Below are 72,089 nucleotides of genomic sequence, written 5' to 3'. Positions count from 1 at the left end.
ACAGAGAGGTAGAGGGGGAATTGTCAAAAAACCCCTAAATCAGGATATAAAGCCATTACCCCATTTTCTTCTTCTTTGATGTTCAAATGGCCTTACCTTAGAAGACTGAGAGTATCTTGGGGTTTCCTACAGGTAGTTGTAGTGCTGAGTTTAAGTTGCTCTCTTTCACCTGAAATGTTTGCCATTTTCAGGAGTCTTAAATGTTTTTTTTTTTTTCCTTTTGAGAAAACAAGTACAGAAATTCATCTTCTTGTCAGTGTAACCTAATTGTTCATAGAAAAATCTTTTAAGATCTTGTTTCTCTGAAAACAATAGAAAGAGATATACCACAATTTCCCCATTCAGAAATGCAGTGGATAGACAGAGGAGAGAGGCAGGTGAGGAGCCTGCATGGTACACAATGACAGGGGGAGATGCTGTCATTCTGTCTGCAGTGAGGATAGGGGGAGAGAAGATTAGCAAACATAAAAGGGATGGAAAGAAAAACCACAGAAATTATTCAAAAGTAGAGAAGATGGCGTGTGCATATTTTGGTTTTGTGGGTAGCCCCTGAGTGAGAGCCCCAGTCCTGAATTGTGCAGACCAGCTCATGTACAGCTGCATAGCATTCTGTCAATGTCATCTCTGCATCCCGTGTGACTGCCTTTGCCTCGAGGCAAAGTTATGATTAATCTCTGCTTTTTTTCCACTTTGAAATTCAAGAAATAATGGATAGATGCCTTACATGATTTCACAGCCTGACACTGAGGCCTCATGTTAAACCCAATAATGCAAAACATATTCCCATTGCTTGGAGCTCACCCAGAATCACAGAAACACTGAATTGTTAAGGTTGGGAAAGATCTCCAAGATAACTGAACACTTCTGGAATGGTGATTCCACTGCTTTCCTGGGCAACCTCTTCCAATGACTGAAAGCACTTTTGGTGAATAGACTCTTCCCAATATTCAATCTAAACCTCCCTGAGTGCAACCTGAGACCTTTTTCCCTTGTCCTATCACTTGTTACTTGGGAGAACAGACTGAGCCCCAGCTGTCTCCTTTCAGGAGTTGTAGAGAGTGATAAGGTCTCCTCTGAGCCTCCTTTTCTCCAGGCTGAATAGCCCCAGCTCCCTCAGCTGCTCCTCACACTTGTGCTCCAGACCCTTCCCCAGCTCCATTTCCCTTCTCTGGACACATTCCAGACCCTCAATGTCTTTCTTGCTGTGAGGGGCCCAGAACTGGACACAGGATTCCAGGTGTCACCTGTGCCCAGCACAGGGAAGAATCACTGCCCTGGTCCAGCCTGATGCCATTGGCCACCTCGGCTCATCTTCAGCTTCTCATCCACCAACAGCCCCAAGTTCTTCTCCTCAGGGCTGCTCTCAACCCATTCCCTGCCCACCCTGTGCCTGTGCTTGGAACTGCCCAAACCGAGGTGCAGGACTTTGCACTTGGCCCTGTGAAATTCACGAGTTGTGGCTGTAAATGTGATACATGAGTACTGAGGGTGTTTTGTTCGAGCCATCTGTAGGCAATGTAAGCTTTAAAAGTTGTGTCTTGGATTCACAAGGACGACATCATTATGTGTGTGTAAGATGAACCTCACTTTAGGCAGCTTTGTGCAAATTTTATAGATTTCTTAGATTTCATTAACAGTTCAGAGGCCAAGTTGAACTTGGGAAAATCAAATTAATGAAGACAATTTTGTCACTGTTAAATACATCTAATTTACAACAGAGCCTAAAAGGGTGATGAATAAAATAACCTGGTCAAAGGGGATAGACTTAAAACATCTTTCTTCCATGCTTTTCCTCTCCACATGACAAAAACTCTTCAGGTATATGGAGGTCAGCCTAATTCTCCTTCAAAACTTTGGCAGCACTCTGTTACCATGGTGACTATGTAAACCACGATGTGCTTAAACTCCTGAAGTGCTGGTATGGCAACAATTGCTTATAATTTTGATGACCCATTATAAAAAATGTAATATTTTGCAATCTCTAAGTTGGAAATTATTGACACCCAAAAGCTGGTGCAACAACAGATGCTCAGATGCAGAAAAAATGGCCTTTGTGAGTTCACATGCCTTCAGTTACATTTAATAATAGTTAAGAGAATCATTAAAAAGTGGTACCATTGTTCACAGAAAACATTAATTATTTAAGCATTTAAAGAAGGTAGTGCTTTTTGAAATTTAATCTTTTTAAACTAATACTTATTTATGTAGATGCATGTGTATTTCCTTCTACATATGAACAAACACACATATTTTTATATCTATCTATCTATCTATCTATCTATCTATCTATCTATCCATCCATCCATAGAATCTCTCTCTTTCTCAGCCTCTCTGACTTTCCAGCCTGAAATCCCCAGAAATACAGGGTTGGATACAGTGATTATGAGCTATAGCATCAATAGGGAATTAGATTTGAGCTTGGGAATATCATAAATTATTAATAATAAACCATTTAATTCATGATTAGAGGAAAATGTTCCAAAGAGAAGGAAAGATATATATTCTGGTTGTCTGGCTACAATGTTAAATAACTGTAACTAGCCTGTTCTCAAAGGTTCCAGAGGTGCAATACATGCCTCTGAGATTAATTATCACTAAGTAATTGAGGAAATATCTCTGCAGCTTCATAGCCGTTGTTGTTTAAATGGTGGAGTTGTTTGCATTGAGTGATGCTAAAGCAAGGGAAGAACTTCTTTAACCCACTAAAGACAACCCTGAGGTACACCATGAAGGGGCATAAGGATAGATCACCTAGCCTGTTAAGATTCTGTGGTATAAAAAAACCAGCATTTGAAGTTACATTTTTATTGAAATAAATTAATGGTTGAAAGAAATTTCTGAAGTCTGACAAATTCCTGCATAATGCAACCAAGACAAAATGGATGTTACCAACCACACCCAGACTGAAGATGTGTGTTCCCTCTGTCAACAAGCATTTTACCCTTTTTCACAGAAGCCTTACTGAAAAGAAACACCTATCTTTATTGCAAGGTATACTCTTTGGTGAAGAAAGAGGTGAAGCTGTAATTCACTAGAACGAAGTAAAAAAAGTGCTCAGCCATGCCTGGCTTTAGTGATATTTTGAAATAGATTTTTTTCTTTCATAAAAAAGACATTAATTCCTATGATAGCTGAGAAGATAATAAATTTTCCTCTAGTAAAAATTCACTAAAGAATTGCTCCACTGATATTTGTGCTTGTTTACTAACCTCTAGATAATGTTCATGGGGGCACTGGCACTGTGCCGGAGTCAATCCATGACACATTCCCACAGAAAAGATTGTTTCCTTTTCATTTTACACACTACAGAGTCTCTCCAGCTTTTCAGAGACCCATTCTGCTGATCTCATATAGAAAATACTCCAAAGTTAAGCCCACATTTCCTGGACGAGTTTGCCAAAGGTCATCTACAAAAACAGCTGATTCAAGTAATATTTTACATTTTAACTAGCTCTGGTTTTGAGTCAGGACATGTTACTGGGGGATATAACTGCCTTTTGGGTAAGTGCAAGTAAATATTGATCTTAGAATTCTTTGTTCATTCTTGACCACAGATTGCTACCCTTTTTTCCAGAGAAGTGTGTCAGTTATTTGCAAACAACGAATCAAAAGAGTTAAAATTTTCAGGAATGGATATGCCTCTGCAGTTTCTGTTTTCCTGGGATCCTAACAGAATCATCACATTCCTCAAGCCCCTTCCAGCATTTGCTTTCAACTAGTAATGGATAAATGACTCACAGACTAAGCAAAGACTTGCATACTAGCACTACACAGATGACAGATAATCCTCCCCTCTTTACCATCACAGAATAACCCAGTGTTGGGGAAAGATTAACTCCTGGGTGAAAAATGACTCTTTAAAATCACACCTAAAAAAGACTATTAGTTATGAAAAAAGGTTTTAAATATTTTTAGGTCATCAAGCAAGGGTGCTGGGTAAGGAAGACACACCAGGACAGCACAAAAATCTCAGAAGCACAAATGAATTATCAGTTGGCAGGCATTCACTTCCCAATACATGTGTTTGAAAATGTAATTAAAATAATTTAGCAAAACCACACTGCAAGGAGTATTTGTGCTCTGTTCTACTGATGTATATTTATTAGACATAGACCTTCACAATGCTTCCGAGGGGTGATTAGGATACTCCTCAAGTAGGAATGACTTTTTAATAGACCTGTGAGACTGAGTTTATCTAATTTTGGTACATGAAAGGTCTCCTTAGTGGTGTAGGCTCCTCTGCTAGGAGTGATCTGACAGAAATGAATATGCAGGTAAGGATTCCATCTCCTGTCACCTTGAAGCCAGCACAAAGGTAATTATTTCTATTTTGATACCTTTTCTGTAATGTTTCCATAACAGGAATCTATGCCAACAGAGGAATCAATTTCTTTCTATTTTAGCTTTTGAAAGCTAGAGAGCACACAGAGATGGAACTCAGATCTGGTTTGAGATATTTAAACCTAAAAGGCAGATTAATTGGTTTGAATGTACTCATCCAGGGCCATGGCAGGACCATGTAGAACCCACTCAGAACTTATCTGGTTATTTTAGATACCAAACTAAAAGGTCTCTAGATACAGAATCCTGAGGAGAACTATTCCTTCCTGTAGAAACTGAGGGGTGGAAAAGGCATTCCAGTCACCTAAGATATGACAAGTAATAATTTGCCAGCTGAGTCCTATCACTTGATCCAGACACACTTCTCTTCCACTCAGTGCTGTACTTGTCTTAAAGGTAAAGGCCTGGGGCTATTTTCTGATCTCTAGGTATTCCGTCTAACCTGCACCTAGTCATTCCTCATGCATTCCTCAGATCTCTGAGGCAGACTTGTGTGACTGACAGTACATGGGATTGCTTCAGCTGGTAAGAGGAAACCAGGTAGGATATCTGTCATGGAATGGGACGCTTCTGTCTCAGTGGAATCTAGGTGAGACCTCCATTAGCTGTAAAATGAACTTAAAAACCTGCCCCTCAAGTAGCTGTTTGTGTGTGAACAGATATATTTATAGAGAAATTCTATCATCTCAGACAGACATTGACCCCAGTCTAATTAGGAGTATCTAATCAGGAGTGGAAAAAAAAAAAGACAATCTCCTCAGACTCAGAGAAAAAGATCCAATTGTCTAAAGAGAAGATTCATCCCAGCTCCTAGTTTAAGAGAAAGAAGACCTCTGAAATTACCTTTATTTTCTACAGTTATCTATTTTTAATTGTTTTTTTTTGGAATCCAAACTGTTTAGTTTGTGGTACCTTACAATCAAGGGTATATTTATGCTCTGAATGTGCCACAACTATGTGAAAAAGAACAGCAAGAAGAGATGTTGATGAATGTGTTTATCATAGTTGATATAATACATGCATATCACATCAATAAAATATATACCATTGTACTTGCCTGTATATTTTATAGAAGTCTCAGAAAAAATGTAAGGCCATCTTGATCTCTTTGTTAGGGGGTCTCTAGGTAGATGAACTGAAGAATATTCAAAGAAGATTTGAATATTTTAGTTCAATCTTTGCTGAACTTTCTACTGACTTAGTGGGTTCTGGATCCTACCTTAATGGAGTATTAAGCTGCCTTCTAGAGGGTGTGGGGGAAAAATAACAAAAGTATAAATAAAAAGAAAGAGAAAAATAAAAATAATAATAAAAAAGTCAAGAAAATTAATTTGGGAGAAGGCAAGCAATTTTCAAAGTTACAGCAAAGGATGGTGTAAGCAATTGTTTGATTACAAACCCCAGGATATTAAGCTGTAAGCTTAGTTTCTACACATATATTTAGATATTTAGGTGTAGCAACATCTGAAGTAGATCCCTCAGGTAGAGCAGGAGGTAATTGATGAGATATTCTAGTTTTGTAAGAAGACTTGCTGGAGATATATGGAAAGCAAATTAAGTGAGATTCAGTATGACTGTGGGATTCAGTATTTTGCAGCATGGCCTTTTCTGGAAAAGCCTTCTGGAGAACCCTTTCCTTTTCAGGGGTTGAACACTCAAATTTGAAATCAATAAAGTGAACCAATGCTCTGCATATTTAATTGATGGCCCACAAAGCCTGACAGTGTTGGGTGACATGAGGCAGACCTAGAAAATACATCTCATAAATGCAAGACTGAAAAATGCAAAACTGAGCTCCCAGGTGCTGGAGCACTGACTGTCGCTGAAGGGCTTCTTCAGAGTCCAAAGCATTTCTTTCAAGAGTTGCAAATGCAAGGTTCTTCTCTTCAGGACACTGCTTGTCTGCATTGGTTTCACCTGGCTGTCCTGCCTGCTTACCCACAGAATGTGCAGCACAGAGACAGCCTGGTGCACTCCTCCCGGAACAGAAAACATTTTGTGTCTTCCCCACAAAACTGACCTCGTTAGGACTGGGAGCTCAGACAGGACAAAACTCCCCTTTGTCAGGGCACAAACACAATCAGTTTCAGTATCTGCAGTGGGAGGAGTGCACACTGGCTCCCATTTCAGTAGCTGGTCATCACCTCCCATCTAATCCCTCCCCTTAGTTTCCTTTCCTGTTCGACACAGAATCAGCAGCCAGAGGCAGGTACCATCCTCAAGAGCATTTCAAGAGCAATAATCAGTTTTCCTGCAAAGGGTCAGCACTGATGTGACACATAAGGGTCCTTGTGCTCATCATTTACACCCTTTATCCTTTTGGCTGAGCAGGGTGTTCAATAAACTGTCTGCTCTTCCTGGAGGGAGCGCATGGAGCTGGCACAAGGTGAGAGCACACACAAAGCCCTGCTAATGCATACTGCTGCCAGCCACTCCTGACAAGGCTCTTCCATAATGAACTGGATGGGTGGATTTGCAAGTGCTGCTTCCAATTAAAAATAACACTCCTGCAAAGGCAAAGGAGTGAGGTAATGACTGCAATTCTATCGAGCTGGAGCAGCTGCCTCATTAGTACATACTCTGTGATTAATATGCCTTTATGACCTGTGCTTATACACCTTAACCTCTTCCTTCTGGAACAAAGGAAACCCCATTCCCACAAGAAGCACTGCTGGTTCTTCAGGGATGCAAAATTAACTCATAGTGAGATGAATCATATTTTGCCTGTGAGACACAGTTTTACAGCAAAATGGAGTGCAGTCACTTTAAAGGAAGATTTGATGGAGATAAAAGTGACCAAGTCCAGCGTTTTCAGAAAAATCATCTTTAGCTTCAAATTTCCAAATTTGGAATTAGAAACATTAAGCCATTCCTCTACTCATATTTCAGAAGGCAAGGAAGTTATTTCTTAAGAGAAAAAACTGGAAATTAAGAAGATTTCTAATCACTCCCAAACTTCACACTTGGAATGGTGTTTTTATAATAAATAAACCTTAAGGGCTGGACTTCAACAATGCTAATGTCTCTTTCTTAATGTCAGATAAAATGCAGTGCTGAACATTCAGATGTGCCTTTCATGACAGAAACAGAGAAATTCATTCATGTTTTTATTCTCATTTCTTCCCAGGCTTGCAGTGGAGAGGGACTTTCACCTCCAGATGACAACTGAGGATCAGCTTCACTAAAGCAATTGAAGGGTTTGCCTTTGACTTGGTAGAAGATCAGGTTTTTCAAGTCCATATAAGAGTATTTCAAAATCCAGCCCTCATCACAGCAAATCAGGAGTGACATTAAGAAGAGGGAAAAAAGAAACTCAGCAAGTGAAGAATGAACCAGATTTCCTTTAACCTGTGTATAAAATGACTGAGGTTTTCTTAAGCCACAAAGCTCTTGAAATTTTATTTAACAGATAAAACAAAAACTGATGATATCTGAGTGTTTAGTAAAATCCTAAACTCCTGTTTTGTGCTCAAGCTGGCATGTTTTTCATTACCTCAAGGTAAACCTTCAGGTACCAAACATCCGCAGTGATCTGGATGTGCCATGCAATCAAAATGCTATCTGTCAGAACATTTCTTCCACTACGTTTTTCAATTTGTCTCATTTTCTTCAGGAATGTGTATAGCTCAATGGAAGACAACTTATCTTGCATCATCTTTGAAATAAACAATGAATAGGTGAGGTGACTTAGCCAGATTTTAACTTCTTGTCTTGTGTCTCCATCCTCCATGGATTCAGAACTTTTGTGTCACATGCAAGATGCTGTCCTGTCACCCCCCAGACACAGCTAAGCAATGTCACGTTTCACAATAAAGATAATGGTCAGTAATTGAAAAGGGGGACCTTGCACATTCTCAGACTTCAGACTGCCTCGAGGCAGCTTCTCTGATTGCCCACATACTTTGCCAGTGATAAAGTTTTCTGAGACTCCTTAAGATTTAAACAGCTGAACACATGAAGTGAGTGAAGAACAGAATGACTGCTCACCCAGGATAGACAGAGAGCTACAAAGAGCAGGATTGCCTTAAAGATCTCCCACTTCTTAGCAGAAATGAACCATGTGTAGCCTCTTCCAGCATACTGGTCAAGAGAATAAACATTTTAACCTTCTTTGACGATTTGAAGATTTTTTTTCATTCTGGTTGCTAGTTTTACATTAGAAAATTAATCACTGCAGAGGTAGAATTAGTTTCATCAAATCAGTATGTGAAAAGTGATATTAAACAAATCTGGCTTATATTGAAAGACTGAGTATCAGTTACCTCAGCCTTGAAGATAAACAGGGTCTTGTTAGGTTGTGATAGCATTACCTGCTTGTATCATTTAAACAAGTCTCATTTCTGCCACAAGCTTTTCAAGCCTTTGAACACTGACATTGATTTATTAAGGTTTTTTCCATTCCACTCACGAATTATATTTCCCAGTAGAAAATGAAGCAACATTAATTAGAAAAGTGAGATTTCTACAATGAGATACATAATTGCCAGTACTGAAGTGCATATTATAAGATCATGCACAACATACTCTGCTGACATATTATGCAAAACAAATTCTTGATCTCTTTTGTGATTATTGTTTCATCCCCCAAAAGTTTAAACTACATCTATTCCAAGAACTTAAATATATCTGGATTGTTCTCTAGAATTGGAGCATGGAAAAACCTACATTAGCAGAATCATAGAATGGTTTGTGTTGGAAGAGGTCTAAAGATCATCTCATTCCAACCCCCTGCCATGGACAGGGACACCTTCCACTAGATCAGGTTGCTCAGAACCCCAGCCTGACCTGGAATACCTTTAGGGATGGGACATCTACAGTTTCTCTGAGCAGCTTACTCTAGTGCCTCACTACTCTCACAGGAAAGGATTTCCTTCTAATGTCTAATCTAAACATACTTTCTTTCAGTTTAAATTCAACCCCTCCTGTCCTGTCTTTACCTGCCCTTCTCAAAAGTTGCTCTCCAGCCTTCTTGTAGGCCCCTTTAGGTACTGGAGGAGGCAATCCTTCAATATTAAGCAATTTCCTGGGCCTCCCTCTTCTCTCCAGGCCTCTATCCCATGGTGCTCTACCAAGCAGATCCCTGTAGAGGCCAAAGTCTATTCCCTTGAGGGCAGTGAGCTTGTTGTGCACCTGCCTTGCTGCCCCAAGGATCCTGAACTCCACCATTTCATGGTCACTGCTGCCAAGGCTGCCCTGGAACTTCACATTCCCCATCAATCCCTACTTTTTAGTGAGAACAAGGTCCAGCATAACATCTCTCCTTGCTCCACCATTTCATGGTCACTGCTGCCAAGGCTGCCCTGGAACTTCACATTCCCCATCAATCCCTACTTTTTAGTGAGAACAAGGTCCAGCATAGCACCTCTCCTCATAGCTCCTCTATTCCTTGGCAAAGGAAATTGTCACCAAGATTTCCTAGGAACCTCCTGGATTGCTTATGCCCTGCTGTGCTGTCCCTCCAAAAGATATTGGCGTGGTTGAAGTCCCCCAGGAGCATGGGGGCTTGGAAATGTGTGGTCACTCCCATCTGTCTCTACAGGGTCTCATCCCCTCAGTCTTCCAGGCTGGGTGACCTGCAGCAGGTCTAGGTTATAGTGTCACTGTCCCTGCCCTCCCTTTAATCCTGATCCAGGTGGTCCATCCCCAGGTGGTCATTGGTGTAGAGGCTGTCACCCCTCCTTGTGTCCCTGCCTGTCCTTCCCGAAGAGCTTGGAGCCTTCCACTCCAACTCTCCAGTCACAGGAGCCATCCCCCCACGTCTCTGTGATGCCCATAAATCAAAGCCATCCAGGCAGGTGCACACCTCCAGCTGCTTTTTTTTATTCCCCATGGTGGGAGTGTGTGTGTGTCTGATAGAGGCATTTGAGCTGGGCTTTCAGTGAAGCCAAATTTGGCTGGAGTAGCCAAAACTCCTTTGTGCTGCCCTTCGGGTGCTCTTCGGTTGACCTGTGGTTCCTCTCCAGGCTCTGGGAATCTCTTGCTGGCTGCAAACTGGTGTGTATGGATATCTTTCTGGGATAGATATTATACTCTATTAACATTCACATCAGGATAGTGACATCCAAGGTTCCTGTTGGGAATGGGCCTGATCTACCTGGTGGTCTGTATCTCCAGCCCTGAGTGCAGACAATTTTGGGGGCCACTGGGCAGCAGAGACAATGACTTTCATTACCTATAAAATATCCCTACCACTGTTGAATTTAATAGCAGAGATACAGCCTCAAGTTTCAAAGAAAGACAAGAAGAAGAAAGGCTTTCTGGTGGTTACAGATGTTCTCCGCAGGCAGAAGCTCTATTGGTAACTACTGATACTGTTAACCCAGTGTAGTCACTTTGTAGTCACAAAATTAACATTTTGTTTGCCTACTTTCATCTAAGAGAGAGCATACAGAGATGTCAGATGGATTCTACTCACCAGGAAATATTTTTATGACTACCAGTGAGCAGTTTCTGAGACTCTGGATAGGTTTCAACACATTTTTGGCATTGCTTGGCATATATCCACAGGCAGAAACAGGAATGATCCCACACCACTGTGGTACCCACTCTGGTGTGTGTATGAACACCCTTCCTCCAGTGCATGTGAATGTCCAGAGCTTCCAGGCTGGAAACCCCTGTAGGGTTTCCTCATATGCAGGCACCCTGCAACCCTTGTAAAGCTGTCAGGGACAGAGCACATCCCTGCATTTCAGAGCCCTGTGGAGCCACAAGCACAACTGGGATTTTTTTTTCTATTCAGGACCTCTGATCTTCTATAATTTTCAGGAGTTTGTCCCCTTCTCTCAATAAAGTTGCACCAAAGCACATCTTCAGGTTAAGTCTGGCTGCAGGGAGAGAGAGTACAAGATGGCACTTCACTTCCATCTCAGCTCCTTAGGGCTGGTTGTAGCAAAAGAAAGAGAGTAGAGAGGAAATGGCACCATCTACTTTGCTCCCAATCCTGTTTCCTGCTTCTGTCAACATGCTACACTCTGCCTTTATTTTTGTCTTGAACTTTTGGCTGTGTCTGGATATTGTTCAGAAGGGCCAGGAGAGCTCAGCCTGTTCAATGACTTTCACAGCTACAGACAATTGCTTCCTTCCTTCTAAAAGGGGAGGGAGAATGCTGACAATGACTAAAGAACACAGAGAGGTATCACAGATTTTTTGCAAAAGACTCAGTGGTCTTCCCCTGCCCCAATCCCTGAAAAAAAACCCCAAAACTACAATATTTGGCAAAGATGTGTATGCACACAAATGTATGTATCCAGTGGTTCCAAGTAACTTGGGAACCCAATGACTTTAGGACTAGCCATCATTTTCTCAGCAGAAGTATACATAAAAATGAGGGTTCATTTATGAGCTGGAGCCAGGAATCATAATTACGCTGATGAACCTGAAAATTTGTAGCTGATACAGAAACCACTAATGAAGTCCTACATAAAAGCTTACACCCATGCAAGGGGAGCTTTTTTCTACATTCTAGTATATACATAAATTTCTCTGTTTCTCTCTCTTACACATTCATTTTTATGAAGACAAGAAAATAATTAATAGGTAATTGCATTACCTAGGAAAGACATTCTACTGTTGGAAATGTTTATGGAAATGAAGAACAATTAATTTATCATCAGTTTTATGGTAGTAATAAAAAATATTTATCTGCCTGGAAGGATTTACATGAACTTTGATATCTGATTAATAGTGAGAGTTGGTTAATATTAAAATGAGAGCAAAATGTTCTGATTAGCTCTTACCACAGCAAATCTACAACAGATCTGCTGTTATGGATGTGTGTATTCTGGATTTAGAGGAGATACCAGAGTCTGGCCCAAAAAAATACTTTAGGAAAGGTCACTGTGAACTCTATTTTTATGCCCAATGTGATGAATTATTGGCATGGACAGCAACTGCTTAACCTTCTAACTTTTATTTCTGGTCACAAACATTAATGGGTTTCTCTTAACCCCTGTGTGAGGAAGGTCAGCATTATTCCAGTTTCAAAGATGAGGAATTGTGCAGAAATAAAAGCAAATGCAAGGATTTTTTATGCTTCTGAACCTTAGTCAAGCTGCTAAGTTATAATTGACTTGGCTCCCATGCCTCAGACCTGTGTTATATGGGTATGATCTACAACTTATTCCTTTGCAGGAGGTCACAGTGCCCTGGGACATGGCTGGATCCAAGGTGAAGTAGGTGCTAAATTCATACAGGGGTCAGAAACTCCTTTGCCTCAGGATGGGATGCTTTAAAATATGCTTTTTTTTGGGCACCAGCTCACATACAAGAGAGCATCCACCTTCTGTTTCATAGGTATAGAAACTGAATAATAAGAAGGCAGGAAATTAGCCTAAAATAAAAGAGTTTGTGTGCTCCAGTACAATTTCTTGCATTCAAAAATTTTATAGTCAAGAAATAAACATATTTAGGTCTATAGAAGATTGACCATGTGACATCACTGAAGTTTTCTTATATCCTGGTCATTCCTATTTGAGAATTAACATTGTGTGGTGGAAGTCCTCTGCTCTGTAGGCTGTGACAAGATGATTACTACTTTAAGAGCATCAACAAAGAGAGCATACAGGTCACATGGAGGTAAATGCAGCTTTAAGGCTTCCTACACAGCACAAACTTTTCCAGATGACTAGAACCTCACAAAATCTCTGCTATAGATCTAGACAGCTGGCACTGGCATGGGCAATTTTAAAGTCAGTAGGGATCATCTTTGAACTTTTGTGGATTGAAAGAGTTCCCTTGTCCTTGGTGGAGGATTTGGGCATTTTTTCTTACTCTCTTGTCCATAAATTACAAATCCTATTTTGATGACTGGCTCACACTTCTGCAGCTGAGCCAGCCCACCCTCAAAGCAGGTCCTAAGGACCTTTAATTCTACCCCAGTACTGACGTCTGGACATTGACTTCAATGTTTTGTCATAGATTCCCTTTATTTACACAAGTTAACTCAAAAAAAAAAAAAGTGATCCTGGGGTAGTTTCTTCAGGTAATTTTCCTTTCCAGGAAGATGTCAGCAGCAGTGCAGATTTCTACTCCAGACAGCACCATGACTAATCAGGATTGTTTGCAGAGATAGGAGCTCACTCATAATCCAGTGTCTTTCAGGATTGTTTTCTCTTCTTGCAGGTACCTCCTTGCCATTTGCAACTCTCCTTCCCAACTCCCAGAAGAGCAGACAGCACAGATATGACTGTGCCTCAGTGACAGTGAATTTGAACATAGTGACCTAGTTCAGGCAAAAAGCTCCTTGAAATGGCTGAAAATGATTGAGCCAGAGAATTAAAGACCAGTCAGGCTAGCTTGAATTTCTAGAAAAACTATTGGAACTGATAATAATGCTACTGGAAAGACCTTGAATTTAAAACAATGCTGTGACTGTATAGAAATGTTGCAGTCAGAGCACTATTTTAAATAAACTGCAGTCACACACAGGTCAGTGTAAGCACTAAATATCTCTGGAGACTGCTTTGCAATCTGAAAGTGAAGCCAAGCCAAAACCCCAAATTCTCAGAGCAATTACCTTCATTTTAGCTTTTTTTAAGTGTAAAACTCCTAACAAATTGAATTAATTCTAGAAATACTTATATGAAGCATGTAAAGCTCAGAGGAAAACAAATCTTTCAAGTAGTGAAGTAGAAATCAAGTCTAAGTTGCTAACACTTTTCAGGAGAGCAAAGATCTACACAATAAATTCCATCAGCTGAGAACTGTACCTCTTGCTCCCACCCATCACATATGTTTTCAATGACTCCAAATTTTTTATGTGATCATAAATTGTAGAGAATTACTGGCAATGCACATTTTAAGCTTCAGTATTTGAATGCACATTTCAGTGGAGTTGAGAATCTGCTTGTCATCCACTTCTGCCATTTTACCAGAGCTGAAACAGATTTGTTAGAAGAGTTCATAATATGCATGAAAATGGGTAAGGAAAAATTTCAGTTTTACTTCACCCAAATAAGGCAACACCTGGCACTTCCTCTGGGACGAAAAATACTGTTTTATTTTGGTTTTAGGTTGAAAGTCACTTGTTGGTCTTGGCAGAAAGGCTCATCTGACAGGTAATGCTGTCATGAAGGTCTGACATGTTCTAAATCCTCCTGTCTGCTGCCTCAGCAAAATGGGGGGATGTGTATTAAACCACAGCTTTTCAATTTATGTGATGACAAAGATAGCCACAGAAAGCAAATTATTCATTGCACTATGATTGTCTATCAGAATGAACAGTACTGAAAGCCTTGGAAATGAAAAGAATGTGCCCTGACAGGTCAGAAGACAAGGACAGCTCTCTGAATACCCAAAGACATGTGCAATAGCAAATAAAGAGAACCAGGTCTCAGGTTCAGGAACTGGACCATGATTATTCATCCTGTTCAGTTGTTAGCATGCTCCCTGGGCTGTATTTCCTCAGGGCCAACCAGAAAAGCCTGGAACAATATGAAAAACAGGATGTACATGGGACCATTTCCAGAAGGCAGACTGGTTACAACCACCTCTTTCTTAGGGAAAGGTTTGCCTCAAAAGAAGGTCGTAACATTTTTTATTTACTATTTATTTATTTAAGTATCTCAACAACCAAGAGATTGGGTGAAGACTGGGGCTGTCTTGGAAATGTATTTCAACATCAAAATACATCTACATATAGTGGAGAAAGCATGTTTTTGCCTTATTATCTGTCTTCCATTTCATAATGAAGATGCTTTCAGGGCAGCATGAATTGGTGATTTAGATTGCTTCTTTCATTTACAGCCGCTAAGGATTCATAATGACAAAGAATTACATGAGTTCTTTTTCTTTGTTATGTGATTCATCTGAGCCTAGCTCTGCAGATCACAGGAAAATACACTGTGACCCCTTTTACCAGTCCTTTCCTAATTTCACAGTTTACTAATTTTCATAAATATCAAAAGGAACAAAATTATTAAGGAGTGCTCGGTAATTTCTGAAGTATCCATGCTGAAAATGCATAGATGATGATTATCATCAGCAACTCCTCCTGTAGAAGCTGTCACAGAGAGTCTTTATAAAATGCCTTGATGGAAGAAGCCTGTTCAACAGAAACCTGAAACTAACTGATAAGTATTCAGATGTATTTTTCAGTCAAAAATTTCAGGTTATTTTCAATCACCATATTGTTTTATTGCTTTGAAAATATGAGCAGTATTAACTAGGAATATGCCTGTTACATAAATGAAATTAAAGCCTATCTTACAGTGTGACTGCATACAATTGATATGGAAAGACCAAGTGCACAATGATTAGATGTAGGGGAGATGGAGCCAGAATCTTTCTCAGAGGTACTCTGTGAAAGATGAGACAATGGTCACAGATTGCACCAAGAGAAATTCTGAGTGTAATAAGGAAAAAAAAAAAGTCAAAATTAACATGGTCAAACATGGATATAGTAATTATACGGAGAATCGCTAATTGTGGCATATCTCTCCTTGGTGATATTAAAATCTTGATTGGAGAAGGTCCAGGGAAAACTAATGTAATTTTGGAGTTGGCACCAGTCTGCATAGGGTATTAAATATGATGAGCTCCCAAAATCTGTTCCAAAAAAATTTCTCTATGGTTTTTGATCCAAAAATCAGAAAATACACTATTTTCAAGCCGTGATTAGAACATATTTACAAAAAAGTTAATGTGACAATTCTCCATAAAGCAAAGCAGTAAATATTATAGCGGTCTGAGAGCTCTACTTATACCTCCAGTGTGCTACTAACTGTGCAGACACACCAAGGATGGTCTGTGCTCCAAACTCACAAGTTGTCACTCTCTGAAGCTAATATACCCACTTAAAGAGTGATCTGCCATTGAATGTGGGGACAAACCACATAAATGTCTTCATCTGTAAATGTCTTCAAGTAACCTTAGATTTTACAGTGTGACCAGACCTGACTGCTGAAGCCAAAAGAGTTTAGTGGGGGACTCTTCTCATTCTGTGGTGGAAACCTTATTTTTTTCCAGGTGAATCATTCTAAACTTCATTGACTGTATGTTCTAATATAACATAATGTTGAGATGTATCTTGTCCAAAGAACTTTATGCAAGAGTGTAATATCATTGTGACTAACTTCTATTCTACAAGTAGGAAAAAGGGTGCTTAGGGTGGTGATGTGACACTCAGATCATATGCAAATAAAGTGAGAATGTGACTCAAAATTTTCAGCACTGAGTTAACCATGTCCTTCCATAGATTGCGCAGTTGAATAATACCAGAACTACAACACGGAGAGACAAGCCTTTGTTAAATGTCATCTATTGCTCATTATGCTAATTAAAGATCTGGAAGGCTGTGCAGGCCTTGGCTATGATTTAGAAGCAGACTGTGTTCATATATGGTAGGTTGATCACACTGGCAGGCAGGAGAATAATGTATATATTACTTGCTAGAGAAATCTGTGGGTTTGAGGATTTTAAGGAGGTATATAAAAACATAAACTTCTGTTTAGTAGTAAAATTATACTTTAGTATGAAAACTGTAGAAGGAAAAATTTGTAAGAAAAAAAACACATTAAAATTTAAAGTTCAAGAAAACCTAGTCCCAAAATCGTTTATATTCAGCATCTCTATTCACTGTGTTTAAATAAAGTTTATGCATGGTGTAGGTGTCAAACCACCGTGGACTGGAATGAGTACGGAATCCATGGAATAGTCCACTTCCACACTGCCAACTTTGACAAAAAAATCTTTTGAGTCACAGATTCTTCCAGGTTCAACAATATTTACCTGGGTGTCCCTGACCTGGGCAAGTCACAGTGCCTGAAGCTCTGAGATTAACGTCCACTTTGTTTCCCAGCTCCTTTATAAATGATATTAAAAATGTATGGCTTGTTCTGCTTTCCCTTATTGCTCTATAGATGTCAGAGTCTTTGATCAACTGCACTGGCATGAGTAGGATTTACTTGTATTACAAAATTAATGAGTTTTTACTTATACTGAGGCAACACAGCAGCAGTACTAAAAATCTCACAGTTTCAACATACATTAACTAATACTGCGTTTCAAGGCTTCTTAGAGAGCAGATCCAATCCTCAGGATTCAAACTTGACAACCTGTTTAAATCAAACTCTCAGTCTGGCATGCAAGAAGATAAGCTTTCTTTTTGGCCTGCCCTGGAGATGAGAGTCTAGTTCTTTATCCACAGGAATAACACAAGCTGGGTTTAGGTCTTAAATCAATGCAAATTCCTTGGCAGGTTGTATCTAGGTCTACATTTCTCATCATAACTTCTATCTAGAAATATAAGGAAGGAAAATGAAAATTACAAGAATCCAGGTGAAACCGGATGAAAACTACTGCCTATAAAACTTGTGCTCCACTTTTCTTTGCTTGTCTCTGTGATGGATTCACCTTGGCTGAGGGACAGGTGCCCATCAAACCTCTCTGTCACTCCCTCTCCAATATAACAAAAGGCTCATGAGCTGAGACAAGGAAGGTCACTCACCCATTACCATCATGGGTAAAACAGACCTTACCTGGGGAAATTGGAGATCTGAGAAACCAACTTTCTCTGGGGACAAAGGAAACTTTAAATACTTTTTCTACAGATTGGCACATAAGGACACACAAGTTATTTTACTTCTATTGAGGTGCCAACAGCACAAATTTCCTCTCTTCATTGTGGGATCCTTTGCAGGTATGGGATTAACTTGAGATCTGCCTACAGAGAGGAGCAAGAGTTACAATAGTGACAAGTTGAAGAGGGAGGTAAGAGAAAAATGAAAGCCTGGGAGTTTATCCAATTCCCATGTCCTGCAATGGAGTATAGAGCACTGCTGTTGTTATAAAGAAAAACTCTTACATCCCAGGTGTTATGAGACTGCAAGGTGATAGAATCTGAATATCCAGGTCTTGAAATTGTCCCCTAAACCCCAGAAGTTTAAGTGTTCCTTCATTTGGTTTGCTAAATCCTTTTGTAAGACAGTGCTGTCATTAATAATCAAGAAAATCACATAAGTAGGGATATAATCACAGAACTCTAAATCCTTCTTGGGTATATCAGAGGTAATGGAAAGATAATTCACAAAGATTAGAAACAGATGAAAGTGAGGCTTAGAACTGATTGGAGGATACTCTTTTCCCCTCATGTCTGTTAATCCCTGTCTCAAAAATAATGAAAAACTTCACTTATATAGCCAAAAAACTTCAGAATTTTTGTGCTTGCCCAAAGGAGAATATTCTGCAAAACTCAGATGTTTTGCTTGCACACAAATCGTTAAGTTTTGTAAAATTTTTAAATGTAAATAAAAAAATTTCAGAAGCTTGAAATGCTCTCTTTAAGTGAAGAGTATCACTTGAGGAAGTTAAAGACATGAAAAGGTTGGTCAGTAGCTAAGGGTATGTTGTCTGAATTGACACACCTGGTCTGCTCTTGGCTGAGAAAATCTGTACAAGGTTACATTGCACTAACCAAACTGCACCAAACTACGAAAACTGTGCAAACAGAAGTATTGCCATAATGGGCTTTGTCCATAATCTGAAGCAAAGACATTGAAGTTTTTTAGGGGGGGAAAAAAAAATATTGAAAACCAAAAATGGATGGGAAATAAATTCAGAAGGACTTAGGAACTGAATTCTTTGTATGATCCTGGTGGGAATGAATAATGAGGAACTGGCAATAAGTATGTGAAGTGAAGAAAGAAGAGTTATACACAGAGGCAAGAAAGGCATATAGAGCATCAATGTGAATCAATTAGAAAAGTTTCAGGAGGATCTTCCTGACAGCCAGACCTATTAATATCTTACTGAGCTCTCAAATAAAAGCTCTGCTTCTGGAGTCTATCTCAGCTGACAGATAGATGTTAGATAGGTGATGCTCCCTGGGAATGTTCATCTCTTCCATGGAAGTGAAGGTCACCTTAAGTAATATTTTTTCCTAGTTCATTGATGCACAAAACCATTGTAATATTTAAGCCTAAGTCACGAAAGCAGCACTTTACACCCCTTTTACCATATTAGGACTGTGCAACAAAAAGTTATTTCAGCTCAAGACAGACCCCATAACCAACTTGGTCCACCAAACTGATTAGAGGGATGGAGCACCTCTCACAATGAAAGGCTGAGAGAATTGGGCTTGTTCAGCCTGGAAAACAGAAGGCTTAGGGGTGACCTAACAGTGGCCTTCCATTATCTGAAGGGAGCCTACAAGAAAGATGGAGAGGAACTTCTTACATGAGAATGAAGTGGCAGGACAAGGGACAGTGGCTTCAAACTTAGGGGAGGTTTAGTTTAGATATTAGGAAGAAGTCCTTTCCTGTAAGAGTGGTGAGGCACAGGAACATGTAGCCCAGAGAAGCTGCAGCTGCCCCATCCCTGGAAGTGTTCATGGCCAAGCTGCATGGGGCTTTAAGAAACCTGACTGTGTGGAAGATGTTCCTGCACATGGCAGGAAGTTGGAACTAAATTGTCTTTAAAGTCTCTTCCAACCCAAGCCATTCTATGGTTCTGTGGTTCTATGACTCTGTATTATGTAACTTTGGATGTAGAATAGATGATTTCCATATAAAACTGGACAGTTACATTTAACCTGAGTGAAGGCCATACTCTTGTTGAGGAACTGTGTTTTAAAGTGTCACAGTTTAAGAGAGAATGAAAGCAATAATCCTTACAGTGCTTTGATTTCAGTTGCTCTCTGCCCCACAACAATAGCAAATTAAGCAGCTAAAACCCTACAGCAAATGTATTTAAATCAACTGAAACTGCAAAGAATAACCTCATAGGCTTCAGCTCAGTCCTGGAAGGCTCCCACAGCCTCATAAGGGACCGCAGCCCACGCTCAGCTTGAAGGTTGCCTTTGTTTTGCCTCCTGGCTCAGAACTGTCTCAGGCAGCTCTGTTCTTTTTTTGAGCAAATGCCTAACTGTACTTTCTCTCTATAAAAAATGAGGATAATTTATCATTATCTCACTAAGGCTTTGAAAGGCTCAGTGCCCAATATTGTCTCTGACTGAAAGCTCATGAATTCAGAAGATTGATGTTGGCACAATCGTGCATCTTCCCTTTTAAGTCAAATATTTTCCCATAAATATTTTGAAGAGTGTCAAGCCTAACTAGATTTTAGAAATTAAACTAAAAGGTGAAGCATTTAGAAAATGTCTATTTTAACATTTTTGATTGCCATATTTTAATTGTGACATTTCAAAGTTTATGAAATGAAACTTGTTAAATATTGCTAAATATATTTGAGTTAAGATCAGAAAGAAATATTGGATAGCTGCACTGAAGTATTCTGTAATTATGGGAAGGGGAAAAACACTAAAACTGAAAACTATAGACCCAAAAAACCAACAACTGAACTTGCATTTCTGATAGAAAGACACATTATTTGATTTTCATCTCAAAGAAATCATTGGAGGTCCCAATTCCTTCACTTTAAAATTAAGATATCTTAGTTTCCCAGACTGAAAAGCTTCCTTATGTAAATTCCTGGAAAGACACAAAAAAGGGGCTATGTCTGAGACTCATCCCTTCAATATATTTTCTTTCTCTGATTTACTTTGTGGTTGTGGCTATCAGAGAATGCCACACTGAACTTCCAGAGGTGCACACACTTTCCCATTGCTCACTGAACCTGAAAGTGGCATTATGGCTTCTTCCAGCTCCTGTAAAGCCTTCTGCCTTGGTAGAAGCTGGATATGGATATTTAGGTAATCCTTGTCTTTCCCAACTCTATTCCACTGCCACCCAACCTTGCTCACAGTGCTTGGATTTTCCTTTTCTCTGGGACTAGGAAAGAGAGAGCTGGGATTACACATCAGTAGTGATCAAATCATTGGTGTGCCTTGAAAAGCACAGCCCATGAGCCTGAAGAGGTCTGGCAGAAATCTGGCCAAAAGTCACTTAGAAACCAGAAAAGGGAAAAAATTGCTTCCGAGCTCATAATTTACCCTGCTGGACCACTCAGCCCTTCCTCAATCTCATTCCCTTCCCACCATGCACAATTCTGAAACAGTCTTGAATAAAGAGTGCGTATAAAACAGCTGAGCTGTTCTGGGGGGGTGCCTGTGGGCATGGAGGACCTGCAGATATGTTATTCTCCTGTGCCAACACCATGTGCTGAACATGACCAGGCACAGCACAGGACTTCCTAAACCCTTATACAAATTGCAGCTGTCTACACCCTTCCAACCCTGAGATGGGCCAGGAACAACCCAGTCCTTATCTACCTTTGTTTTTTTGGCAAGAATAGAGCAATCCCCAGCACACAGAAAGTGTCAAACAGCCCCATGGGCTACACAAGTCACTCTCACATCTCCAGCTTACAGAGGGCATTCCTGCAGATGGGATGATGAACTTACCTGAGACGTGTCTGCCCCAACATGCTGGCAGACTGCCTTCACAGAAATACAGGGTCTCTTGGGCGGAATATTCAATAAATTTTCTTTCTTGTCAGCAGAATCTCATCATCTTCACCAAAGAAAAACTCCAGTCAATTTGCTCAAGGAGGTAATTTATGAAAGGTTAGTTAAGTACTGGACAACTGGTCTTTGAGTAATGTTGTTCTTCATAAAGAGAAAATGGACATGACTGTTTCCTTAGGGAACAGAGGAGGCAGACTGGCTCTTCTCAGCTCAGGTGAGAGTTTTCTAGCTATTTCTTTAAAAAATCAGCTTGAGTTAATGATGGTGTTATTATACTGGCAATTACATAGTCCCACTTTAAATTTCTAAGTCACACTTTAAATTTCTAAAGGGTCTGTAAATTGCTTCCATGGTGTTTTCAAACCAGCTGGTGGCTGTATTGGCTGGCTATCTAAGTTATTAGTGAATGATTTGGCACACTGTTAATCACTGTGCACTCGCAATGCCAGCTTTGGCAAGAGATTTTGCTTCCTTAAGGAATTTCCTTTTCTGCAAATCAGAGTTTAGCACCAACCAAACACCATCTATCAAGACTAAAGTCTGCCTTACACAGCACGAATTATATTATTACATTCATTTCCAGCAATAAGTCTCTCAAATGTCTTGGTTGTTTTTAACATACACTCAGTTTAGGAAAGCAAAGCAATTCTTCAGAATGAGTTTTCAATTTGTACGCTTGAATAGTTTAAATTCCATTCCAGCAATACATAATGCATTGCTACCATGCTCTGTATCTAATTCAGGCTGCTTGGATATTAAGACAGTAACCACTTGTGTATTGTCATCAGTACTTAGCAGATTGAGGACAATCTCAGAATGAAAATTACTCCTAGCAGGTTCTGCATTTGGCAAAGTTAAGGTTGACATCAAGACAAACCAAGAAACAGTGGAAAATAAATTACTTCATACTTTCCCTTAGTATGTCCTAGAGAAAATAAACGCTTTTTTAATGTTTTCAGCCTGACCAGCATTGACACAGCCCACTGCTTATAAGAAATGTCATGCTAATTGTATTGCAGTTTCTACCACTGCCACCAGTCTTGTTAGAGATTAATTTAGGATTTGAAGGAATAGATGAATTTATGTGCAGCCCCAATGTATTTTCATGATGTTAAGTCCTGATGCAAAATTGAGTGAAAGGATTGTAGCACTGCAGCATGGATCACACACTCTGCAAACGGAGTGGCAATTTAAACCTACCCCAAATACACCCATCTCCTGCAGAGCTGAGACTGGAAGGGTCATGCACCATGCACACACTCCTGACCTGGAATTATGGGTCTCTGAAAGTATCATGTTTCAGAGAACCAAAATGAGTTTGTTTGCCACTTACAGTAATTTTAAATTTGTTAACAGACAAATTATTGATCATTGCACTGAGAAAAAAATTCAATACAAGTCACTGTGCTACTCAAATTCATATTGATGTGTCAATTTTATGCACTGTTTATACTCTTTTTTTTTGCCATAATATTCCTATGCATCTGGCAAAATACGTTTTAGGGATAGCTTATTGAGGCAGAGGAAACTTGAACATTCTTTCAAATGCAAAATGAAGCACTTTGAAATGAATTTATTTTAAACTGAAATGAAAAATAAATGTGAGCAAAAAAACCCCATCCAGATTTCCCATGTTGTAAAGAAAAAGTATATGACAAACAACATTTGTTTAATCTAATATCATTGTTAACAGTGAACTACATTCTCAATTAAAAAAAAAGGACTTTTTCACATATTTTTCAATTTATTTTTTTTTACTTGTTTCACAATGAACAAAAATCCCCCTACATTATTGCAGTGATTGCAACAGTGATATGTTCTGGATGAATTTCAGAACACAGAAATGACAATGTCATTCAGTCCTTGTGTTGTAAGTGGCAAGAAAATTCTTCCTTCTTTTTCTTCCTGAGGACCTTTGGATTTTTTGCTAGGATCAGAGTTGATGGTAACATTTTACAATGATGACACGGCTCTGGACTTGCCTAGGACACACCTGGTTCTTAAAGTCTTCTGTTCAAAGCCTGCTGCTCACTAGTAGTGGAAGAAGATGCAGTGGAGGAGTCCCCTTTCCAGTGGAACTGTAGTGGAGGTAGTTTTAATGTCATTTAGTGCCATTGTTAGTGACATTTCCTGGCAATTTCTGAACAGTCTCTCTGTGTGCAGGTACGAGGTTTTATAAAATCTGTTTTACAGACAAATTTATGTCCTTTGGACAAGTCAGAACTTGAACAGCTTTCAAGGATGTCAGGCAAATATTTAATCTTTTCCATTTTTGCTAAATTGTGATGTATCACAGGCTACAGTGAAAGAAGAGCAGCACTGGAGACGCAGACCTGGACATCCAGATATTGCTGTTTTGCCTATGCCACAGGCTTTACATAAATTTAACCAAACATTATTGCTTCTGTCAAATTGCACAAGTTCCATGCTACAGAACATTCTCTGATTTTTCCTTCCCATTCTCAAGCAATGTCATGCCTGTCACTAAGCCAGATAACACAGATGGAACACACAAACAAGCAAAAGTGAAATGCCAAAACCAGATCAGGTTTGGGGGCATGAATATTGGTTTAATAAAAGTTACTCCCTCCCCTAGTAAATTTTTCTTATTCATAAACCTTCCCTTCACCACTCCTGTTTCCAGGCTTCTGCAGAGTGGAAACAAAACTAAAGGAGAATGTACAGTAGTGCATGGCACAGAAATCAGGTTTCTGAACATCATCTGTCATCAGCATGGGGATTTGGGGGTGGGAAAGTATTTTTCCTCCACTAATGAATTCCTAATGAAAACAAATTACATAGCCTCCTCAAAAAATCTTGCAAACGGAACATTTCAGCAACACTGAAGCATCATCAGGTAACTAAAAACTCAGCTCCACAACCTGCAAAGGCAATAACATTTTATATGCACCAACCGTTACTACTTGCAGCTGAAGTTTCAAGGGGAAATGAAATTTCTTTTGTGATGCAGCAACAAACTTAATTTTTGAGAAATATCTAAGAAAACCACACATGACCTTGCTAGTATACTACCTCACAGTGCTAATTAATAGTATTACTTGGAGATAGTTTTAGTGGAAAATAAATCAAATCAAGTATAGAACAAATTTTTCAAGGGATATATATCAGGTATCTGTTTGTACCACCACTATACTTGTCTACTCTCTTTTGGCATCTTCATCATTGTCTTTTAATGAAAGCTATAAAACAGAGATATAATTGAGCCAGTGGCAGGACGAAAACTACCCTTTAACAATTTTAATAGCTTCTGAGCAAACCCACACAGTGAGAATCAGCCACCTGGAGACTCCAGGGCTTAACAGATAGTTATGGTAATGGTATTCCAATGGCACACATTGCCTGAGACATTTCTGGATTCTGTGATCGCTGCTGCGTTGGCACGAGCTTTTAAAGCTCCAGCTTAGCAGAGTGCTTAAAAGCATCCTTAGTCTTCAGCAGTAAATTTAATAAGGCTGCTCAAATGTTTAAATTGGACAAATAACTGCCATGATAAGCCATGAACTGGTGTATTATAGTTAAAGGAGGGTCAGACAGAGCCCTGAGCCTCCAGAAAACACACTGAGGCCATGGGATGTTGGGGGTTTTCTCCATCCATTCTCTTTGTACTATTTTAGTGAGTACTTGAATGAGAGTGCCTATAGGTCCTTAGGAAACAGAACTCTGATGGACTGAGCTTCCAGGAGTGTCCTGGAAATGTGATAATTGCTTTCCTGGAGCTCTTCCCTCTTGCTAACACAACCCAGACTGTGGTTGGTGCTCTGTGACTCAAGGATACTTTATTCACTTATGTTCAACTTTCCATCCACTGGGTCCTTTTCTCTTGCTCAGGCAGTCTGTGCAGGGCTTTGGGCTTTGCCTTTTTCTTCATTGAGCTTCTTGAAGCTCCTACCAGCCCATTTCTTCAGCTTGCAGACCCACATGAATCTACCTTCCACCATGTCAAACATTGTTCCTAGTTTGGTTTCAACTACACATGTGAAAGGTATATTCTGTCTGTCACCCAGAAAAATGATCAAAATGCTGATTGCTTTTGGTTCCAGAACTGAATCCTGATTCTATGGAAGCACCAAAGTTTTAAACTCTCTACTCTAGCCCAGATGGATGTAGTGAGGAATTTATCAGCAGAGCTTGGAGTGCTCTCATGTACTACATCCTGGGAGTTGTGCACCTACCAAAGACAGATACATCAACTCATCTCTGCTATACTCAGATTCATGCTACCTAACCTCACCTGCTTGAAATCAGAGCTGTTACTATCACCATGCCTGAATTCAGCAGCAGTTTATACTGCAGACACCTGACCTAACAGTCCAGAATCCTACTGCTGTCAGGTGGAACCAGCCAGCAGAGCTGCTGCAGCTCAGGCTGCTCCTAGGCATGAGACTGGACACAGGCATAAACCAAATGCCAGCAGCTCTGTTCACTGGGTCTTCTCCAGGGCTGCAGAGAAAACCAGGATAGCATGCTGGATGCAGGTCATGAGTAGTCAGGTCACCTCCAGCCCCAGAAGCCAAACCAGGGTTGCTACTGATTCTCCCTCCCTACTCAGTCAAAAGACACAGGCTCCTCTTTGGGACAGTGCTTTAGGAGTCTGTGATACACATGTCTGTACATCTTCCCCTACCTCTGCTGGCTACACACTTGGTTTCTTGGATATGTAGTCAAAAACAATGAAACCTGCTCAGTGTGACAAATGGGAAAGGAAGTCTTGATTCCATGTCAGGTCCTTATAAAAGTAACTGAGGGGATTGCTTTCTGGAAACACCTGCCTAGCACTAATTTTCACATATACATCTGCGTTTCTGAGGTGCTAATAAGCTGCCCTCAATGTAATTTAGCAATGTCTGGCACACATTCTCCCTCTCCTGAAGATGCTTTACTCTCTTTATTCAGGGCTCTTTACCTGTAATGACATGCTCTGCTGCATATTTAAAAGGTTCAGATTAATAAACCCATGGTTATGCTTAGTAGATTGTGAGAGGGAAAGCTGCTTCTTCGACAGCAAGTATAATTTGCCTAATTTTACCCTCCTGATAGAGAAGCCCAACAATTCCAGCTAGGAAAGTCCTAGGAATAAAAACTCTATCTCTTGTTAGGGATAACAGCATGGCAAACAGCTATAATGTTTCAGGATTCTTCATTCCCTGTTGTTTTTGCACTCCTTTCCAAACATTAAGATTACTGCAAAGGTTGCTATGACTTTTTTTTTTTAATTATTTTGTTTTATTAGTCACTATACAAACATGTTGTGCTAAGTAGAAAGAAAATGAGCACGGGAGCAGCTGGCCATTTCTTGCCATCTGCATGAGCTAGGTGAAAATACAAATAACCAGACTCCCTTACCATGTGTCAGGCACCAGGTTTAGTTTGACTGTAATTGCTCCCCGATTGCCATGCAGAGAGCCTCAGCAGCAATCTCAGCTTTGCAAAACCATCATCTTCTCCTGCAGTTCGCAGAGGTGAAATAAGGATGCAGAACTATCTCTGCTCCTCCAGATTCCAAAACTTTTTCTGTCCCTCTTGCCAACAAAACCCAACTTTACTTTGGTCTTAGCTGAGAGACACTTTATTACTTCTAGTATAAGCAAGAGGGCTTAATGTGTTAATTATTATTGTCTATTACACCTTGTATTTCAGTTCTACCACCACTTTATCCAGCTTTCATATAGTTCTAAAAAGATAAAGATGAAATGTGAATTATTTGAGGTTGATTTCTGATGGAGCAAATGTGCATATTTTAAAGATCTTATCATCAGCTATATTTCAGTTGGTCAAAATTTAGCTAAGCTCAATTCCATATAATTATTTTTCCTTCAAAATTAATTAAACTCATTTTTATGTACCTATTCCACACTACTCATATCTTTTCTATCCATTAAGATGCCAACAGGAAAGTAATTGCAAACACAAACCAGTGCTTTATATCTCCCATCTCACCCTACTTTTACTCTGAGTCAGCAAACAGATTTTCAAAATAAATCAAAAGCTTCCCACTTCCTTGTGGTGAGACACATCACATTACATTAGAGCCATCTTTCAAACTCTCCTACTAACAGGAGTGAGAATATTAAAACAAGCATAATTTGAAATTCCAGTCTTGGCAAGTTAATAAAAGGGGGTATCTTGGTATTTTTAAATTACATTTTGCAATGGCTTTCAAGCACACTTTACTGGGTGTCTTATTTGTAACAAAAGGACAGGGTTTTTATGTATAGAAAAATATTTCATATCATATTTAAGCATCTGGACAACAATTATTAGTTTGACCTTTGTAAAAGGCCATCCCTGCAGAACTGAAATGATATTTCCTTAACTCCTGCCATTTTTTGTTGTTGCTCTTCTTTTTCCCTACAATTTCTTCATTCTCACAGCTGAGTGCACATTTAAGAGAGCACCAGGAAAGTGGAAAAAATCTGTAGATCTTGTCTCCAAATTATGTGATGAAGAGACATTCTGTTAATACACAGCCCTCCTCTTTATCTCCCCCCTGAAATGGGGAGTTGCAATCTCATGTCAGACTTACCAATTTTTTTTTGCCTCCAAAGCAGGAGCTATCAGAATTTCATTGACAGAAGTCACCAATATGAGTCAACATGAAAAAGCAATGAGTATGTCATATATTTTTGCATTGAAATAGGTCCACAAATTTTGCCCAGCTCTGATACGAAGCCAGCACTTGAATGAAGGCTGCTTTGCATCCTTAACTATAAAAGCTGCAACCTGCACAAGTCTGATAACAGCTCACAGTTACTGCTGAAACATTTTTTTTTCCACCTTGCAAGCAATTCCTTTAAGGGAGAAAATTGCAGTGCATCCATTAACACCAATAACTGTTCCTTCCATCCATCCCATGGCTTCATGCATGCTGGGGCTGCCAGAGAAATCCCACATTTCTGGGTGGAAAATAAGCCTGACACTGTGAAATCAACCACATTCCACTGGGATACAAGTCAAACCCTCCATGACAGCTGTGGTCAGCCATGGTGATTGTTTTTCTGTTAAACCAAAGTTCACCCTATTTTGTTCATTTGCTTTGCTCTTAAAGAAAAGGATTCCAAGCTCACAGGAGTCCAGGTTCTGGAACACTCCTCCTTGTCCAAATACCATGCTGACAGACTGAGTATCTATGGGCTTTCCTCCCACTCCATCTTTCCAGAGACCTGCTAAGACTTTGCAGTTGAAATTAAATGAGCTACCCCATAATTTTACATGTAAGTTGTCACCAGCAGTCTAAGTAATGAAGACACCTGCTGGTTGCTTACCACCCAGGCATCAGAGAGATCTCTCCTGGCATGGATTTTAATTAGTTCATTGCAATGCTTTTTGTCTTCTCATCCTCTTTTCATCAAGAAACCTTCACCCATACTCCTTTCAAACTCCTACTCTGCAGATATTGAATTGTGCTGAGCTGTAGCTGGCTCAAAAATTGGACCCCTTGTGTTCAGAAACTTCACTACTGAAGGCAGAGCAGCAGAGCAATTGCCCTCTCTTATGTCCTACTTATTTCCATGCAGTATAAATGGTTTGCATACCTTGTAATCATCTAAATTCTGTAGAGTCGGCATTAAAAATATCTGACCTCATTGAAAATCTTTCAGCCTCTGATACTGAGAAGTCAGAATTTATCACTGGATGAGCAGAACTGCAGCTACCCATCATAACAATTTTCACCACGTGCCATAACTTTATAACAACCCTTTCCCTAACAGCAAAGAAGAATGTGGTGCATTTGATCACACGTAGGCCAGTTCCTTACAGAAAGAGCCACAGTGGGAAAAGGAACTTTAGAATATACAAAAGACTTATTATCACCATGATCTGGCACAGATAGAGAAAGGAGCACATGAACCACAGCATGAGAGTACCTGCAAGAGGGTACAGTGAAGCACAGCCCCAGTGCCAGTAATTAAAAGCCTGTGAGGCCTTTGTGGGCTGTTAACAACAGAGATGTGAACTTTCTAGGGCTCTTGCTTTGCTGCTTAAGGCTCATCCTCTGCAGCACAGGACCAGGAATGCCTGTATTACCAATTAAAAGAAGAGAACAAAAAGAGATTTCAAGCACTGAGCCCTTACTACCTACAACTAATGTAATGATTTTCAGACTATTACAGCTAGTTCTCCTGTGATAAATCTTATTTTTTGAAGGAGGCTATTTCTAGCTTAGAATAGCCTGTGCTGTTTAGTAATTGCTCACCTCCAAGACAAGGCTCATTGTGTCTCCAGAGACTTGCCCTGAAGATGTTCCCTGAAATGGTCTCTGACCCTGCCCAGGACAAGTAAGGAGTATGTCCTTAAAGAATGGCTCCAGGAAGGCTCTCTGGAAACAGGGAAATATTTCTGGAAATATTTCCTGGACACAGGCTGTCAAATTAAAAAATACATTACCAAGAAGAATAAGGCAGTTAAAATCTGTTTCAGAGGCTGAGGATTTGAGGATGCAAAAAACACAGACAAGGAAAATTTGAACACTGGTGATGATACATGCTGTGTACTGCAAACAGTGCCAGGGAAAGGAAGACACTTAGAAGCTGCTTTATGTACCTGCTTTAGGTATTTAATAGCTTCCATTTACCTCAGTTAAAGATGGAGAAGTATTACATTTTTGAGGACTGTAACACTCCCTATAAAAATAAAATTTATGTGTAAAATGTTTTCTGCAGAGTGAAAAAATGGAGGGAGAAGAGGGAGCTGTGTGAGCGATCTGGAGCTGAAGAACCAGTCATGGTGCTTCCATTAGTGACTGACAGGAGAGCACCTTCCTCTGGAGCTGGAACAAAATATTCAGACAACAGCTGCAAGTTATGGGGATCTGTTGGCCACGGTGGTAATCAGATTTATTTCCTGTCTGCAGAAGTAATTTTATTGGCTCAGTAGATGGGAGAAAAGCTACAATATGCTCAGCTGGAGTCAGGGTGGTGGGAAGCTCTTTACCTGGCTTCGTGCCTGCAGCTCCACCTGAGAACCAGAGAGAGATGGAGAGACAGGCTCTGTCAGACCCTGGGAGACCTGATGAAAAGCATTTCAAATTTGCCACATGAAGGAACTCACTCACTCCCATCTTCCATTTTTGTAATAGAGATGGGAATTGGAGACTGTTTTCCCCCAGCCTCATGCCAGTGACCTGCTTAGAGGAGGAAAGGGTTTCTCATAGAGAAACCTTCCTCCAAACTTTCACTGCTGTAGAACTTGATGCATATTTTTTTTCAAACTATTCCTTTTTTTCCTCCAGGAGATCTAAAAGTGAAAGGTGAGTGGGGAAGGGAAGGGAGGGGAAGGGAAGGGAAGGGAAGGGAAGGGAAGGGAAGGGAGAAAAGGAAAGAAAAGGAAAAGAAAAGGAAAAGAAAAGGAAAAGAAAAGAAAAGAAAAGAAAAGAAAAGAAAAGAAAAGAAAAGAAAAGAAAAGAAAAGAAAAGAAAAGAAAAGAAAACCCCATGTACAAGGATAAAATAACAAACAGAAATCACTTTTTTTTTTTTTTTTCCCCATAAAACTTAAAAAACACCTAAACCTTCTGTTTAGGAAAATCTCTAAAAGATAAAAACATTTTGCAGACTACATTGATGATGTATTTTTCCTATGAAACTGTTTCAGTGAAAGGATTTCAGCTTTTCCATCTTAAACTGAAAGGTGTCTTGAAGCCTCCCAGACCAAACACAATAGACTGAATGGGTAGAAGGACATGAAAAGAAGCTGTTGAACAGAAAAGCCAGAAATCTGTTTGTAGAAACTTAGACATGTCAAGGCACAATGATCTGGTCAATCTGGAGCTGAGATCACCTTTTTCCAGAGAAAAGGTGAGGTCACTTTTTTCCATCTCACAGAATCACAGAATCGTTTAGGTCGGGAAAGACTTTTAAGATCACTGAGTCCAGCCATTAACCTAAATCTCTCAGGTCCATCACTAAACCATGACTCTCACCTCCTCCAGCCTTGCACTGGAGGTGCTCACCCCATGAAGTATGACAGTTCCTTTTGCTCCTTCATTGCCCCTTTCTGTCAAAAACACCAGTGTTAACAAAAAACGTAAACAGAACCAAACCAACCGAAGGACAAAAAATGCTGGTTTTAGGTATGTTTGTTGCACTACTAGCTTTGGGCAGGAGTGGCTGAGGAGGGGTGAGGTGTCCATCCACACCCATGAGGAGATTGAGACTTCTAGGGTGGGACAAGAAGAGCAGCAGAAGCTGGTGGCACATTAACTTCAACCCCATCAATATTTATAAATATCTGAAGGGAAGGGTTAGGAGGATGGAGCCAGGCTCTGCTCTGTGGTATTCAGCAATAGGACAAGAGGCAAGGGGCAGAAGATCATGCACAGATTATTGACACAGATATTAATATACCACATAACAGTTTGCTCCTTTGTTCAGCCTGTGCTAGAAACAGCTCATCCCACTGGCTACAGTCTGATCTTTTCAGCAGACTTGCACACTAACCCACCTTCCTCTCCCAAGGACAGTTCAACCTTCTAAGGATCATGATTAATCATCATAATACCAACTCCATCCTTCTTGTCAACTTTGAGCAATTGGACCCTTTCTCTGAGCCCTCCCTCACCACCCAATTATCTCCATATCCTCTAAGGCCTTTTAATTTGGGAGAAGACGTTCTGGAAGAGCATTAGCAGCAGTTTTGCTGCTGTTCTGGACACTACACCCTCTCAATGGCTACACTGCTTTTTGAGGAGTACCTCATCACCCACCTTCATCCAGTACCCAGGAAGTCAAACCATACATTAGGTGTTGTACAAAAATAGAAGAAAATTCCACCTCCCACATCAGCCAACAAGACAAGAGTTATCAACTGGACACAGGTATCAGCTGGGGATGCAGACATAAAAAAACACTTTTGGTCAGCACAGAAGTGAGTAGCAGGGCTCTAATAACCAAAATACTAAATTAACTGGCAGAAAGGAACACACTCCCTTACTTCAACCTCTCAGCTATACAAGTCATTCATCATATTCCAGACCCTGATCTTAACTTATGAGACATATTAATTCCAAGCTGCAGTGTGCTGTTCCATATTAGTCACTGCTCCTAGAATTTCTTACGATACTAATTAAGCCCTGAGATTATTAAATTCTCTAAGCTGTGCACTGTGTTTATATTACAGAACACAGGATTTCAATTGAGCAGCCAGCTCATTATTGCTCATGCTCAGACTGTGGGATAATGAGCTATTACTGCTTGCCTCAGGTGGTTCCTGAGCTAGGAGGCAGCAGAAGGAAGAGCTGCTGTGTGTAGCTGATGGCATTGTCTCACCATGGCAGCATTTAGGAGAGGTTGTCATAAGGAGAAGCCCAAAACTCCAGGACAGAAATCAAAAGGAAAATTCAAGGAGAGAGTGCCAGAAGCCTGAAGTTCTTATTTTCTCTTAGTGGTAGAAATAATTAAGCTCACACTTTTGATGGCAGATCATTATTTCTCCCAAGCAATGATATTTGACTCATGGAGCAGAAGAAACATCATCACCATGGACAAAAACTAGACAGAAATATCTTTTCAGTCTTGGATGTAATTGCTGAGATGTGACATTCTACTGTCTTCTCCTACCACCTGGAAATGACTAATCACATCTGCCAATGACTGATTCTACCTTGTCTGTTGGCTTTTTTTGATTTTTGTAGTTTATTATTTTCATAAACTCACTCTGACAGTACAGAGAAGATGCTGATAAAACATCTCTTATTCTTAAAGATCTTTGCAATCCAATCCTTTACTACAATAATTGCTAGGAAATGCTACTTTCAATCTTCCATAAACTGTTTTTTAACCTAAGTGGACAGGAGTCATCAGACAAAAACAGGTATTCACCATTATAGTATCAGAACTCCCGTGGCTACTGTTCACATTTTATCCTCCTTCTCAGAAGGATTGGAAATTTGGGATGTAGTGGTTGAGATGGGACACTAGGTTAGGTATAGAATAAACAATGTAAGGAAATGAATTCTTACTTCCCTGTCTCCCAGACTTACCTTTAAAGTAATATTTTCTCCACTCAGACTCTTTATTCAGGCTTTAAAAGACAACCATCTACATCTCTCCCCACATCACATTCCATATCTTTTAATAACAACGTCATATATTGGTGGTAACAGAGATAAGGATGCACCCTTGCTGCGTTCTGACTGCCAATACTTGGAGGAGGGCTGGAGGAGTGGAAGAACAATGTGTGCTTCCAGACCAGGAACAAGGTTAAGGAGATACAGGAGGTCTCAGTGCTGGGTGGAACCCAGGTGCAGAGGGAGGAATTTCTTCAGAGCCATCATCCTTGGAGTGAGGTATCCCGTGCTTAGGTTTCCCCTTAGGCAGAGCTAGTCCATTCCTGCAGAGGACAATCTGCCAGCCAGTCAGGAAAGGTGTAAACCAGCAAGCCTACCCTCATGATCAACAAAAGACCTGTAGTTAACACATCTGGCACTACTGATGTCCTTTGGTACTTTACTCTGGTAAGGAATACAAAAACACATTCCAGCCTAGAGTTCAGAGTTTGTGTCCTGCATGCTAACAGAGAATAAAGCCATGATTTCCCTCGTGCCTGATATTGATGTAATAAGCTTGAATTGTGCACTGTAATCCTGGCTTCTCAATTTATTTCCACATTTAAAATAAAGGTATGATATAATCAATTTTGAACAATATTTTCAACTGGGTCACCAGAGAGAGCATTGCTTTTCAGACAGTAAGCGATAGCATTGAGCACCCTTGCAAAGGGTCTAGGAAAAAAAACCCAAAAACCTGTGTGGAAAAAGCACCCTTGCAAAGGGTCTAGGAAAAAAAACCCAAAAACCTGTGTGGAGGGTTTGTGTTATGTGCAAATAATTTGTATTCAGCAAGTTTTAGGGCTGACAGCCCTGCCTGACCCATCTTTTGTTTTAATTAAGACAGCACCTTCCACTGAAGGCAATATAACACAACTACCCCCACTTTTTATCTAAATCATATCTGTTGTGAGGTTGGAGCTCTCCGAGATTCTCACCACAGGGACAGTTTAGGAAAAGAGCCATTATGAGACTTCAGCAACTCCAGCACTTGTTTAGTTGAGAGAGACTTCTCAGAGATTCTTAATTTCTCTCAGATCCTGGAACAACAAATATATCCAGTGTGCATGAGATAAAGCTGGCCTGAGAAAATGTGTGTAAGAGCTGAACTTTAATTTCTCCCAGCTACTTTAAATCATTTATCACTTCTAGTACAATTAGATTTACTATTTCAAATCAAATCAGGACTGTAGATTATAGTCTAAAATAAATAGCTAATTGTATGAAATAGCCCAGGCTGTAAACTGTGGGCAAAGCAGATGGACAATGGAAAAGACAGAATATAAGCAAATGGAAATAAAAATGTGGGTATCCCAGGTGGAGGTACTGCTCAAAGCCAATCAGCAGCAGTAATCACAGCTGACAGGAACAAAATTACTCTGGAATCACTGAAATAGAGGGGGATGATTGACTGGTGGTATGCACTCTGCTCTGCCTTCTACAAGGAAAAAATTATTAACCACTTATACAAGAAATAATCAATCAGCAACATTAAAAACCTTCACAAAGTTTCATATCCTCTGTCCCCTCAAAATTCTGTCAAAACAGATGTTATCTGCAGCATTGCCTAAAGGGCCAGCAATGTCTGCCTATTTCAGAAAAATCCGTGTTATCCAATTTACTGAAATCAATCTCCATGTGCAGATTAATTTGGGGCTGTAGATCTGTGAGTGCATCTTAATTTCCTCAGTAAGAAAAGAAAATGAAATCATGTCAGGAAGACAGACCAGCTGTAAGAAAAAAGCTAGCTGATAGCTATGCAGAAGGCCCTTTAAGGCTATCTTGTTTACCAAATTTAAAAGGCTAGCACCAACAAAAATGTGAGACAATATCTCCTTTTATGAAAGCAAAATCCAGAAATGTCTTTTGAGTTCAAAAACCGAAGATAGCTTTTGTCAAACCTGATTTCTTACTTCTTCAGAAAACACCCTAAAGCTTCCTAGGCTGGAGTTTGATGTTTGAAATGACAGTTTTCAAAATACTACATTTTTATACTTTAAGAACAAACAAGAAATTTGGCATCAACTAATGCCTGAGTTTAGCACCTCTCCCTGGCTTTGCAGTTGTAATTTGATTCACTTTTTAAAAAATCAGCACAGTAAAAACCGTTTTCCTTTTTTAAGGTAGGTTTCCTTTTCTAAGCTAGGTTTATTTCCCATACCAAAGCCTTCTTGTTCTCAGGCACCACACACAAAGACATAAAACCTGATGACTCTTCTTGCTCCCCTGCTTTGGGAACTCCCTCACTTGCCTGCCTCTCCCTCTTGCCAGAAGGACTGTGTGGTTCTTTCATTCTCCCCATACTGGAGGCTCTGTGAAGGATGATCTATCCTGTTAAACTGTCTTTAAGCAGGATGAATGCAATTACCTGAGCTGGAATATATCCAGAACTCTGGATTTAACAGCCATTAAAAATCTTGTTGAACATTTGTCATACCATCTCAAGTTGCCACACACAGTGACAGCTTGGCATCTGAGAGATGGAAGTTCAGAACAGCACTGCTCTTACACTGCTGCATTTGCTCCTCAAACAAAGAAGTGAATGTTCCACTCATGGGGACAATGTGATGGATGGTGCTTCAATGGACTTTGCATTTCTCATATATTTCCATCCAAACACCTAAAGAAAGGCTGAATTAAGCTTTGGCAAGCCTCCAGGTTTGGTAACTGGCTGTTAGCTGAAGCAGAAGAAGACAGAAATGTGGCTTGTCAAAAGTCAAATTTTACAGTAGAGCAGGGAATGGAAATATCCTGGAGTGCTCTCCTCTCCTGCACAGAGCCCTCTCCTCCCCATGCCAGAGGTTCTGCAAGAGCTTTAAACACAGAAATAAACTGGGATGGAGCCCCATGGTCCAGACTTAACACTCAAGTGTGAGTGAAAGATTTGTGCTGCAAGACCCAGCTCCTGAATTGGTTAATTACATCAAATAGAGACAGGCACAGCAAGGAAAACTTTAAAGTAATTATTGCCAAAAAGCTCCTATTTCTCTCACCGACCTCTCACCTCCTGCCACATTTGGTGGTATTTTTTTGTAAAATCTCTGACACTTCCAGGGCACTTTGCATGAGTGAGGAGTGTGGAATGAGGCTGCTCATGGGATAAATGGCCCAAGTATGGCATCACATTTGGTGGTATTTTTTGGTAAAATCTCTGGCACTTCCAGGGCACTTTGGGTGAGTGCGGAGTGTGGAATGAGGCTGCTCGTGGGATAAATGGCCCAAGTATGGCAGGGCATGGGCTGGAGGTGGATTGATGCAGCCCAAGCTCTGACTGCTTGATATTCTGGCAGTGGAGAGAGTCCAGGCTGACCTTTCAACACAGCATTGCATGAGAGTATTTGGAGAGGAGGGACTGTTTGGAAAAAGCTCTTTGTTGAGGAAATGTTGATGTATAATTGGTTCTGTTTGTAAATTAATGTGAGGATGACCCCACCATCTTTTCCTGACAGCTGGAGCAACACATGTTGTGAAAAGAATCAACCTGTTATTCTTAGTGTGTAAGCTGCTCACTTAAAGTACTTATAAATGGTTTCATGACTGTAGCTCATTACCAGAAGACATCTTCTGCTTTATAGGCTCATTTTTAATATGCATTTATATTAAAATGAGATGTTGTTGCTTGATCCAGTTTTCATTACAAATTCTAATCTTAAAAGGAAGTGCATAATAAATCACAAGTTAAATCTCAGTTACTTATGGCATGCCCCAAGTGCTAATGGGGAAAGTAATAAACTAATGCACAGCAGACAAACAAAAGAAAGTGACTTTATTCTAATAAAACCACTTATCTCTAGACTTCTATCCTCTAAGTTCTGAGTCTGTGATAAGTATTGCTAATGTAGCATTCACTTCTGGTTCTTCAGATACTTGGTGCCAGTGGTATTTGTTTATCCAGCTGTATTTGTTAATCCTATGAAGTCCTGTGTAAGGAAATCCTTGATTACTCTTAGCCACGAGGAGCTTGTGACCTTCACCAAGACTGGCTGCTGTCACCAGCTGGCTCAAAGAAATTACCTCAAGTGAGAATCATATTCCTTTCGTTGTTTTTCTGGTTACATGTTTAACCTTGGAAAAGACAGTGTTTCTTTTAGGAAAGAGAGAAACACCAGCTGAGCTTGCTGGACTCTTGATTTACTTTTGAGCCTATTAAAGGTCAAGCGCCTGTGCTCATCCTAGAACACAGTCTCAGAAAGGAGCTTTTGTAGGTAAGGTACAGAAATATTTACCTTCTCTGAAAAAAAAAAATAAAAATGGTAGCTTCTAAAACAAAAACAATCAGTCAATCAAACAAGCAAACCCAAATGCCTTAATCTGGAGAATGGTGTATACAAAGAGTATTAAAAGAGGAAGATCTTTTTGAGGGAAATACTGGCAACATTTGCCCCTCTTAGATAAACAGAGGAAAAAGGTTTGCAAAATTTAGAAGAAATATGAAAAGATCACCCTAAGATGATCTAGAGCAGCCTCAAACAACATCTACTCTTTATCAACTATAAGAAAATCTCTAAAAGTCAGTGTTTGCTACATTTTTATCAGAGACTAATTTCACTTCACCATCCCAAACTGTGTATCCAGTTTAAGCTAACTGTGCTTCCCATATAGCCAGTTTAAAGGCAAGATCACTCACGCCAAGCTGAAAGAGGAGAGTAAAAGATATCTCCTCCTGTAAATCAGTCTCCGTTGGCTGCTGAGGGCGGCTTGGCAGTCTGTCAGATCAGAGTCTGTGCTGCAGGGCACTGAGGCAGCCAGGAGCAGCCCCCACAATCAGTGCTCCTGGGCTGACGGCTGCAGTGCTCTCACCAGAGGGGTGCAGGTAGCATGGCACCAAGGCAAGCCTGGTGCTCTGGAAGGACAAGAACTTACAGAGAGACTGGTCTGTGCAAGGGCTGAACTCGACCTGCTGGTTCTCAGTGATCCCATCCAAGAGCCCTGCACTGACCGTAACTTGCAGTTAAATATATGAAATGCAATTATTTCGAGTGTTTCACAGTCATTTTGTATCATGGAGGATTAGCCTGGTGAACTCTACAGCCACGAGGGCTGCAATTTTCAGTCTTACTTAGTGTCAATATCAGAGAAGTCAATATTAAATTAATCGAAAAAAAAAACCTGCCTGGATACAATGAGAAAAGAAGTAGATGAACACTAAGAATTCCTGGTTATCTTATTAGCCTGGTGAACTCTACAGCCATGAGGGCTGCAATTTTCAGTCTTACTTAGTGTCAATATCACAGAAGTCAATATTAAATTAATCGAAAAAAAAAACTGCCCGGATACAATGAGAAAAGAAGTAGATGAACACTAAGAATTCCTGGTTATCTGTCTCCACGCTGCAACAGTTATCTTATATCCCCTTATAGAATTGTTCACAAAATTTATGGATAATTTTAAAATTAGATTACCATTTATTATTTCTTGCCCCATTTAGTCATAAAAATGGCTCAATCTTGCCCCATTTAGTCATAAAAATGGGTTCAATCCCACCAGTGTTGCACTTTACCTCTGGAAAACTTTTGTTCCAAGAGTTTAATACTGCTATAGTGAAGATTTATATAAGTAAAACTGGGGAGGTTGGGGCTGAAAGCAAAGTCTGGAAACTTGGCAATTTTTCCTAGAATGAAATCTCCAAACATCTATAGTTTCAATAATAATTCTATTCCAGCAGTGATTGAATCAAGATATCCCATTAACTTAATCATCTAAAACCAAGTTAAATTACTGTGGGTAGGATTACAATAACAGATACAGTGTAAACAAAGAACCCACAGTAATTGAAACATTTTAGTTTAATGCTGTCACTTAATAATGCCTGGATCTCATTCCAAATGGGAATAAGCAATACAATGGAATGAAAACATCTCTTGATGAACCACAGGGCTGGGGTGCACTCTGGCATCTGCCTTAATACAGACACTTTTAAGTCCATCTTGGTACGCCCACAGGTGAAGGGGTTTCACTGAGGCTCAAAAAGTGAAAAAGGAAGGTGGTAACTAATGTAGTTTAGTGTGGAATATACACATATATGTGTGCATGGCAGAGGGCACAATCAAATAAAGATTATGGGGAGGGGCAGCTGTTAGAGGAGTCGTTGTAGGGTTGCAACAAGTGAAAAATGAGATAGAAATTTGAGTCAAAGGGCTCACTAGCAAATGGTTTGGTAATGTCAGGACACCTGCCCTGAAGTTAGGGTGAGGGATTTGGTGGAGGATCTCTGTAAATCATCAAGAGTTCATTGGCCCTAAATTCCATTTTCAGTTGTTCCTCCAATGGGATTTAATTTGCTGTCTACATTTTGACTGATTTCCTGTCGTGAAAAAGAAAATATCACCAGCTCTGTAAACCAAATGAGATCAGCTGTGTACCTAGACAAGAGAAAACAACATTTGTGATGTTCTGTAAATTCACTGTAAATCAGCAAGACAGATTCTTACACAGCCCATTTTTGCCTCCTAAAACAATGGGGACCTACTTTGATTTCCTTCATGATTGTGCTCATTGCTCAGTTTCCTCCACTGCCTATTTCACACATTAATCACCTCAAGAGCAGAGACAATATTTTCTTTTAGGCCCCAGAAAATTCCACTGCCTTCCTTTCTCTTTGCCCTGTTCTGACTAGCACCAGCTTTACCTTTACCTGGCTGGTAAACAGCAGCTGAACTAATTCGTTTCGGACCAAATATCTTGTAAGCTCAGCAAGGCCCTCTCAAACTATTTTGTTTTTGTAAAGAGATTGCATATCTTTGTGCTTTGGTGAGCAAGTCAGAGAAGAAATTACTGATTTGTCTTGCTCTGTATTTCTCAGCATCTCAGGAATAAAGGTTCTCTTTTCTTTGTCATAGCTGCATCTCCTTTATTGGTGGAGGGCAGCTTTTTGCTGCCAAAGTGGATGCTCAGGACAAGCTCTCACAGAGTAGGGAAGGTCAGTACTGATCACCACTGCTGTTGATGAGCAATGATTACCTGAGGAGATTCCTGACATGTCTTCACGTCAGTGAGATCAGAATCCAGCCTGCTGCACATGTGGGTGAGCCTCTGCTTTCTAGGAATTACTAGGTGGAATCTTATTTGGTTTTTTAAATAGTCAGACACAAATTGCTCCAAGCTGTCAATTTATAAAAATGTCGACTTTTGGTACCTCATTTTTTTCCCCCCACAGCTACTGCTGGTACAAAAGTAAATGCTAGATAAATACATCAATTGATTTTAATGTCAAGGTGTAAGTGTCCTGGCAACAGTAGCCTGGGAGAGAAAAGAAATAACAAGGTTCATGCATTTCTGCCATGTGAAAAGTCACAAACTGTTTCTCTTCACAAAGTGATGGCTTAAGTTTGTTAAGGGTTTTTTCTGACACAAACTAAATGTATGATTAATAAGGTGTGAGTCTTATTCTACTGGCTACTAGACTGGTGGTGAAAACACCACATGCTCAAAGATAAAGTTTGCTAAACACTGCTCTGTATCAAAGTATCATCTGAAAAGGTCCAGCAGAAATGGGTGCTCTGTAGTACAAGCACAACAAAAATAGAGTAAAAACCTTTGATCATAAGATTGTAACAAGGAGAAGGATTAAAAATAGGCACAAGCTTCATAAACATGAAGTGATTTTTTGTGTGTGAAGCTGGGACTCCACACCTCCCAGTGCCCTTTGGAAGACCCTCCTAACCAGAGAACACAGCTGTCTGCAACACTGGGCAAATATAAAAGTTTCATTCTAAACTCCTGAGCCTGCCCGAAGTTCCCAAGCTGAAAATATTTCTAATGATATAAAATTCATAACAGAGAGCTCTGTTCTGGACTGATGTGCCGTTGCAAAGCCCTTTGTCTGCTGTTCATAGAAAGTCAGAAACCTTAATTTTTGTTCACACCAATTAGCACTTTCTTCCCAGAGCCAGGGTGCTGACACCGAGTCCCCAGTGAATAATGACAGCCTGTGTCACACCAGCAGGCACCCAGCACGTCAGCTGAGCCTCAGACAGCCTCAGGAGGAAACACATCTCAGCAGTGAAGTATCTTCATTTTGCGTTCATCTTTTTTCCCTTGGGGCCTTAATGGTTCAACTTAGTGATCTTAAAGGTCTTTCCAACCTTAAAAATTCTAAGATTCTGAGAATCTATACAGCATCTTCACAAATGAGTCAAGGTTGAAGTGATGACATTCCTTACTTTAAAGACTACTTAAAAGAAATTAAGGGCTTTTCTCATCCAGTGTGATTGTCACATTTGGTTCACACCGAAGTATAAAGAAACCACAAGTCTGAGCGATTTATGTCCCAGGTTTTTGCAGTGGTCCATGTTTCAGCATCCTTGCAGTCCATTTGACAATTCAAATTGAAATGTTTTGGCCAGATGGAGAGGAATGCTGCCTGAGGCAGTTCTGGGAGTTATATCCAGGGCTCCTTAGAATAGAAGCAAGGAGTGGCTTCTTTGGAGAGAATTTGACCCTGTGTTTATTGATATCCTCGGTGTTGTTAAGAAGCTCCGGGTGGAGAACCAGGCTAGGTCTTGTTTTGTTGTGCCCTACAAGGCAGATTTTCCCCACCACAGGCCTGGTCCTTCAGCAGAACCCAGGATGGGAATAAAGCTCAACACATGAAGTTCAGCTTGAGCTAGAGAGATTCCCATTGGCTTTAGTTTCTCTTGCACTGTTGTTTCCATGGCAGTGTTTGGGTGCTGGTGGCTTCACTTCCAACTACAGTATTTTTTCCATGATTCCTATTTAAATGTGCTGCCCATGGCTGTATTTTTAATTGGAGTGAGTCTGGCACTCCCCAGCAGTTCTTGCTGTGGCTTTACAAAGTAGCAGAGGCAGAAAGAAGGCTCACATGCTGCTGAGCTGAACCCAGCTGAACTGGACTGAAATCAATTTGTTTGCAACACAGTTTGACATTTTAACAAAACAGTGGCAAATAACAGTAATTTCATTTTTATTGTGCTAAGAATAGGAACACAGAGAACAGAAAATGGCATCTTCACTGCACCTGAAGAGTTGAAGCGTAGGAAGGATGGGATCCATAAGCTGATTTTGATTTTGCATATAAATGATGTTTTTTTCCTCACTAGCATCACCAAATGCCTTTAATTAGAGAAGAGTGTTTATCATTTACATCTTGGCTTTCTGAGAAATAGCTTATTAGAGAAATGAGAGGAAAGAAGCATGGTCTAGCTGCAGGTCAGAGAAGGCTGTGTGTCAATAGCCATCTCCAACATTTTTATTTCTGCAAGAAAGACCTCTTCTTTAGTTACACAACTTTCTTAGTAATTATATGTAATCACTGCAGTTTTACATAATGACAACACTTATATATAATGACTGCATGGGCCATGACAACTTAACTTCTACTGTATTGGCCTTTTAGCTTTCAATTGTATAGTATTTAAGGAAAGAGAAGACAATATACACACCAGCAAAGAGCTGGCATTTTAGGCATGTTTTTACCCTTAACTAGAAATTAGTTTGAACCTGTTGGAAGAACAGGGATGAAATTGTTTCCAACATAATTTAGAATACCAGAATTCAAGTGATGGGAGCCATTGCTAAGCACAGAAGTTGCCTTTACTGTCTGAGAAATGCCAGAGCCTGGGTACACAAAGGAGAGCACCAGCTCCAGGAGTTGTCCAGCTTGCATCCTCTTTTATGAGTCAGATCAGAAAAAGAACCTTAGTTGAGGCATAGATGGATAGCTTAAAAAAAAAATCTCAATTCCTTGTGGAATTCAGATAAGTTTTGGGTCCCTCTGTTCTATATCCAACATAAATCCAACTAGTTTTGCATTTTTTGGAAAGTTCAGTGTGTTCTCATACCACCTCAGGGCTCATGCACCTGCCATGACCTCTCATCACAAAAATATTATTCCGAGGGGATTCAGAACAGGTGTTTGAACTCCAGAAGCCTTCAAGTAAAGCCTCAGTTGTATCTAAGGAGCACCATAAAGGACTCAGGGGAGAGGCAGGGCCAACTGTTGTGTGGTGCCACCACAGCAAATCACTCTAGCAAGATGTAGTGGTTTTGGTTCTCCAATTTGAGATTTCCCAGCCAATTTTTAGCAGCCTATGAAGGAGTCTAAAGTGCCTCCCATGCAGAACCACCACACAGGCCAAGCCTTGACCACTGTGGACTGTCATGCCCCATCTGAGGCCAAGCTTTGGAGTCAAGGATGAGACTAGGAGAGTTTACCAGACATAAAATAAATATGGAAGTAACATCATTCATAAGCTTTAAGGAGAGGCCTATGAAACTGAATGAAGGTTCTTCAAGGTCCAAAAGCATTTCGATATTTAGAAGAACCAGAAGAATAACCAAACAACAAAGAAAGGGACTTTACTAAGAAGCACCTTAGGATGATGTTTTCTTTTAAGGGGCTTAATGCCTTTGTATTTGCCCTTATCTCTATTTTCTAAGGCAACTGTTCATATGTGGTTAAAGAATGGAAAAAAAAGACCATAACAATGCCAAAGAAATTTCCCATAACCTTTCACAAATAATCTTAATTTGAAAATATCTCCTTCCCATAAACAATACATCTGAAGGAATTAATCTAGATGTCATCTTTTGGCAGCAGATTTGGTCATTGCCTCCCAGAATGGTAATATCGTAAAAAAGGATAGAGTTCAGTGCTAGGACAAAAAGGAATATAAGGAAATGAATAGTTAAGTATGAATACAAAGGGTGCAGGAAATACAAAATAGTCTTTGAGAGCAGCCTAGAGACTGACTGATTTTTCTGAGAACTCTTGGTGAAGGGGAATGTGTGGTGAACTCATGGCAGAGTGCAGGTGACACAGGCTTGGTTCTCAGTCCTGCCCTCTCATGTGACTGACAGGAAATCCATCAGGACTCAGTTCTGTGCTCTGGCTGAGATTCACCACACAGAAGGAAGGACTCCTTCCCCACCCATAATGTCAGCTAAGATGGTGTAAACTCCTCTACCACATGATTCAATCCTCCTTTCCTTTGCATTTAAGACGGAAACGCATCTGCCACTGAGTGAGAGCAGTGGGAAAGAGCAACCACTGCAGGATGAAATCAGAGGAGGTTAGGAAGGGAAAGAGAGGTGTTGCTTTGCTTTGGACTGTGAAGTCCTGGGGACAGTCCTGTTGGGGCTGCCAGAATCTCTTGTTGCTCCATCAATTAATGTCCCTTTCTCCTCTGGGAGGTCTGGTTAGCATCATCTGCACTAAACTTCTGGATGCTTTCCCAGCTATTTCTATGAAGACAAGGCTTTATTCTGTCTTGTACTTTCCTTCTGCTCTGATAAACCCTTCCATGACCCTCCAGGATTAGCTCTGCTGGCTCACTCCTGTGAACAGCCAGAAAACAGGCTGGAGTGATCCCAAAATTCTCTTTCTGTTTGTCACTCTCAGCAGTAATGAAGAATCAACACCACCCAGTTCAAGAGTACAAATATTTACACTATTCTGACTGTTAGACACAAGGTTGCCAAATATTTCATTATTCCATGAAGTATGTAGCATACAAAGCTATTCACCTCCTGATTTCCTTGAGCTTATACAGCATCAATGTTTTAGGTAAATGGGGACTCCTCCACATCTTCATTAGGCCACTCTAACACTAATCCAATGCTTTTGAGCAGTGCTGTACTCCCCTTGGTTCAGGTTCATAACCATCATTAAAAAAACACAATAGCAGAAATTTTTCCTCTGCATCAAAGACGAGACTAATTTCACTGGTGAGATTACAAAATGGGTGAGACTGCACTAGGACAAACTGGAAGGGACAGAAGATAGATTGGGGACTTAGGTTGTTTTCCTTCCCAGGTCTTTCTCTGTCAATGGCCCGTGCTGTCCAGTGGACGCAATCCACATTCCAGTGGACCACACCCTTCCAGGTGTTTCAGAGACTGTGCACATCTTCTGACTCCTCTCTCCCAGCCCTCCAGGGTACAGTCACCCACATAAGGGCTTCAGGAGGGTCCCACCTCCTCCTGCAGTCCAGCTGTCTCTACCTTATCCATCCACACACCACCATTTGGCACAGAATTGACCACTGGATTATTGTCAGCAGTGGCAGAAGCCCAGCATGCATCCAGAACCTCCCAAAGTCTGAGAAAAAGTATTATAATCCCACAGTCCTCATTGCCTGAATTTAGCCAGATCCTTGCACTGTGTATTGCACAGTCTCCTTTCTGATGCCACTTTCTATTGTGTGTCTTTCAAGAGTTCTCCAGCTGATTAATTACTTTGTTGATACATTGAACGTGGTGGCAAGCTCAGATCATTATGAGAAACATGTATTTGGTTTATTTTATGTAGCCTGAAATACTCTGTGGAAAAACTTCCTATTCTCCTTCCTGGATTGCCACAGGAGTTCTGCAAAGCTCTGATTTAGCCCTTTGATGGCACAGGGAACTCCTGCCAGCAAGTCTAACATCTGCCTGCATTTCCATCTTTGCAGGATGTCTATCAACATCTCTTCCATGATAATTTTTTCCGGTACAGAAAGTTCAATGCTTAGGGTTCACACACAACTCTCCTGAAAAAGCCTCTGCTGCTCACCTGCCTCACATCTGCCAGCATTTTGGGGTAACCCTTTCTTTCCTGCCACTGACCTCATGCCACTTGTTTTGTTGTTTCCATCAAGGAACCTTCTGTGAGTGCACATTGCTGGTATATCTCAGCTCTGATACCACAGATTTATCAGCACTTGTTTCAAACCTGTAACTCTTGGCAGTCCCAGAAACCAGAAAGCCATGAGACACCAACCCTTGTGGGTCAATCTAACAAACTGTTATGTTAAAAATTCACATGCTATAATTAGCACATGTGGTTATGATTGTGGTTATGTGGGTTTTATTCTTGCTGGTTAGCATTTATGCTTGCTCATGGTCAGGGACTTTGGTTAGAATTGGAAAACAGGCTAGATCTGTTCTAGGAAGGACATGCAGTGTCCCACCAGTCACTCAGGGTATCCTAGCTGAAGCTGCCCCAGAGTTTCCCTGTGCTATGGTTAACCATGTGAATAACTCTGAGAGGGACAGAGACCTGACCTGGCCACAGGTTTTTCTGTGGTTAATCTCAGAAAGAGTCTGGTTTGTGCACAATTCAGTAGAGAATTCACACTGATAACTCACATCAATGACTTCCAGCTACAGTACGTGCAATTTTGTATTGCATTTCCATTTTTTCTTTATCCCATTCCCAGTTCCATGTATAACTTCCTGTGCTGGTGTATCCCCCCAGCACCCCCTCCACATTGCTCCATAACCTAAGAAATGCTTTTTAGGCCTTGATCAACTGCACCAGGGCTCAGCTCCTCCTGAGCTTATCAGAAACATGGTTCCCAGGAGCCAGTCCTATCTAATGAGCTCCTGTTTTTTAATTAACATCATTGGAAAATTATTTTTCTTGCCTGAAAAACAAGACAAGTGCAAAAATATTTTTTGTTATTGAACCTTCAAAGAAAGTTACTGACCCAAATTGCGGCCAGATGGAAAATTACTGTGACTAAAGCCAGCTCTCCTGCAGCCCCATAAACAGTAGCCCAAAGTGAGACCCTTTGAGTTCTCCTGGACTGCAGCGAGCAGTGACTGGCAGATCCCTCTGAGTGGGGCCTCCCAGAGCCCGCAAACTCTAAAGTTTGCTGTGCTTAGAGGACTGACAAACAAAATCAACAGATCCTGCATGGATCCCCACACTCTAGGCTCAACCTCTGCCCACGTAGAAGATGTGAAGTCATTCAGAGTGGGAAGTTCGCTGAATTCCAGGGGAATTTTTCATGGATACCCTGCAATGCCCTTTTGATCTCTGTGCTTGGAAGCAGATATGCTGTTGCAAATGGGCTGTGGATGTGGCTCTCCCAGACTTTTAAGCACTTTAGATTTATAAGACAGGCCTGTAGGAGAGTTACTCTTGAGGTGCAGTGAAGTCTATAAGAATCCTTCATTAAATTGTTTACCTTGAACTAATGTTGTTTAACACTTAGGCATTAGCTGTCAACCAAGACTGGGGCTCAGTTTAGCAAGGAGGTCTACTCTGGACCTTTTGTATCAACAGGAAGGTCTTCCTTATTCCTTTTTATCCTTACCCTTTCCCACACTTATCCCTGTCTTCCCCCACTAAGCCCACTGCCCCTTGGATAATTTTTTATTTTGGCAGTTGACTGATTGATTTTAGATTTGCTTTTTCTCTGTGTGAGCCTTTTCCATCTGCAAGAAAGCTCCAAAGTCAATAGTTACAGCAGCTGCACCCTAACTTTTATGACATTCAGAGCAAAGTGAGTTTGTTCATCTCCATGTTTCAGAGTGCCTGGACAGTAATTTTATTTTCTGGACAGATTCTGTCAAACAACTTGCAAAACTTTTGTACTGCAGCATCTGGTTCACAGGCAATAATCAGCAATGGCATTGAAAAATTTTGCATACAGACACCTTTTTATTTAAGCTACAGCTGGGTTTCTACAGCTTACCTCAACTCATACAATGATTTAATCATTCTTTTGATCTCTGTGAACCCTGGTAAAAGTTTCTTACATTTAATTTGTGATCCTAACTTTTAAAATTAAATCAATAACACTTTGTTCAATGAAACTTTTAAATGCAGGCATAGCTCTAAGCTTGGGAATAGTCTAATTGACTTCAAAGGAATTAAAAGATGTTTAAGCACCTTGCTGAATTAATAACTAATTGCATTATAACTTCAGGAACAAACTTAGTTTAACTTGAAAGTTCAGTATAGTTTATTCAAACTTCCAGCTACAGATGGAATGTCCAGGTCTGTATGAATAAACACAGTAGCATATCAGAAATTGCAAATTGAAACTTGTGTGAGGGAAAGAAGACTAGCTCTAGAGATACAGGAAGAAGCTAGTTTAACACTATTTCAAAAGCTTATCCAAAAAAAATTGATGTTCTTTCCTTTATTCTTGCACACTGAAAGATTATAAGGACTGACAGTGTAAAATTACAAAGATAGGAGAAATGAATGAACTACTGGAAGGGAATGAAGGGTCTATTCAAAAGACAGTTCCTCTTGCTTTTCCTCCTGAAAAGGATTCTGTTACTTCTCATATACAGAAAATGCTCTAATTTTTCTCTTCTGCAATATTATGTGCAGAAGAAACAACCAAAAAACAGTTTTGATGGTACTTGAACAGATTTCAAGAAGTCTTGCAGTGTGCTATGAATAGAAATACATTTGTTAACTGAGGGAGAGGAACAAGGCATTTTTTCTTTGCCAAACCCAGATAAAATGTAACCAAATTGCTGGACTGGTGAGATTATATCCTCTCCTCCTTCCTTGCTCCTAGGGACAATGGAAACTTTCTTCTAGTGTAAAAGCTTTCTCTTTTTTTGGCTGAAATAATTATGAAAGATGCTGTTATTTTTTTAATCCATTACAAAAATAAGATTTTATTAGAAAACTTTAAACTGTGATATTATGATAAGATTGTGCTTTTAATTCCTGTGAATGTTTAAGGAATTGACCTGGAATTGTCCCTTCAAATAAGGATTTGTAGAACTACATCTTTTGGTTCAGAACACACTACTACTCCTTGCATACTCATTTAGAGAAATAAGCATTTAAAACAAAGGGAAGATAATTAATCTAATTTCAACTGGTACATGATCGCAGGGCAGTAAGGCTTGGGGTAATTTAATCATTTTGATGAGCTTACATCCAAGATTAATATGGTTTATAAGAAAGAGCAAAGCTGGGTTTCCAGCCACAATATTGAATAAATTATTATTCACACATTATTCATCACTGCTGCAAATACACCACATCCTTCCTGTGCTGTTGAAGTCACCTGCAGCTATCAAAGTCATGTGTTATTATGATATATGGTGCAGTAAGCTGGAAGATTTTCCACATAAATCAAAACAGCTAGAGATTTGCAAGTCAGCCTAGTTTACATCAGGGTCCCAACTTCCAAGAAATAAAATTATAAATATGTCTTTTCACCCTCTTGAAATGTTCCCAAAAGCAGCTGGAGAAAAATGGTTTTCCACTACTAAAGACAAAGTGTGTGGACTGTTGAGTGAGGATGGCAGAAGGCATCTAGGAAGGGGTAAAATTCTTTTAAAGCATCACTTTGTCATGATCAGAGCCTACCTGTGTATCCTGCAAAGGGCAGATAAGAAAGGCCTGTTGGGCTCCTCGTGTCTCTGAGGAATCTCTTTGTGAAGTCACTTCTTGTGTAACTACCTCACCTGCTGCAGACAAGCTCATATATGTTTCTTTTCTGCAGAATTGGATCCCAGCATTTTTGCTCAGATAAGTCACTGCCAGCTGAATAAAAGGAAGGGCTATTATCCATCTGAGTTGATGGAGCTGACATTTTCTGTGCTGTAGTAGCTTCTCTTTCCTTCTCAGAGCTAAGCAAATTACATTGTGAGACTTAACAAGCAAATGATCTACTTAGGGTATTTATGGGGCTTCCATTAACCCAGGTTTCCCATGCAAGAACTTGAATCACTCCCTTGTAAGTAAGGAATATCCTTAATCGGGTGTCAGTGGGGCACTGAGGCTTGGAGAGTGCATTAGCCTGGGTGTCTGCAGCACTATCCCAAGCTCTCTGGGTGTCTCCAGCCCTGCCCTCAGCTCTCTGGGTGTCTGCAGCCCTGCTCGCATCTCTCGGGGTGTCTGCAGCCCTGCTTTCAGTTCTTTGGGTGTCTGCAGCCCTGCTCTCATCTCTCTGGGTGTCTGCAGCCCTGCTCTCAGCTCTCTGGGTGTCTGCAGCCCTGCCCTCATCTCTCGGGGTGTCTCCAGCCCTGCGTCCTCTCTCAGTGTCACCCCGAGCTCCCCTGTGTGCGGTGGCACGGAGCAGCTCTGCCTGGGGGACAGGTTCATGCCTTAGAGTGCCCCTCACGTGTGGGGAGCTCCCTTGTTGCTGGACAACAGGGCTCACACAGAATTCCTGTCATATCCCAGAGGACCTGGGCAAATGACAAAATAGCAGGATTAAGGATGAAATCCCACACCTAATGGAAAGGCTTTGCAAAAAATGTCTTGGGGATAAACCTCGGCAGTGCACCCAGAGTCCCTCTGTCTGGGGATGTATTTGCAAGGCTTGTTAGCAGCTCTGGGTCTGAACACTACCCTGATTGCCCTGAACTTCTGTAATCTCTTAAATCTTAGACTACAATATCCAGCCTGAGCCCCTAGAAATGGTGTGTCCCAAAGCCACATTTCAGGCCTGTCACACAAACAGCACTGATGATTTTCTGTCATAAAACAAGCTGATAAGACCTGATGCTGAGGTCAGAACTTGGGAGTTACAGGCTGCTTCAAGAAAGATATTGGGGGCTTCAGCCTGTCAAAAGCTGCAGAGAGTACCAAAGATCAGAGATCTTCAGGCACTGCAGAATAGGAAGAGAGGGTCAGTACTGAGACCAAATCACAAATAACCTGTGCAACACCACAACTTGTCCATCTGGAGCCCATTGGTAAACATTTATCTCTCCTTGTGGGAGTTAAGCATTTTTTTAAAAAATTAGTTTGCTTTTTGTTTTTATCCACACCTTTCACTGTATATCTGAAAAAAATGATTTGGGACTGGTTTCATTTTCTGAAAATATCTTTTCATGAACCAACTATATTATTAGGAGATGATAAAATGTTCTGCAAACATCCTTTGGAAAAAAAAAAGGTGTGCAAAGTGTTTTATCTATTTCTTTTAAGAAGAATGGAATGAAATGTGTGGATGGACTTTTAACCCCCTTCAGGACTGAAACACTGATGAAGCCATATGGGAAACCTACTCAATAGAATATCTATGGATAAATGAAAGAATTCTGGTTTTGAAGCTTCTTATTCTTAACACTAAATTCCATTTCACAAGGCATACGTACATGCATCTATAAAGAATTACCAAAAAATCCTCTTAACACTGCAACAGCTTTCATCTCTCTCCTTTCTGCAAAGACTAATCCATACCTACAGAAACAAGGGACCTTTTGTTCAGCTCCATTCTTAGGACATTTTTTGTTACATTTTTGCTCTGTAGAAGCATAACAGAGTAAAGGCTAATATGGACCCGAGGAAGCAAATACAAAGGCAGGCTTACATTCACTGTGTGACTCAAAGGAGGATTGGATAGGCATGAGGATATTATCCATCTGTAGTTAATACATTTCTTTCTATGATAATGTGTTTGTGGCTCTGACTATCTGCTTGGGCTGGCCCTAGAATCACAATGAAAGAATACATTGAATCCAGAGCAATAGTGCTGTCTAAGTCACATCTATATTAGTAAATTGAGTATTTCCAGGGCAAATTTCTGGTACCAAGGTGAGCATACATAGACTGGCCCCAAATTCAGCTGAATTTCTTTCACCTTCAAAGAAAGAAATCATCACTGTTGTCTGCACCAACAGTGATGCTGGGACCAGTTTGCAGCCCTGCTAACCACCCACCTGCACTGAGATTTGAGCCAGTAGCACTTAACCATGGGACAAAACCACCCCAGGGACCATCCTGGGCTCCCAAGAAGAAATGTCAAAATGCAGCATCCAAGGCTGTTCCTGTAACTTGAGTCTCCATATCTGCTTATGCTGGGCTGCTCACCTGTGCCTGGGAAAGGTGCTGAGGACAAAGTTTTGTTGTGTGTGTGTGTGTGTGGCACAGACTGATTGTGCCAGCTGGGCCAGATTCCTAGGAACTTTTTCTTTCCTTCCCACTGCTGTTTCTTTCAGCGCAGTGTGTATTATCTCACATGGTTCTGGCTGCTTTTAGGGTTAAAGATAGGTAACCCTGAGGAAAGATTATGGGGACCATTGGTATTCAGATTAAAATGCTTCAAGCCAGTATCCTTATCAAGGATTTTTGGTGCATGTTTTCTGATCATTTTAGTGCCCTTCCAGACAAATGGGGATTTTCCACAGCTCATTTAACAGGATGTATAATTCACTGGTGAGCTATACACCAGCCCATCTGTGCCAGCCCACAGAGCAGAAGGGCTGGGATAGCCCCCAGCTACAGAGCCCGGCTCGCAGTACAACATCATTCATCTCATTCCCAAGCTCCTGGCTCACATGCCTGGCCTGCCAGCTGACTCAGAGGCTTGCACACATGTGCCCATTAAAACCAGAGTAAACTGGTCATCTGCAGCTCATTATAACTTTATCTCATATGTTTGTTTTTTCTTATGGCTGATCTCTGTTTCAGATCCGGTGTCTGCCTGTGGTCAGTGGTCAGTGCTGATAGAGCAGTGACCATCTTCCCCAGAAGATTATGTGTGAAAATTTGTGTTTGGCTTTTTTAATTGAGCTACAAAAACTTCATGAATACTTCAGCTATCTTATTCCCAGGTGTCTTTTTCCTTCATCTCTGAAATTCAGGCTGCATCCTCCCTGCTTGGGGATCGTTCTTTTTTTACATGCCACCTCATACAGTGATGCCTTGAACCCAATCATGTTTCTTGCTGCAACTGAAAGATAAATAATATTTATATTTTACTCTTTCAGGATTTAGACTTTTGTTATTTGTGACAGATTTTATACTCATCTGTGGCTTTAATATTACTGATGTTTTAAAATTAATAAAAGTTTGGAGATGGAATGACTTTGTGCATATCCTGTGTGTCACAGTCATATATATCAAATTATTTTCTTTAAAACTTAATCTTGTCTTAAATACATCCTGGATAAAAGTTGTCTCAGAAGCATGTATTCATTCCATGCAGCGGGAGCAGGAGAGAGAAGGTGCTGGCTAATTTCCCAGGTGCAAAACAAATGATGCCATAAGACTCTGCTCCCTTCCAAAGGGGCACTGGTCTTTCTTTCCTTTCAAGTCACTCCCTGCTTGCTTTGACCTTCCTTAAGTGTCTCCTTTTATTGCTCTTTTTTTTTTCTCTCCAGCTGGAGAATCGTTGGAGTAAAATCTGACCTTGATGAAGAATAGACTCTTTGTGAAAAACCAAAGACAAAAGAACACTGATCCATATCTCTGTCCCAGTCAGATGGCTGAGGTCCTTCTGCTCGCCCTATGGCCAACTTCAGTGGCAGAATTTGGACCAGTGCATGTTGACATGCATGTCTCCAAAATCCCACATGCACCTGTGTGTTCACATACAGGTACACAATTATTTCCCTGCTTGCTGGCACACTGCTGCTTTCTTCAGGATAATGTTGATGTAAAATCAAAATGTGGAAACTAGAGCAGCAGAAAACTTTCCTGTTGTGTAGATCCTGTAAATGCCCACAGAAGAACTTCTTTAGTTGAGGGTGACCAAGCACTGGAACAGATTGCTCAGAGAAGTTGTGGAGTTTCTCCCTCACTGGAGATATTCCCAAACCATCTGGACACAATCCTATTCCATGTGCTTCAGGGTGATCCTGCTTGAGCAGGGAGGTTGAGCCAGATGACCCCACTGTGGCTCCTTGCATCCTGACCCATTCTGTGGTTCTGTGAAATGAGCTGAGCTCGTGTGCACTCACAAAGGCTGGGGGCAAGTCAAGGCTGGTGAAGTTGTTGAATGGCATTTCAACAGTACCTCTTTCCTCCTCTAATGCAAGATAAGGGCTCAAGAAGGACTAAGGCCAGGCTGTTCCATGCCTCTCCTGTTTCCTACAGGGTTCCTTTCTGAAATTCTGATTCTTTGAAACAATTTTTAATTTTAGATACTATATGTGTGATATTTGCCCAAGTATGATATAAGAAATGACCTGACTTATCAGAATACATTTGGAGCTAACACAAAAATACAGGAATAAAGGACACACTGAGTAAAGGCAAACCTCAATGAAAACTGAGGATGCCCTTGTCAGGCTGTAGCCCACTTCAAGGTTCTGCCCAAGTTAACAGGGCAGAAGTTACAGTGCCCCAAGGCATTAAGCAATGAGCATATTCTGGCTTCAAAAGGACACTTGAAACACTCTAAAAAACCAAGTGGTTCACTTAAAAGATGTGGTTTGAAAGACTAATTCTTCATGCATTAGAGACAATACTTTCAAGGCCCTTAGCTTTTGGCCAAGACATCTACGAAGTTTCAGATCTGGAGGAAGTGGGAGGGGTAAAGCAGCACCATAGTGGGTGGCTGATTATATCCAGGAATTTATACCCCTCGCAGTGTGGATGCTTTTCCCTTAAACCATTGTAGCAAAATATGATTTATTGTTGCAAGGCAGACTGACAGCTCAGTCTAAGAAGTTCTGAAAAGGGAGATTTGAAAAGCTTCATTAGAGAAATGATAGGGATGGGCTGTGAGGAGGTTCCTAAGAAAACTTTGTAAGAGATTTTGCTTTCTAATATAAGTCACTATTAAAGTAAATGAGCATGAACTTTGCAAAGAAATGAGGCATTATGCCCCATGAGATTTCATCTACCTGTCACTACAGTCAATGAAAGGACTTTCATTAATCAAAAAAGAGAAATATTTTCATCTAATCGCTGAGGGAACCTGAAGACCCATCATTTTTTCACATTTGGTTTAATTCATATTTTTCTTTTCATCAAGCTTTTCATTACCTGTATGTCTCATTAATGCAGAGGAAACAGTTACTGTAAAAGATTTTTTTTTTTCTGACAAAAATTAAAGGTCTCCATCTTGCTGAAAATATTAGGTTTCAAAATTAAGCTTCAGTGCAATCCTCTCAATAGCATTTTCCTTATCCTCTGCATACCTAACTCAGGCACTGAGGATCTACTCAGAAGAAATACTCAGCATGTCCAGTTGTAAGCTGTACTCCAGGCACAGGAGGTGTTTGGCTGGCATGTTCATAAAAATGGGAATGTAGTACTTCATAAGGGATGTCCAGAGTGAATGTAGCTGCCAGGTTTTATTATCAGTCCTCTGCAGAGGAATAGAAATGTTGAGAGCATGGATTACTGCTTTATTTCCTGGTGTGAGTGTGTGTGTAAGTGTAGTGACAAATGCCATAGAAGAACAAAAAGAATATTGGCCAGATGGTCACTAACCAAAAATGTGGGGGAAATAACTTTTTGTCAACTTGTTCAATACTTTATAAAGTCACTGAAGGGATTTGTTCCAAATTAAAAGTAGCATGTTAATTTATCACTGAGGACTGAGTTCACATGTGTACAAACGAGGAGAATAAATGAAAAGAAAACAAGAAAATTAGCATCCCTAAATCCTGAGCACTTGAATTTGCAGTCATAATGTTCATTTAGTGCACAATTTTGCATGTTAAAATTCTTGATTATTAAACCAATGACTTAGAAGAAAATGTGAGTCACAAGAAATTACATAAGAAGAGCTGTACAGAAAATATATTGCTAATAAAACATTTCACTTTCTCAGACGTTAGCAAGGCACTTAGATCTGCGTCTCAGTGTTGACCTGTATTGAACTGTGTATATGTGTCATGAACAATGTGCTGGGACTGCTCAGGAGATCTCTAGAAGGCAAAAGCTGTTACAAAATGAATTAAAAACTTTTCAGACAGTGAAAGAACAGACCACAATCTCAAATGCTGCTATAACAAGCAGCAAAGTACTTTTGTATGGTAGCATGAACAATGGAGCCTCAGTCCTGTAATCATAATAAAAAGGAAGAATGGTTTGTTTCCAACATGAGAGTTTTTCAAATGCGCTCACATTCCAAGAAAAGGTGGGGGAGCAGACATGTTCCTATAAGATACTCATAAACATCACAATCCATTCTTGAAGGTGCTTAGACTCTCTCAGAATCAGTCCGGGCTTGACAGCTCCCTTGAGAAAAATTGAATAACTCTTTGCTATCTAGAAAATACAATTTAATCACGGTGTAAAAGACATGTCAGCTCTTGTCACTGTCACCCTTCCATCTACAGGCTTTTCACTGGGAATGCAGCAAAGTTCAGCTTTTTTGCCTTTTTGTTCCCCCTTCTCTTCTGAGGGTATTCCAAACTTGCTCTGTGTACTTATTCTGTGCTATTTTGAATCAGAAATACTCAGCTCAGCAGCTGGGACCATGTTTGGCACTTGTACAGATTTATGTCACGTATTCCTTTCAAGCAAAACCACAGGACTACAGGCACAAAGATGACAGCAGACAAGGAGCTGACCAGGAGCAGCTATTAGACTGTAACTTGCCATGCTGCTGCAGGAAAAGCACAACACATGGGCTCTTTGGGGATATCACCTTTCAACCTCCCACCCTCTCCTCAAGCCCTTGTACTCATGGACATTAACTTGTGGAGAGGAGTGAAGCACAAACGTCCGCCTGGGCCCTGCCTGAGCTTTCTGACATACCCCAAAGTGCTAGTGGAAAAAAAAAATAATTTTTTAATTATTATTAAAAATAATAAGTTTCCTCCTTGCATTAGGTTTTTAAATGGAATTTCAGTATGAGATTTGAGAAGATGTAAAGGAACCTACTGTTGAAGGCTATGACAGAGACCTGTGGCTGATGATCACCTTTCTTTTGGCTCTCACATTCTTTGTGGGATGAGGAATTTGGAGCTGGAGCCTTAGCCAGCATATATGTGGGATGACCAAAGGATCCAGAGCTGGTTCAGAACATTTTTGCACTGGTGAATTGTGGACAGAAAGGAGTTTTGAAAGACTGTAAGGATCGAATTCACTCAAGGAAAGCCAAACAAATTTTTTAACTAACAGAAGTTACAGCTTCCAAGAAAACCACAAAATTGCTATGGTAATGGATTAGAATGACCTCAAAACAAAAAAATGCTTATGTCATTGAGTCCTCCTTCCTATTCCAGCATGAATTTCTGCATGCAGTTCTAGAAAAACTGGGGGACCTTAATTTTGTCTGTAAAACTAGAGTTTGTGGAAAGATGAGTATTTCCAGTGAATTTAGTTTGCAGCCACAAAGCACCATGAGTAACTTCATTAGACCATGGACATTCCTCTTAAGGTTCAGCCTAATCCTGTATCCTGTACCTACCAATATCTCTGGCAAGCAGTGCAAAAAAAAAAAAAAAAAAAAAAAAAAAAAAAGATGCCCAGGGGAAAAAGAAAACAGGGCAAGCATGTATAAGTTCCAGCAAACACTTTTCCAGTCACTGCCTGTTTCAGGGAGTTTAAGCCTAATGTAGTCTCTAAAGGATATTTTCCTTGTCCTTGTCCTATCTCCCCTTAAACCCACCTAAGCTCTTTGCATCTGCATAACCCTTTAACTATTACTTGCACCCATTGTTAACAAAACCCACCTGTTTTGAACAGCTCCTAATGTCATTTAGTAGCCCTTAATTCTTCAAATGGAAACCTATACAAACGCATAACCCTTTAACTATTACTTGCACAGATCTACCACCCATTGTTAACAAAACCCACCTGTTTTGAACAGCTCCTAATGTCATTTAGTGGCCCTTAATTCTTCAAATGGAAACCTATACAAACTTGCCTCATCAACCAGAGGTATTTTCATTAGATTTCCAGTTGCCATCAGAAGCAGAAACTACTTATTAGTAGTAATATATGCCATAATGTAGCTGTGTCCTGACGTCTCAGGCTACATTCTGAGCTCTTTTCTTCTTTGTGCTGCTTTTTCACATCTTGCTGTAGAGCAGGAGAGGAAGGAGGGGAACTGTGTCCTCCTGTGACTGATATCATGTGCTTCACTCAGTAATATGTGTGGAGGACAGGGAGAATTTATCTCCCTCTCTTTTTTTACTGTTCTGTTTACGATCAGCCTACTTGAGTCAGTAGGAGAATTCTGAAAGAGACAGTTTCTTACCACAAAAAGTGACTCCCAAGTAGTCAGAGTTGTGGTTAAACTGCCTCCCACACACTAAAGAGCAGAAAACCAAGCAAGCAAGCAAAACTTCCCTCTAAAAATGTAGCATCTCAATGAACCAGTTATAATGCTGCCAAACACAGATCTGTGGAGCTGGATTGGATTGAACTGGATGTACCCTTAACTAAACTATGGAGAGTCTTACATTCCTGGGAGGAAACTACCAGCCAGATGTTTATCTGTGTTGATTATCTGCTCTCTTTTACCACATTATAGTTTGTTAGAAAATTGTTGTCCCAGTTTGTTAGAAAATTTCTCCATCCCTGCCATTTGTGCTGTGGTATCCCACTGAAAACCATGATTAAACTGAGCTGCTCAGCTCAAGCAAAAGGAAACCACTCCGAAAGGAAACGTGGAGGAACTCGTTGTGCCTGCTCTGGAAGGATCACTGGGAGTGTGAGCTGAAGAGCAGAGAGGCTTTTGTTTCTGCTTCCCTCCTCCTGAGTGACCTTTCAGCCAGAGGAGACAGACAGACAGCTCAGCAATTTGGCACTCGACAGGCTGGAGAGGAGGGTACTCAAAACTGACACCTTCTGAGAGAGCAAGGTTTGAAGGAAATGAAACAGGGTGGGAAAGAGTGGAAGGCAGTCCCAGGGTCCCCAGGCTGTGTGACATCGCCTGGTCCCTCCCAGCCCTGGGCTGACTAAAATTTCCATCACAGCTTGGCTGTTGTAGGAGAAATGGCAGCTTCCAGCTCCCCTCGAAGGTGTGGGCATGCAGTTTTTGTGGCAAGAGAGTTGGAACTGGACGATCTTTAAGGTCCCTTCCAACTCAAACTATTCTGTGATTCTACATCCAGAAATATCCTCATGCTATTAAACCACAGAAGATCCAGCCCAGACCCATAAGAAGGTCTGAGCACAATCTTTATGGGCTGCATTTGTCTGTCCCTGTCTTTATCAGAACCCATGAGGTTTCTCATCTCATTTTCTTCCCCTGTCCTATTGAGGCAGAGTCAGTCAGTGAGTGGGAGTTTGGCCCCTCACCAAGGTTAACTGAGCACAAGTCTGTAGGTTTAACTGAGCTTTTCTCAAGCCTTTGGGAGATGATAGCACCTCAGAAGGTGCTCTCCATCTGAGATCCTTGCACACTTTAAAAATATCAACATTATATTACTGATGCCAGCAGAGTTACGTTCGATTGACGCCAACATGAATTGAAAATCATTCTCCAAGAGTTATATTTTCTTGCTTGTGTCAGGCAGCAGACAAATATGAAATGAAAATAAAATGACCAGATTGCTAACAGCCTAAAACTGTGGCAGGAACAGCTTAGAATAGATATACTGAGAAGTGTTTTCACTCTGAAGATAATTGGGTGATGGGCCGGATCAGAAGTGGCAAATTAAAACTGGGGGGGAAAAAGAATATTTTGGGGCATAATTGCTGAGAAATAAACATGAAAAAACTAGTTTTATCTAGATAGACATTTCCTCCTAATTTGTTCCTGTTTTCCTTACCAATCCATGTTCTATGATCAAATATGTTCAGCAAAGGCATCCTGCAATGCCAGAACATTTCCTGCCACACTTTTTTACACAGTTAGCCAAAACAGTGTGGTCTTCCATATATTTTTCAGTTAGGAAAAACTGCTGACAGAGACAGAACCTCTTTTATTTACAGAAACATGCCACAATTGTAGCAATTGTAGTAGTTACTTTTGCCAAATTCTCCCCATCACTCCAGCCCCACCCCATCCTACTCAAGTCATCTCTGAGTCACACAGGGTTTTTTTCTCACTTCTGATTCTTTCCTTCTGGCTTGTTTTCTGCACTTGTATCACCTTTTGGCTTCTCAGAGGCCCGAAATCCTTACTGAAAAATAGAGAACTGGCCCTCGTTTTTCATGCGTGGTTTACAAGTGCCTTAGGGCCAGTGCTTTATGTCTCTGCTTGAAGCAAAACTGCTGTCATTGCTGCTAACAAGCTCCATAAGTGTTATGAAATCTTAAAATCCTTGAAAGAAGAGCAGTGTTTATACATAATCTGTAATATTGTCCTTTCCTTTCCTTTCCTTTCCTTTCCTTTCCTTTCCTTTCCTTTCCTTTCCTTTCCTTCTTCTCCATTCCTTTCCCTTCCTTTATCCTTTCCTTTCTCTTTTCCTTTCTCTTTTCCTTTCCTTTTTCCTTTCCTTTCCTTTTTCTTTCCTTTCCTGTCCATTCCTTCTTTCTTTCATAGATTTAAGGTGTACACATTACACATCAGAATATAATTAACCCTTATTTATTCCTCTTAGCACTTGAAATACAGCTATTGCAAGTGTCTGGCCTAGCTTCACATGCTTCAGTGACATTATTTGTCTACCCAGGAGCACCCTGAAAGTTTGATTGCAATTAGTGTTCTCATAGATATGGTTTTTACATTATTTAAGGGTTGTCATGTTCAGCTTTCAAGCAGGTCCCAGAAGCTTGCCCATGGTCCCCATGACTCAGTCCCTCACTGATAACTGCTGTACTCAGGATAAACTGGTTTTCTTGGCCACAGGAAAAAAAAACAAAACAAACAAAAAAAAAAAAAAAAATAGGATGAGAAGTATCAAACTCACTCAAAACCAGTAGCTTATTAACCGCTTAAGTTAATGAATAGACTGAGGATAGTGTGGATCCTGGAAGTGACCCTGATTCAAAAGGAAATTAGACAAAGGTTATTAGACACCAGGACATGCCTCCAGAAGTCTCTGCCCTGCAGGTCACTAGGGTACTGGAGTTTAACTCTGTATTTGCCTTCCTCTTTACTCTGCACTTCCCATCTCCTACCCACCATTGCCATGAAAGGCTGTTGGGCGAGAAGAACTTTATTTGGACATAGTGTGGTGACAGTTTAGGTAATGTGAACTAACACATCTGACCCTACAGTTACAGCAGTGCCCTAAAGAGGGACACCACAAAACTCATCTATTACCATGTGATTGCTTGATGGACAGTGGAAGCTTAGCTGGGAAGCAGTAGACAAATAAAGGGAAGGCCTCACACATGGAGTGAGTTGCCACAGAGCATTACAGGCATGAAAAGGTTAAGGATTCTGGCATTAGAATGTCTGTAATCTAAATCTCTGAAAGGTTTCCAGTTTGCAAATGAAAAATCTGTAATTGGGAAAATATGTCTGTATCTGCAAGGTGGTATTTTCCAGCCCCTTTTTGTCAATGGCAAAAAAAAAAAAAAAAAAAAAAAAAAATTGATTTGGTTGCAGCCAACACTGCCATCTTGGAAATAAACTGAACTTTTTATATCCATCTCCACTCCAGCTGTATTGACATTGTTTTTGTTGGCACTCCCAGAGCATATGAGTGAGGTAAGGACATCCTGCCAGTACCTCCTGGGAGGTGTCTCTGGCTGAGTTTAGCTCTGTGCCTGCTGTCAGGGGATCTCCAAATGGCAGCCTCTGACTAACTCTATCACATTCTCGTGTCTCAGCAGGATTTTCACTGTCTGTCATTTGCAGAGTCACATTTTCATACCAGTAGCTCACCTACTAACTTCTTCATGAAATTTAACTCTTTAAAACTTCCTTTTAATCTTTGAGCCCATCCTTTTCAGAGAAGCAAGTGTGTTAGCCAGGGTTTCATCTTTGCTGTAATCTTGCTGTGCTAATTACTGTCCCAGTAAGTCACATTTGACATGAGGAACCTGCAGTGCACAGATCTGGAGCTTTCCTGATCTCCTCAGAGACTTTGCTAATACTGCCCACTATTTTTCCACAGGTCAAACATTCATTCAGAAAATCTCAGCAGAAAATCTCTATTTTTGTGTCAAGAATATGTTAAATGTCTCTCTGAAACACCTTAGGTGCATAGCACAGTCCAGCTCACAGTTTCTCCCAAAAGGCCTACAAGTGCTCTCAAAAATGTGTGCTTTGTTTTTCCTGGGGAACCTGCCAGAACTCTGCTGATGCACCAGGTGTAGAAAAATATTTGACTTCAGCCTTTTCTCATGGAATTTCTCCCCAGGTAGGGAGGAGAAAGTGAATCCTTGTTATAAGCATATATATTTCTTTGGAGTTTGTATGATGGAATATTTTGCACTTGTTTGTTTGGAGAGCCTTTGAAATGACTAGTTTGTCATCAGTGAGTTCACCAGCTTTGCTGATGTTTATTTTTTCAGCTGTTGTCAGCCTTACAGCAATAAACCAATTAAGCTCTTCTCGCAGGCTCTGCCTGTGGATAAGAAATGCAATAATGAGTTTAGAAGGTGGGATGGCTGAGGTCTTCCAGTTGAGCTCTGTACCCTTTCAGCAGCTTGTTTACCCCAAGGAAGCTTCTTCAGCACCACTGGTCCCTTGACCTTCCGGAGCATGAAACCAAGCACATCCTATGTTTCTTGTCTCTGTGACTTCCATTGAAACTCCCTAAGTGGGAAATGAGTTTACTGCTGTATAACCTAAGCTTGACCCATGTATTTGCTAGAGCTTTTGTTTGTCTTGTTAGTCCTGTAGCATTACTGTTGCTTGATCTCACTTTAGGTTGTGTATCCAGCTTAGAATTAATAACTCTCACTTGCTTTCCCATGTGAAACACCTCACTCCCCACACTCCTTATGGACAGTCTTGTGATGGATTATGTCCAAGTTAAATAAAAACTATCAAAATCATCAATCTGCTTCAATCATCTACTCTAAGAACAAGTCTAATCTTTTAAACTCTGAGGGAAATCACAAAAGGTTCATGCATATGAAGACAAAGGACAATCCCAGCATATTCCTGGACTCTTTCTCTGGATCTGTCAAAGCAAGTACTGACTAAACAGATTATGGTCATGTCAATTATGTGTCAGTTTTTGATACCACACTGAATGGATGAAAAAACCATGTGAGAAGTACTCATGGAGAGGTGAACCTGACCTCAGCACCAGGAGCACTAACAGTAAGGGAACTGGATGTGGATATGACAAAAGAAACAAAAGAAGCTGTCATGACTGTGCATCTTCACTGAGACTCTGCTGATATCCTATGTACCACAAGTCCTCCTTCAAGCACTAATACAAAGAGGCAGCCTTGAAGGGAAAAGCAGGTGACAGAGCTAAGAGGCATCAAAGGTGACATCTAAGTGACAAGAAAAGCTGAAATGCTGCATGGAGATCACTTTAAGGCATCAAGCAGTGGAGTCAGATTTGAAGTGCCAAACAAAACTGAAACACATGTAGATGGTTTTCAAGTGGCATGCATAAGTGAGAAAGTAAACATGCAAGTTTAGGGTGTCATGCAGAGCTGAAACAGCCTAAGCTGGAGGAAAGCAGTATTTTCATTGAAAAGTTCCTGCAAAAACATCTGGCTACACAACATAAGAACTGTGTCCATTCATTTGGGCCAGTCAGAGGGTGTCCAGGGAATCCTAGGAACAGCACATTATGCTGGCAGATGGCCCTCCTGTAGTAGTTGAACTCATATGACCCCGAATAAAGAAACGTGAATTGCAGAATAACAAGGAAAAAGTAACACCTATTTAAATATTATACTTAGATATTGCACTTCTGTTTAACTATGTGTTCCCTTCTGAGTCACTGACAACTTGAAGGAAGGACTGGGGTCAGACCCTCCACTTCCTGGAAGGAGTTTCTTGTGCATGCCTTTCCAAGCTTATTTTGTTCTGACCCCTAAAGCAAAGTTAGCATTGTTTCAAGTATCTGGGCTGCCTATTTCAATCATCAGGTCTTGGAGACATTCTTGTGTGATTGTTTATTTTTCCCCTTTTTCCTTCAAAGAAACCCAACAGTTTTGTGGTCAAGAGACCTGACAGCTGAGGCACATTCTGATCATGTTGGTGCCATTTGACCTGACCATATTGCTCAGCCAGACAAAATAACTACCTACACTTTCAGAGTTTTATGTTCCAGGAGGCATTTGGTTGCCCCATTCTTTCCACTCTAGATATTTTATTTGAACCACTCGGAGCCAGAAAGGGCTGTTCCTAAGGTCTGCCTCATGCCTTGTCTAACTGATCAGATGTCTCGATGCAGAACTGATCTCAGGTAACTCTTTCCAGAGCACCCATGATGCCAAGTAAACAGATTAATGTATTTTAGACTGGAGAATCTTTCTAACAAATATTTCTTGGGATCTCAAGCTGTGAAACTGCACAGCTTTTCAGGTTGTATGTAATTTATTTTGTGATCAGGCCAAGGTAGTTTTGGAAACATTAGGAGCTTTTGGTTGTACTTGCATCTATCTTCCTGCTGAACCTTCTGCTAATGCTTCTTTTTCTTCCTGTGCCTGTGTGGATTTCTTCAAAGGAAATTAAGTCAGTTATTGCATTTGGGTGTTCATTTGGTTTGTTGTCCATCATGAAATTTATAGGTGAACACAAGGGAGTTGAAGGTAGAAGTGCATAAAGAAAATTCACTGCTAACTTTCTGTCACAACTAAGCTGGGCAAGCTGCACACATCCCATTCCATCATCTTTCCCCTCTGTATTATTTTAAGAAACCAGGTAATGTCACTGTTATAAAAAGGCTTTGGGATTGGAACTGGAAAATGGGACAGCAGCCATTGAGAATTCATTTATTCTGATATATGAGACACCCTGAATTCACTGCCCAATAGCAGTGAATTACTCAGCAGCTTTATCTGTGGTTGATGCCTGCATGAGGCAGGGATCAAGGTTCCTACAGAACTGTCTCTTCCCTCTAAGTTATGAGAAGTGATGGCTCTCAATGCCATTTGTTTTAATGATCTGAACACGTCCATTGCAAAGACGAACAAAATTATCACAGCCCAAAACTGAACCCATCGTTGTAAATTTTTGAGTCATATTGAGTCCTCCTTGACTGGAAGAACAGTGGAGACAGTGTCACCTCCCACAGAGGAAGACATGAGAACTCTATAAAAATGTCTTTAGGACATAGCTTTGAAGTCTGACTGTGGGAAGACTTATTTTATAGAATGACAGAGGGTAGTGCTCGTGCCAAAGTGTTCGGAGTCCTGGACTTCACTCATTAATGGTGGAATGGAGTGTGAAGGCTGCATTGATTACCTTGTAACAAGACAATTGAATAAAGGTATCCAAGGAGAGGGAGTTGCTTGTAAAATATTAGCAACAGAGGTGGAGGGTGTTGAACTACACAAGTCCTTAGGTAAGCTATTTGAAGCTGGTTGGTTTGGCTTCAAAAGGCCAAGGATTAAGCAATTGCTAAATGACAATAATTTGCTAAAGTGTCTTATATTCCATTTGCAAACAGCAGATAGGTAGCTGAAACTGGTAAATCCAGAATGTGAATACCATGAGCCGCAATAAGCAGCAGTGATTTATAGGGAGATCTGCAGTGATTGACACAATGGCATTCAGGGGCCTTAAAAAATGTTTGTTAAATTCTAAGCATATTTACCCCATTTTAAAGCTGAGTGGAAGAACTTGTGTTTCTGGCCAGCTCTGGTTTTGTTCCTCACCAATCCTGTATTGATTCTTAACTCTTCTCCCTACCCAAACATCCTTTACTTTTTCTTCTGATCAATCTGCCCATCCATACATCAAGTAGCAAAGTGGGATAAACCCTCCACAAGAACCAACAGGCCTCTGTGAAATGGCCCCAGGTGTTAGACCTGCCTGAGCCTCTGTCCTGGAGGTGAGGAGGTAGAAGAAGCCTCCTGTCCAAATGCCACCGTGCTGGCAGGGAGTGGAAATGCCTCTGGAATGTGTTCCTGCCAGTCTTTGTTGCTAAAGGTGTTCTGTGCGTGAGCAGGGAGAAACACAGGCAAACACTGGAAAAAGTTCACAAGATCTTTAACTCTTCAGGGGTTCCAGGGTGCAATCAGGATCCTAGGGAGGTCACATAGCTGAGCTATTGTGCCAGGTCACAAACCTAAGAAGTCACTGTGTGCTGGAGTCTCCTCCACACTCACACAAGAGATACCCACAGACCTTTCTCAGTCCTTGTGCTTCTGATGGGGGGAAGCGTCTCCACTGCCACGTGGAGTAGAAATCCGATTTTCCAGTGGGTGAAATTCTAAAACACTCAATGCAGTTCCAATTTCTGTGTGCTTGAAGGCAACACATTGGACTGGTTGAGGTATGTGTGGAAACTTCAGTGATATTTACTCTATGAAACTAAACTGGTTTGGACTGGGTAATTGCTGGGTTGCTCCTTGGCACAGATTCTATCCCTCTTCTAGACAAGGCTGGGACACAGCTTGTGGGACAGCAAGGCCCAAAAAGCAGGTTGAATGCAGCCACCCTTTTTAGTAAAGGGACTTCAGCTGTTCTGACAGGAGTTTTATCATATCTCTTGCTTCAATCTGTTTTGCACTATTTACAAGAGAAAATAAAATCTTGGTGTGCAATGGGAACCTGGAGAGAAGCCTGAACTTCTAACTTGCAATTTGATTCTTTTTCTCAGTGCTGCTCCTCGTAAGAGAAAGAAGCCTGTAGAGTAGATGTTTCCATCTACATGAAATCATAGAATAGCCTGGGCTGGAAGAGACCTCAAAAGTCATCTAGTTCCAACCCCACACTGTGGACCAGGACACCTCCTACTAGACCACACTGTACAGAGCTTCACCCAAATTCAGTGTCAGAAAGCAATTTCAAAAAGTTCATTATTTTTAATGTTCTTTTAGTGAGCTAAAAGAACATTTAAAATCTTTAATCTCTTTTTATTTGGGATGGTGTCTTCCTTCAGTCTGTTATTTATGTTACTGGGTGCCTTGCTTTTAAACTAAAGTGAGAATTAAGCTTTTTCAGTGTCTGTGCAAATGTCCTGAGCAAGGTGCTTAAATGTGAAAGCAGTATGTCAATGAATGAGACGTGAAAACAGAAAGTCCAGAAATCCTCTTACACCTGCATAACTTTATTTCTTTATTGTGAATATAGGAAGTAATGGAGGTACATAGAAGAAGGTAGAACGGTAAGAAGGAAATGTGAAATAATGCACGAGAAATTTTCCTTTTACCTGAAAGGAAAGGATGTGTGCTTAAAAAGTGAGTCACCTTAGAAAAAAAGGGTGGGAATGTACTACAGAAGGGAAAGAAAACAGGAGTAGTGATTTCTTAAATGCTTTTGAGACCCAAAGGTATTGCCTGACATAATTTCTTTCTCTGAGACCCACAGTGGTTCAGTTCCTTCCCACCATCGACGAAAAATGTCCCAGACTCCCAGAGCTCCACATTCTTGGCACTGGCAGTATGTCTTACTAAACACTTTTGTCAAAACCACGTCTGGATCATATCCTCTATTTATCTGCTGTATTGCTGTTGCTACTCTACTTCAAAGGGTATTGGCATGTGCTACTGCAGAACTTTTCAGTGAATGTATGGAGTTAGCAGTTAATTTTATCCTCTCAAACACGATTTCACCTTTCCTGTTACTGGGGCAGAAGATATAAATACTTGTGGAACAAGCTGCCTGACATTTTAGTGCTCCAAAGTCTGCTTTGTTCCTTGCCACGTTTATCTGAGGTCCTGCAAGAGGTACATCATCATAAAACTGGTCTTATTAGCAGTGCAGAGGCACTGATCCAAGCCAGAGGTGGGATTTCAAACACTTTAGTATATTTAAAAGTTTCTGAGACGTTCGGAAATCGGCAGGTTCAACTCCAGCATACCTCCCTGGGGTAATTACATTTGATAACTGCAACAGGAGTTGTATTTCATATGCTGCATCTCTGATATTCTTAAGTGTAATTTTATTATCCATTATTAAAAAAAAAAAAAAACCCAACACTTTGCTGTAAAAGAGCTCTGTTGTTATACTACAACATCACTGAAACTGCACTGAGCAAAGTTCATTCAGTCATGGTCTTCAGATACAGATCTAGCAAAGCCCCCTAACAGCTTTGAACAGAAGGTGTTGACAGCCACTCCCAACATATTTTTGCAGACACATCAGGTAGGAAGAACCATTAATTTCCTCTTGAAGATCAGGTAGAGAGGGTTTTGATGTTTTACAAAAAAGCAGTCATGGAAGGAGCAAGATGAAATATTGACCCTGATTTTACTGTGGTAAGGAAAAGGTAAACTCAATAACAAGAAAAAATCTCGTATTTTCTTAGCATATCCTTTCCACTGTGTTGGTGAATATGTTTCCTTTTCTTGAGTACATGGAATAAAGCTGTCAAGTAACAGTTTTGTAGGTCTCTCTTTTGTTGTTCCAGATCCATACCTCTGTAGCTTGAAAGTGACAGGATCAGCAATTTGTTTCCCCTCTTCTTCTTTGTTCATTTAAGCAGCTTTTTAAAAATGCCATCTTGAAAGATCAATTGAAAATTTTATTCACATTTACCAGTTTGATTAATCCTCCTAAATGCAGGAATCTCGGGTTTTCTGCTTTTGGGATGATCCGAGAGTCCCTTTTTCCCAACCTGATGGTCAAAGAAAGAGTCGGGATTCTTCGGCTCTGGTTCACAAGGTTGTTTGTTATCTATTATCCAAAATATTTTCTCTCAGACCCGCAGAGGTCTGCTCTGCAGGTCTGTCAAGGGCACACTGCCCTGCCCTGAGGCAATGCTATCTCTTTATACTGAAAACTACATGTACTTTATTTAGAGTTATTTTCCAATACCTATCACCTATGTTAGACAGTCTACTTCTACTCTAGACCAATCCAAAAATGCTAACATCACCCAGAAGATGGAGGCTAGGAAGAAGAAGGAAGAAGAACAGGACAATGCCCATGTCCCTCCATCTTGCCTCCTAGATCCCCTATAATAAAATCTTCAAAATTCCACCTTTCACCCTGTGGCAACTACTATTATGCTACTTAAACTTTTGTGACTTGTAATTCTTCATTCAAAGTGGGTAATTTGCTCCATTGGTTAAGATCAAAATCCCAAGTGTCTTTGGCTTCCTGCCAGGGTCTCTGAGCCCCTGCCAGGATTTTGAGCCATCCAGGGCATCCAGAGGGATGTCTTGGGTTCCAAGACAGGAATATCTTATTTAAATAGAATATAATTCTGCATTCTCTCCATTTACTGAGTTTACTATCTCGGTTATTACCAAATTAAGTTTTTCTGCTTTTCTGAGAAGACGTTTTTGCCAACTAGCTTCTAAACCTTTAATAAATATTGCCCAACACATTCAATCGGCTTTTCCACCTGAATCCATTAGCTTGTCTACTGTGACACATTTTTGAATATGGAAATAAGGGCAAGACTGGAGCTGATCAGTCCATGCCTAGAAAATAGACACAGCAGCCTGCTGAAAGCACAAATGCTGATTTTTCATCAATTTACAGACTCAAAGTGAAGACATATTAAAAAGCAAGAGCAGGCAAAAATAGTAACAACTTTTTCACTTGTAGCCTTGTGCCCACTTTCGTGAATGTGACTTAAGACACCACCCCTAACAAATCATGAAAGGGAGGCAGAGCTGTCCTCTGAGGAGAAAGGAGAGTGGTGGGCAGAGAACTGCGTGTGAAAAATGCCTCCAGGTTTTCATTCTGAATAGTCCTCTCCTGCACAATGGCTTGTAGTGAGCCACTGTGTGTGCAGTCCACCTGGAGCATCCACTGGTGATTCTGGAATCTCTCCTGCTGTGCCACAGCATTTCTGCTGGCTTCACAAGCGGCAGGACAGTCTGCAGGTGAGATCTTATTTCAAAACTTCCTGTTGGACACAAAAGAGAACTTTGTGGTTTTTCCCTTTGAGCGACTTCTTGCTTTCTTTATGTTTATAAAGTTTGGAAGATGCAGAAAACCGTGGGTGGATGGGCATGGAATGTACATGCTGACAAAGATCACTTCATTACTGATACAACAGGGTGTAAACTGTGTTAATACACCATTATTTTTATTCAGGATTTAATTTTGTAATGCTAATAATGCAATTATTTTCAATCATATGTATTTAGACCTCTTATTAAAAATGGTATCATCCTCTGCTTCTTTCATACAAGCAGCTCAAGCAATAACTTAGATCAAAGGAAACATGAAACGTTTGTGTTCCATCTTTTTTTGGCTCTGTGCTGTCACTGGTGCCAGGAGGTGGTGCCACAGAGCAGGAAACAGTTTGGGTATGGCCTAAAATGCACACCTTGCATGATCAAGAGACTAGGACATGGTTTCACCTTCTTCCAAAGTATATTCAAGGATCTTTGCTGAATCCTGCCACAATTCAAATTTCCCAAGGTAGAAATCGAATATTTGTTTGTCATTCTGTTTGTATTCCTTCCACATTGCTCCTTTTTTAGTAAGACACTTTACCAGAGAATTCACAGCTTTCTTCTGCACCACAAAATCTCCTCCATCCTTCCATCATAAGCAGACTTGAGACTCTGTGGCATGATCCATCTCCCTTACTTTTTCTCCCTCCTTTTCTTCTACCTTTCTCACAGTTCTTGCATTTTTTCTAAAACAGATAGAAAAAGATTAGGTCATCTGCAGCAGGTTGAGGACCATCATGGTCACTGCTTTAAAAATCCTAGAAAGTTTCTGTTGCTGACTTTCCTCATTTGCCTGGTTTAAAATTGCTTGCAGGGGAAGCAATGAGTCTTCACAGAGCAGAATTAAATCAGCAAATCAAAAACTAAGAGCCATTTCATGTTTTCAAGCCTTGATAGCACTATGACACGTTTGCAATACAAAATGGACACTTTTTATTTCTACAGAGAACCTGCAACTGCTTGTAGCCATGTACAGAGACAGTGATCCTTCAGTAAACCTCCAAATTCCTTCTTGAATGATAAGGAAAGTATTAGTATGTTCCTGAACCTACAGATGTGGCTTTAATCACCACCCTTTTTTAGTGCTTCAACGTCATATACTTTCAGATGAGTTGGTTTTCAAACCAGTTCCCCCACTTCCTGTTGTCAGTATCTTGGTTATGAACGTGACATAACCTAGTTGCCATCTTCCAGCTGTTGCGTTAAAATCTGTTGGCTCTGTTTGCTTTCCAAATTTGGGTTTTCCCCTGCCCCACTCTCCCTGTGTCAGGCTCACTCACAGTCTTTGTAGCATCGAGACTTTGCACTGGATTTCACAACCTGCTTTGTGTTTTCTGCCACTCTTCTTAAGTTTTGCTTCATCCACTGCCTTAGTCCATAATTCACACATGCAGCTGGATGAACTGCTGTGTTTTCTTTCCCATCAGGTTGTGAGGTCTTTGCTGCTGGACTCAGACCCGCTCAGCTCTGCAGCATGATGCTTTCAAACATTTGTTTTCTATAAAGTATCTTAATTCTGAGCCTCACACATATAAAAAGGCTCTGGCTTCTCAGAGTAGCGCCTTGACTCCTCAAGATGAGACATACCTCCTCTCAGTCTCTGAAATACCCCTACTCCCTTAGCAGTGGCACAATCTTCTTGTTTCTGGAGAGGAGGAGAGCTATGGAGCAATTGTACTGTCTGTAGCACTCTGTCTTTGTTGGTGTGTCTGGAGAGTCCCAAAGTTGTATCTGTGGCAGTGTAATAACTCTGGAGAAATGTCCTGGAGTTGAGATCAGCAGACACAGAACAACCCATGCCTGTGCCACTGAACCCCACCCTTGGACCACATCCAAACTGCCTGCAGGGGATAGTCCTAGCCAGTGCTGGCTTCCAAGCCCTGCACACAGTAGAGTACCAGGCTGCTTGGCCAAAACAATGCCAGATGTTAGTCAGGCAATTAAAGAACACAGACAAATATGTCCCAGTGTTCAAGAACATTCTCTGATACTATGGAACTTAGCAATAGAGCCTGAAATGTCCAGGAGGGCCTTGCTGTTTCAAAACCTCTTATCTTTATTCCCCCTTGAAGTGTTTATGGAGTTTTTTAATGACTT

The sequence above is a fragment of the Pyrgilauda ruficollis genome, unplaced genomic scaffold (assembly GCF_017590135.1).
Source record: "Pyrgilauda ruficollis isolate IOZ18807 unplaced genomic scaffold, ASM1759013v1 scaffold48, whole genome shotgun sequence".
Taxonomy (NCBI): Eukaryota; Metazoa; Chordata; class Aves; order Passeriformes; family Passeridae; genus Pyrgilauda; species Pyrgilauda ruficollis.
The sequence above is the reverse complement of the archived record's forward strand: the minus strand, read 5'-3'. Positions refer to the sequence as shown.